The following is a 64,677-nucleotide window of genomic DNA, read 5'->3' on the forward strand; positions in this document are numbered from 1 at the left end:
GGACTGGAGTAGGACTGGAGTAGGAATGGAGTAGGACTAGAGTCGGACTTGAGTCAGACTGGAGTTCGACTGGATAAGGACTGGAGTTGGACTTGCCATTCTACACATACACCAAAATTTCCTCTCCCGGTGTTTGACCCGGAAGTAGGAGGAGACGTATTTAACTGTTGTTGGCGGAAAAGAACACACAAAATGTCGGCGTCGGTGAAAGTTACGGCAAAGACTTTGCAAGATTGTGTGTACGAAAAAGTTAATTTCACTGTTCGCCGTTTGTTTTTTCCTGTGACATAAAGGTCAACAGCTTACAGAGAGATACAGCGCCACCTATGGAGGCGGAGTCAGACCTTTTCTGTTTCATTCACATTCTTTCACACGTTAGAACGAATTCTCTATTTGCACAAACACCAATTAGCGCTCGTAAATTGTCCAACCCTCCAGTTGTCCGGCCCGGTTTCCCCCGTCGGGGAGTAAAATGCAAACGCCTTCAACGCGACACTTTTGTCGCTCTGCACCGCCCGTTTAAACGAATTAAAGGAACAATGCGACAAGAAGGCGACAAAGGCGAGTGGAGTCGGCCTCTGAGTGAAACCATAAAACTTGTCTTGACCTCCTCGTTCACACATATTAAAGTGTTTCAGAGCAGAGCTGGTGCTTGTTTGGGCACCTGTACATTCTGTCCACCGTCCCTTAGCAGCTCGTGTCCCAGGTGACAGGACGGTGGGGGGGGGGGGGGACGCAAGGACATTTTTGACGCCTATATAAAGCGGACCGCTGGGTCAACAGCCTCTTGTCGGCTCGCCCGTCTGTTTAGACAGAGACACTCTGTGTCATCGTAGGTTTACCATCACAATGCCCTCTTGATTTATTAGATATAGCAGGAGCGGAGATGCTAAGGTGGCGGCGGCGGCGGCGGCACGGCGACGCGATGCCAGGCTCTGATGAACTCGCCGAAGGCAGATCGGGATGTAAATGAGGCGGCGAGCGCCAGCAAGAACGCCTTTGTCTGGCGGCCGCACTTTGTTTGTTTAACCAGAGGCCGAGACAGGAAGCCGGGCCCACGCAACTCTCTGCCGTCGCCACGGCAACCCCCACTGTTAATTGTGGCACATCCACTCGCAGACTCTTTTGAGCAAAAGGGGGGGGAGAGGTGGAGACTTTAGAGTGTTGCACGGGGAGAAAAGAGTGTGTGCGTTCTTGCATTCGTTACCTCTTTAGGACCTTGTCGGGTCCTCGTGGAGACCAGGACCTGGTCCTAATGAGGCAGAACTTCATTTCTGAGGAACTGGTTGAATTTAGGGCTAAGATTTAACATGTGATTGAAGACATTTAACTGTGCTTTTTTGAGTTGTTTTTTTTTTTTTGGTAGAAATGATAAACATTATCCATATTTATGTTTGCTTAATGTTTTATGTTTCGGAAACAGAACTTCCTCTATATCATAACATTGGACTGAGGGCCTCCAAAGGAAAAAAATAAAAAATCCCATTTGTAATAATTTTAATGACCAGATTGCAGTTCTACAGTTTAGCGTTAAGTAATATAAGCGTTAATATAATAACGCTTTATTATTTACTGGGTAATTACCCAGTATTTTGGCCATTGTTCTTACCTTCTAATTACAAGTTAATACCAAGTAACACATTTCTGTTACCATATATTTACTGGGTAAATAGCTAGTAATTGGGGGCTGTAGCTACCTGCTTATTACCAGCTTATAACCCAATAATACACTAAAATTCACCATATAGAAACCAGGTAAATACTCAGTATTTTTGTTTACACTTATTGGTCTGTATCCAGTAATGTCCAATAAACATTTAACAAGCTTAGTAGCTCCTGGATTAAAACTATCAACTGTAATTCATTGCGGGGGCCGCCAGAAATGTTTCTGCGGGCCGCCATTGGCCCCCGGGCCGCACTTTGAAAACCAATGCTCTATATGGTCCTGTCCGTAAACACAAAAAACGCAAAAATGCCGCGAAACACTGTAGTACACATGTGTCAAACTCAAGGCCCGGGGGCCAGATGTGGCCCGCGAGTGATTAATTTGGTCTTAAAAATCGGTGTCAAAACAGGTCTATGCTGCTTTAAGGCGTGCGTTGACCACGAACTACATTTCCCACAATGCACGGCGATCGTGTTACCCGCAAAAGTGATGGCACTGCCACGAGATCGCAGTGTATCATTGTGTATGCATCATGCGTTTACCCCAAAGTTGTGTCACAAAAAATTTAACGGTTTGTGTTTTGATCATTTTTTCCATTCCCAACTCCCAAAAACTCTGGTTCCTTGTGGATAAAAGTCAATAAAATAAAATAAAAACTTTTGCAGATTCTCCTCAACTTCTTCGTATGTGTTCACGTCTTTAGAATAATATGTTTTTCTCGCCCTTAAAAGTTGCCTTTTTTGTGTAGTTTCTTTTAGGAACGCATGATTTAATTTTCATGTTACAGCAGCGTGAGTAGCGCTTTGATTCACTGGAGCTTCTATTGCCTCCGTTTTCTCCACTTCTTCCATTCTTTTAGTACAATACGTGTACAGTCGGAGTCGATAAAATCGTAATTTTGTTTGTTGCTAACAATCCAGCTAAATCTAAATCTAACCCATTTTAAGCCAAGTGTGAACAGGACAACAGACAAAACGACACCAAGAATCAGCGATTTGTGTGGACTCACGGTGTAGCGACACAGTCCTCGATCCCACAGGACGGCCTTACTGACAAAAGACACATAAATGGATCCCTGAAAGAAAAGAAAAGTAGAGTGAATTAGAGTAAAAAAACAGTATTGATCACAGAGTGTGGAACAACGCAGGAACACGTTCAGATTTTAAAAGCAGATCCATCAGAAGCCAGATTGAGATTGATCAGAGCAGAGATGAAGTGAGGAGGACAATGTCTCGTGCCTGGCAAAACAAACATAAAGAGGACGCACGGTGAGAGGCCTCTCCTCACTCCACGGACACTTAAAACCCCCACCAGTGCATTAATAACTGCTCTGTCATGATGACTGAGCTGCTGCTGAAGGACTCACTCAGGATGATCGACATGGACACACTATTTATTTATTTTTTAAATGTTTCACACACATAAAACAACTTTAAATTGGTTGTAGCATACATGCTAGGCCTGGGTGTGGCGCTGTCAACGCGGCTATGACATTATCGTTTTCTGAAAACAGCATTTTAGGCCTCCCAAAATGTTGTTTTTTGTGAGGATAAACGATAAAAAAAAAAACAACAACAACAACTTTTATTAAACGTCACAAGCGCTAACGTCGATTAGCATCCAGTTAACATGGAAAACGCCAAGAAATCATGCTAGGTATCATGGGTAATGGGACTACTATGTACTTTACAATATTATCAAGAAGAAAGGAGAAGAGAAACCAAGAGTAAATTTAAGACAGAATTAGCTTTACATATGTGGATAATCTGCCTCAGTAGGTTGTGGTGAAAGGAAAAAGGAAGTATTACTGTATACAACCCCCACCAGTGCTCTGTCATGATAACTGAGCTGTAGCATACATGCTAGGCCTGGGTGTGGCGCTGTCAACACGGCTATGACAATATCCTTTTCTGAAAATAACATTTTAGGCCTCCCAAAATGTTGGTTTTGTGAGGATAAATACGATTAAAAAAAACAACTTTTATTAAACGTCACAATCGCTAACGCCGATTAGCGTCCAGAAATCATGCAAGGTATCATGGGTAATGGGTGGAAGGTGGACAGCCGAAAACTCACAATAATAATAATCGAGAAAGAGAAGCAAAACCAGGAAGGAAATTTAAGACCGAATTCACTTCAAAGATATGCAGAATCTGCCTCAGTAGGTTGCGGTGAAAGGAAAATGGTAGCATTACAAGCTTTAGCGTGAATTCTGCTGGATTGCATTTTGCAGAACGTGTCCGACGACAGCTCTGCGGAGCCTGTAGGAGTCTGGTCTCCCACGTCCTCACCATCTGCTCAGTTAACACACCGTCTTCTTCCTCCCTTTCTTCTTAACGCGTCGCGTCCTCAGGACAGTATGGCGGTCTTATGGCGCAGGCCGCTATGGCGTGACCCCGTGGATCAAGGGGGGGGTCGCCGGTGTTAACTCATCAATCACTACAGCTCGTCCGTCTCTCTCTGCAAGAACCACTGAGTCGGCTCCAGAGCTACCGCTATCCCACTGCAGGGAGCGGGAGAGCGGATCCTCCCAGGACTCGGCCTTTGATTCAGGCTCGGTAACCTCGCACCAGAGCGGGTGACAGGGGCTGAAATAGACTCGCGGGGCGGGAGGACAAAGGCACCCGACATCCGCGTTACACGTGCGCTTCCCTTTCCCTTTAAGAGTGCGCTGGTGTGGAGACTTCTAACTGCTGGTGGCGCATCCTTAAACCCATTCAGCGCCACCATGAGAGACAGGAGGGCAGTGTCAGCTCTGTCCGTCTCACCGCCCTTTGTCTGCTTTATTTAGTTTGACCTCTTGAACCAGAATTGGTTGACGGAACAGGAGAAGGAATCAATTTTGACGGAAGAGCCAAAGAACCAGAGTCAAATAAAACAATGTCATCTGCGTATAATATGATATATATTGTATATATTCAGGTAATATCTCTTTTTATAGTGGTATTCTTAGCATTTTTCTATATTTTACTTTTTTTAACTTTCACATCCATTGAAGACTTTAGAACTTCACCTGCTCATAACTACTACCATCTTACACAAACGTGACAAAATTCATCCTGATGTGTTCATGTATCACTGAGATATACACATCTCATCTCGTTCTGATGGGACTTTCCATGTTTAATTTAAAACGCTGCCAAATCTGAAATCTGTACCAAATCTGGATGAAACTTAGTATCCTGGTACAGAGTCTCATCCTGCATACAGGTATCAAATTCCGTTCAAATCCGTTGAGTTTTGACAGAGATATGATTGATCGTTTTTAAGAGTTTTGCCCATTTTTAATAAACGGGGATTTCTTGAACATTTATAGTCGTGTTTGGCTTCATCCGTGGGTGGATTCTTACCAAAATTTAACAGGAGCATACTTTGGTGATTATCTATCCAGTACAAAAATATCGGATTGATCCGTAAAAAAAACTGGTAACAACATACAGTATGTTTGTTTTATTGTAGTTATTCTTACTTTAGGGTAAAATGACATGAAACAGTAGGATGTGTCTGTGTCGTCTGGTAACTATCTTTTTTTTAATTTTAACTTTATTATTTCAGTTTTATTAATTAATAAAGGCAAGTAGAAAGTATTTTAGGGGGTTATTTTCCCAAAAGGAAGAAACAAATTAAGAAAAATAGGGCGTCCGTACGTTCACATTTTCAGATGTTCCTTTTTTGTTTGTCAGTATTTTTCCTTTGTTTGAGGAGTGAAACAAACGAGTAAAATACACATAATTAACGACGCTCATTACGTACAATTACGCACATTAAGCCCCGACACAGCTTATAAAGATTCTCCTCCCTGAATAGAAGACGTAATTGGAGGTGATTTCCCAGCAAAATCTCCCAATCGCACTAATTATGCACTAAGTGAGAAATCAAGTAGGTTTACAGACAGCGGAGGGTGAAGTGACCTGAGACGACAATGGAGATTAATTATATGAAGAGAAAATGGTCAAGAGGCAAAACTCAAATTAGTCAGGAGAAAATAAAATTAGAAAAAAATAGTCTATATTTTAAAAAAACAACAAAATAATATATATTTACAGTGTTTGAGCAAATATTTGTTTAGAATTTTGAATTAATTTTAAAATATATCTGTATTACTTCTTGTGGATGATGGTATGTCATTTGTGTGTATTTAAGTGTTTATGTACTATGTGGAAAACTGAAGGTTATACAGCAGCTATACATGAGCTCCTAAATAGGTAAATCAAACAAGACTTATTGGTAATTTAGGAACTCCAATTAATATTTATGTGTTTTCTTTCTACTTTTCTTTTGACTCTTGACAAGATGGAATTTTGACTCATTGTGGATTATTTTTAAATTTAATTCAATATTTGGGTAACACTTTTGTCCTCACAGAAGTCTTTAAATAGTCATTTGTTATAATTTGTAAAAAATTAAACAATCTATGGTCAATAATTTAAACTGAAGTATGTGGGTTACGCAAATACAGAAGTAGATGGAGACAATTGATTGTAGCTGTAGTCAAGCTCTTGGTTGCATTGTCATTGGCTAACTCCAGCATTAGCCTCAGGTGTTGCAGGACAAAAGAAAACGGCTCCTCGGTTAATGACGTTAAAATTGACTGTACAGTGTCACGGAGAACAGAGGAAAAACGACACCATCTGTGCTTTTATCGACCCTCGCTATTCACTTTGCCAACGGGAAATTGATGAAAAACGACGACTGTATTCACATCGGGGAAGGAACGACATTATTCCGTCTCCAAAACGACAAAGAGAACAACGATTAGACGAGTTTCTACCATTGTTTTTTTTGGGTCTTAGCTTTTTAGCTCTAGATCTTCCAACTAAAAGCCTTCGCGAGAGCGTCAGGGTTCCCGCACCTTGGTACGACTTTTCAAGGACTTTTCCAGGATCAGTTCCCTCAAATTCAATCGCCGATAGATGGAACTGCAACTCTGTAAGAGCTTGTCTTCGTCCCTGGCGTCAATGTCATCTGTGTATAATATGATATATATTGTAGGTAATATCTCTTTTTATAGTGGTATTGTTAACATTTTTCTATATTTTACTTTCACATATGTGGAAATGCATGATTATTATTTATTATCTTTCACTGTTTTTGATGCTGTGATAATGTGAAAATATCTTATATTTACCTGAATTTTTTTTAACTTTTTACATCCACTGAAGACTTTAGAACTTCACCTGCTCATAACTACTACCATCTTACACAAACGTGACAAAATTAATACTGATCTCCAATCTCGTCTGATGGGACTTTCCATGTTTAATTTAAAACGCTGCCAAATCTGAAATCTGTACCCAATCCGGATGTAACTTAGTATCCTGGTACAGAGTCTTATCTTGCATACAGGTATCAAATTCCGTTCAAATCCGTTGAGTTTTGACAGAGATATGATTGATCGTTTTTAAGAGTTTTGCCCATTTTTAATAAACGGGGATTTCTTGAACATTTATAGTGGTTTTTGGCTTCATCCGTGGGTGGATTCTTACCAAAATTTCACAGGAGCATACTTTGGTGATTATCTATCCAGTACAAAAATATCGGATTGATCCGTAAAAAAAAACTGGTAACAACATACAGTATGTTGTCAGTCTTTGTCTTTGTCAAAGTAATTTCCCGGACATCGCGTCGACATACGCTCCGTCTCGTCTTAACTTTACTCGCTCGTTGTTCTGCGCGGAATCCCGCGTCTACGGTGGCGCTGTACACAAACAACCATCTACTCTTACACTTACGGTCAATTTAGATCAAATCAAATCTGCATGTTTTTGGACTGTGTTTTTAACGTCTAAATTGAAATATATCACTCTATACGCTGATGACAAACGAATATCGTCTTGTGAAACCAGGCCCGAATAAAAGCCAGGGTTTTTTTATCTAAAGTGATTTTTCTCCTCGTAATGACATTAGGGAGATTCCTGACAGATGCGTTTCCCACAGTTTTCCCACGTATTCTTTTTTTCCCCACCTCACAGATCTGACAGCTAATTCCCGTCAGATCCACTGGAGGAAGACAGGAAGTGCTGTCGTTCTGCCGATCCGAGCCAGCAGGGGGGGGAAAAATAAGCCTGTTCTTATCAATAATGAGTAGGTGGAAGATCAAATTACCAATTTGGAGCTAATCACCAAAGTGGTGAGCTGGTCTTTGCTCTTCATCCCTTCTCCCACTCTCTGGTGATTCCTGCCGCCACCATCTGTCCGTCTTTCTCGTGGGAGAGCTCGCCGCCCTTCTCCTCTCTGAGCTCTCACTCCGCACTGGATGGTTTATTAATTTCCGTTTCACCTGATTACGCCCCGGCTGTGAGCTAGCGCACATTAAAAGGCATTTAATCACCTTTGAGTTGAGGGGAGAGCGAAAGGGGTCGAGGCAGGAGCTGCATCCTGGTGACATCAGCACCAAGGAAACAAGACGTAAATAAGTCGAGAAATTGACCATTAAATTATCCAACTATCGTTTAAATTCAAATCTCAGCTGCTAATGCTGAATTTTGTAATGTAATGTAAATCTACTGTGATTTTTTTTAATTGTGTTACCGTCTCTAAAATTGGTCTAAAAATAAAATGAGTGGCGATTTTTAAGATGCAAAGACGAAGATGTTATCACTTTTAGGGTTAGGAAACATGGTTTCGACATTTTTTCCATCAATTTCTGACATTTTTACAGACCAAAATATCAGTTAAATCAGTATAATGTATGCAAAATAGCTCACTTGTTTTTTTATTATATATATTTGGATGCCAAAATCCACAATCCTGTGTTGCATAAAACTAAATTTACTTCCTTAAAGGCGCCATATGTAAGAATGTGGCCAAAAACGGTTACTACATTCAAATTCCAAATACCGAGGTCTTTTAGGTTTCGTTTTCTGACTCTGTAACTGGCAACCCGTGGTTGCTCGGCAGCTGAGACTCTACTGACTGCAACGACTGGTAGACGGCGGTAGGTGGCGCCACATGCTAAAAACATGATTTCAAGATAAACACGATTTGCAGTCTGCAAAAAAATATTTTTTTAATGCAAATATTCTGGCTGTACTGTTGTTGGTGAGTTCAGTTTTTTCAGGATTTTATGGCCAGTTGCTTTAGAATTATTACATAATGCACCTTTAAAGTTGTGTATTTTTTTATATTACATTATTTTATATTAATATATCTTTTATAATATTATATGTGTGCGTTCTTACCAAATTCAAGTATTTAGAAAATGAAAAAAGACACCACCTGCTGCTCATGACCGCCTAAAATCTCTGATCCAACAATGACCGTCTTTTGTTAATGTGTCAATTTAAACGTCAACACTAAAATAACACTTGTAAAAGCAGCTACAGCTATATCTATCCACGCTAATCTAATTTTAGAGCATCGAAAACTGAGAAATTTGAAAAGTCAGGGGTTAGCATTTTTGTCTGGATGCAGTCACTTCCTGTCTGGTTCGTATTAGCCACAACTGAGCTAGCACCTGTAGCGCCGCTAACACTTACTTTCAGTTTCGGTTTTTTCGCCTCGTCGCAGTTTCACTAACACTAACCAACTGAAAATAAGAAAACGGCTACCGCATATCGGAGAAAATCTACTTCCTGTTCCACAACCAGCACGCACACACACACACACACACACAGACGCAGATGTCTCCCCGATACGCACCGTCGCCGTCGACACGCGTCTGGAAAAAAATGAAAATGTCGCAAAGTGGATGAGCGCGAGACAAAAGGAGCATCAAAAGCTCAACGCTTTTTTTAAAGGAAAACCACAGGAACCCGACAAACGCATGAGGAGACGCAGTCCGGGGGAAACAATCGTGGAAAACGGGCCGAGCTATCAATGGCAAACAAAAGGGGCGGTGGGGGGGAGGAGCGAGGGCGACCACCTCAGCATGTCTTTGGCCAGGTTAGAGCCAGAGAGAGAAAGCCCGGGGTCAGCTATAATGAGCCATGAATGTGAGCATCCGACCAATCCCGTTTAATGGGCTTCATCCCTGGAAAAAGGTTTCTGTCCTGTCCTCCGTGTGTGTGTGTGTGTGTGTGTGTGTGTGTGTGTGTTCATCGGGGTCTGGGTCAGGAATCTGCAAGGACTCCATGACCCTGAAATGAGCTGCGGGAGTTAGCGGGCTCCCCGCTGGTCGGACAGAGCTCCCCCTTTATGCTCTAATCTGAAAGCGAAGGGAAAGGATCAATATGGCCAAAACTATCTATCGGTGCCCGGGGATTTGTGAGGCAACCCGGGACCCGTTTTTGGACCACAACTCACAGGGGGGGGGGGGTTTGGGTGGAAAAAAAACTCAGCGCACAAAAGCAAAAGCCCTGCTGCTGCGGGGACAGCGGCACACCAGCAGCTAACCTACTTAACATTCATTAGTGTCAGAGAGGTGGACAGATGCTGCCGTTTGCCACGGATCTTCTGCCTCTTGTCCTCTTCCATGGGGCTCATTCGGCAGCGTTTGACGTGTCTTTCATTGGGAGGGGAGGGTGGGGGGGGATATTGAAAAAGAATCTGGGTGGGCATGGACGGGACTCACCCTGTGCTGTGCAGAATCAGGCGGCCAGGTGGTGGTGGTGGTGGTGGTGCCGGTGCCGACGGGAGGCCGAAAACGCCGAGCCAGAGTCAGTCCAAGAGGAGGCTTGAAATCCTGGTTTCTGGACGGTTTCTTCTTCTTCTTCTTCTTCGTCGTCTTCTTCTCCCAGCGAGGCCACGCAGCTCCTCTTCTATCCACGACAGACATCTCTAACCTTGGCACCTCGGTTTAAGTCCTGAGGTAGAAAAGAAAAAAAAGTGAAAACCGACCGAGCGATTCCGGCGAACGTGTCGTCTCTCTGCGGGAGGCTGGAAAAATGCAGACTGTTCAAACAGTTAATAATTACCATCCCTGCTAAAGTGGTGAAGAGTCTCTCGTGCACATTGTTTCCTTGGCAAACACAAACACACACACACACACGCACACACACACACCTTTTCTTTTGGATTTACGGCATTTTCAGCAACATTTTTCTCTCCCAAACCAGGAGAAAATGACACTTTTTTGCACAATCTGTGTAGAAAATAACGTCAGAATTGTCTCACGTCGACATTTGTGAAGCGATTTCAGCCGAGGACAAAGTCTCACGTCGTGACAGCTAATGCCGAGTCCGAGGATTCCTTCACTCCCCGCTAGCTTTCCGGTAGCGGCGTTTCTAGCGCGACGCGGTGCGGTGCGGTGCGGTGAAGTCTTCGGCGGTCAGGCTTGTGCATCGACCGGGGACAGTACCTCAACTTGGCGGGATGGTGGGACGACGAAAAACGGACGAGATATCGAAAAGCTATCCGACAGACAACAAAGGAGGAACACCCAGCAGCTCAGCTCGTTTTTTTTGTCTGCTCGGTTTGTGGCCGTTTGTCTCTCAACGAGACGTCAAAATGTTTCCGGTTATTTTGGAGCTACTACGGTGGCCTTCACACACCAAAAAGGAAGTTGTTTCCTCTTTGTTTACAAAGTAAACTTTCAAGTTAATCGGCAAAGAAGACGCTCTGTTTCTGGTTTCTTTGTTAGGGCCGGTGTAGGAACATGGCAGGACAGGCCTGGGTAAAGCAAGGCCTTTACCTAAAGTGGATATAAAAGGCTATGAAAACCGAACAATTTCTATTTTAATGCAATTTTAAAGGTGCATTATGTAATAAATCTAAAGCAACTGGACATAAAAATCCTCCTAATATGTCACAGAGACTCAGGAATAATGTTCATATAACAAACTGAACTCACCAACAACAACAGTGCAGACAAAATATTAGCATTTAAAAAAACGTCTTTTGCAGACTGCAAATCATGTTTATGTTTTGAAATCATGTTTTGGCGTCATGTGGCGCCACCTACCGCCATCTACTAAACTGAGTCTTTGTGTGATTCCAAATTTTTTTTACAAATTTTGGACCAAATTTTTTTTTCCCAAAAATTTTCTAATTTTGAAGGACATAGTATAGTGTGACGTTTTTGTCAAATTTTGGACTTAAAGTTTCTCCCCCCCGCAAAAAAATCAAATTTTGGACGATATAGTATAGTGTGAAGTTTTTGTAGAATTTTGGACCCAAAATTTTTTCGAAACATTTTTCTAATTTTGGACGACATAATATGACGTTTTGGTCAAATTTTGGACCCAAAAAAAATTCCCCCAAAAAATTTCAAATTTTGGACGACATAGTATAGTATGACGTTTTTGTCAAATATTTTTGAATGTAGTAACCGTTTTTGGCCACATTCTTACATGCGCCTTTAAAGTTATACAAACAGATTTATGGTTAGCATATTTAAGTGTTTCTCAAAATTTTATTGCCGTGACCCAATTTCTAAAGCTGACAATCTATTGGCATTTCTGTAAAAACTATTATTATATTTGATCAGATAAAGCAGCCATTTTCAATATATATTGTTGTATGTTCTGGACAATAAACGTCATCTGTGGTCTGCAGGAAACCGTGCGACACACTCTACGAACCCTGAAGGCAACTGGGGGGGTTTATTTCCAAAAACACAAAAACAGTGCACATAACCCTCGTCGTTCCTCCAGATGCAACAGGAAAAACCCAAAAGCTTTCAATTAGGATGTGAGCAACACAGTGAGGCCACACAGTGACAGAGGCCAGAGCAGAAAGCAGCAGCAGCAGCAGCAGCAGCAGCAGCAGCAGCAGCAGCTGGACAGAGAGAAGGCTTTTCAGCCCAACAACCAGACACAACATGGATCAGGTTCTGGGCTGCATAAATCTGCTGGCCTTAATTTCATTAGAGGGCACAGAGTGGCAAGTGCTCTGGAAACAATGGAGCCTATCAATTCCACAAATCAGTGTGTGTGTGTGTGTGTGTTCCTCTCTAAAGGCTGATTATCTAGAGTGTGTCTCGGTCTTGAGGTTTGTGGTGCAGGGAAATCCTGGTAAACGTGCACTTGGTGTAATATTAACCAGGCCTAAGCACAAAGTAGTGAGTGTTTACCATGGAGACCGCGAGCCAAACATAGAGGGCAAACGCTCCCACTTAACTTAATCCCAAAAAAAAATCTTAATCTGAAGTCTTTTTCAAATGTTATTTGTCACAAAATCAACAACAACAAAAAAAACAAAAAAAACCTAACCTTAGAAACTGTTAGAGATAAAATAAACCTGTCTTTTGAAAAGCTCACTGTCTGGATTCTCAGCTCTGTTTGACACTACAGGAGCTTTGCAATGCACTCTGGGTAATCCAGATGCCACAATGACAGTTGCTAAGAGAGCTTTTGTTTTCTTTGAAAAGGGGGGGGGGGGGGGGATTGTTCCCCTTTTCCCAAAAACGTCAGGGATCTACGGTGGCCTCCGTGGTTCAGAAAGGATGCTGTTGCACAAATGGTGCGTTCCATTTACAAGTTTGAAGTCGTAACCTCCGAGTTGACCGCCTTCCAATCGAGATGTCGGGGGGAAAAAAAAAGCAGGAAAGTCACATATCTTGAACTAGCCATTGTTAGCAATAGCATTGTTAGCAATAGCAGTACTATAGGTATGGGGTGACACCGGAGGTCGGAAGCCCGAGTTGACCACTTTCCAAATGAGGAGGGAAAAGTAACATGGACGCAAACATATCTTGAACTAGCCATTGTTAGCAATAGCATTGTTAGCAATATCAGTACTATAGGTATGGGATGACACCGTAGGTCGGAAGTCCGATTTGACCACTTTCCAAGTAACATGGACGCAAACATATCTTGAACTAGCCATTGTTAGCAATAGCATTGTTAGCAATAGCAGTACTATAGGTATGGGGTGACATTGGAGGTCAGAAGTCCGAGTTGACCACTTTCCAAGTAACATGGACGCAAACATATCTTGAACTAGCCATTGTTAGCAATACCAGTCGATTGTACATGGATAAATATTTAGCATTGCTATGCTATGCTATGTACGAGTGATTTGGAATGCTACGTTAAGGTAGGTATGCGCGATGAAAGGACTAATGATTTCTGAGTTGCAGGGGGCGCTCCGTTAACCGAAAAGCCTCTAAGACTTGGAAATTCCAACTTCCGACTACAACTGGAATGCTACCAAAAGGCCACCAAAACAAACAATTTCATTTTAAAGTGGTGGTGGGCTCTTAGCATGGATTAGAAGCAGAAGTGTTAGCATTTATACACTCATGCAAACACACTTATGGGTGGAATATTGAATTTCGGCCAACAAAATCTCGGAAATGTTACACACTGGCCCTTTAAAGATGTTATTTTTAGCAGTGTACTACGATCTGTTTGCAAAAAAAATACAAATATTTCATGATGACGAATGCTAGGAAGCTTTCTTAATGGTTAATTTTGTACTTTTCTTCAACCATAGAGCGTTGAGTGATATTTTAAGGGTTTTTCCTAACAACGTTTAAGGGAAAACTGAGCGCGCTACAGTCGCGCTAACAATAACAGAAATAACCAGCTGTTAAACCTGTTGCCAAGAGACCTTCAAACCAGTTGCCAGCGTTTTTTGTTTTTGTTTTTAAACAATAGACATTTTTTCTATTTTTTTTTAAAGTGCAAATATCTTCTAAAAAGCATCTCCTGCTGACCGGGTTTAAGTCTGAGCGCTGCCATCGCCGGTAGCAACTATATTTGGCGCTGACGCCCTCCCCCCCCCCCGAGGCACCGGGGGAGCAGACCTCAGGGATGAGCCGACTAATCTTGAAAAGCTGGGACCATATTGAAAAGAGAGAGCATGAACTGAGAGTCGCTGGGACTGTATTGTTGCCCGCGTGTCAAAGGGCTTAGCTGACAGATTGATGAGATGAGGAAATAACGGAGCTAACCGGGGGGGGGGCGGAGCGGGGGGGCAGTGAGGGTCTCAGCATGGCATTGCAGCCAGGATTTGGGAGTGGGAGCAGGAGAGGAGAGCGTGGGTCTTGCTACCAGGCCCGAGCCGGCACAGGTCAACCCCTCTTTGGTTGTGGGTCCTGCAGCTGACAAAGGGCAGCACGCAGTGGGCAGGGCCACTTTCCTTAGAACAGCATGAAAGCCCTTGTAATGGCATTTTGATGTGTTTTGTTGGAGGCTTTGTCAGATCTTCTCGTGCTGATGTATGTGTTTATTTGTGTGTGTGTGTGTGTGCGTTCGGGTTAATCTTTATTTTACTCTAATTGAGAGAAACATCTCAAAGGAAATGTTACATTTTCAGCAGTTTTACTTTTTATTTGAACAGAGGCATTCAACTGTAAATCTGTAAATGCTAGCTAGTTGCAGCTAATTTTCAACCTAATCTTACATAAATAAGTAGAGAAGAGTCATTTTTGGACTGGAGCTAATCCGAGCTAACGTAGAGCGAAACGCGGGGTAGACGCTAGACAGAATCTTACCATTCACTCCTACACTCGATTTAAAGAGCCAAAATAACCAAAATACAGGAATATCCAACTTTGCAAGTTTTAGGACTGTGGGAGGAAGCCAGAACAACCGGCGAAAACAAGCTAACGCCAGACACAGAAAGGCCCTTAGTTTAACCGGGATCTGGACCCTGTGACCTTCTTACTCTGGGACAAAAATGCTAGCCACCATGTGGCTCCTCCTCCAGCAAACCACTGTTTGGGTTAGGGTTAGCTAACCCTTACCCGTTTAGCGTAGCCAGTAGCGCCAATACTGCAGCTACGACTCGGCGTGATGACGTAGCTTAATGATGTCGTAAGTACAGTAAGAGTAAAGCAAGTAAAGTTTATAAATTCACAAAGTGCTTTACAATAAAATAAATACAACAAATATAAAAAAGTCTTCATGACATGGCTCTTGTCGTAGCTAGTAGCTTCCACATATTCACAAATGCGCAGTTAAAACGAGCTACAAGGTCGAATTTTGTTGCCTTGTTGATTAGCGTTTAGCGCTAATACTGTAGCTATGACTCGGCATGATGACGTAGCGTAACGCCATGACGTAGGACTTCTCGCCTACATTAACCGAAAAGTTAACTAATAGCAAGAAAGTTGGAACCAGTTGGTACGACTCACTTAGGGAATCAGGCGGAGCTTAATTGGATTAAAATTGGTACATTCCGACGAGTCGTAGTTAGCAACCACTAAAATCCAATAGAAACGTGTTGTTTTATATGTCTGGGTAGTATTTTACGGGCGCGTAGGTGACATTTATGCGATTAAAGCGCCGAAAAAAGTTGATTTTGATGTTTATTAAAATGCGACGGGAGCCGGAGAAATCCGTAAAATGCGGTTCCTTCCTCTTGAGACCTCGAAAATAGCTTGAAAACGAGGTTAAATCAAAGTGCGGCTTAGCGAGACGGGGAAACCCGAGTGTCCCTGCAGCCGTTTGAACCTGGAAGGAAACGAAAATGAAGTTAGCGCGAGATAAGAACGCTTAAAAAGTAGAAAACGTAAACTGGACCGGACTAGACTGGACTGGACTGGACTGGACTGGACTGGACTGGACTGGACTGGACTGGACTGGACTGGAGAAACACGATGAAAGGAAGACTTTGTCGAACCTATTCGCGAGCGACGCTCTATGTAAATTTTACATATGAACACACACAAGGCTGCAGACAAAGCGATTGTCGCTTCACCTCCCTAAACTTTTCTTTTTTTCCTCCTCCTTCTCCTCTTTCTCCTTCTCCTTCTTCTTCTTCTTCTTCTCCCCCCCAGAAAACACTTTCCCCGCTGAATGGCCACCTATTAGTGACTCCATTATGAGCACAGGACTCTTGAAAGGCTCCTCGCTGTGCGTCTTTATCATGGTCAGAGCGTGAATACAGGCGAAACCCCCACCTCCTCCTCCACCTCCTCCTCCACCTCCTCCTCCTCTGTATTGATAGGTGCGTTGCTGGTGATGATGGGGTGAGGCGGGGGGGGGGGGGGGGGGGGGAGTGAGAAGCCACTCTCACCCCCCGTTGTGTGCTCCAGGTGTGGGTTAGGGTTTAAGCGCACTCTTTTGTACCGCACACTTCCCGCCCCCCCCCCCCCCCCCACACTTCTTCTTCTTTTTACCACTTGTTCCAGTAAAAAGAAGTGGAAGAAAGAGGGAAAAAAAAAAAAAAAAATGGATGCAGTGTTACATGCATTAGCTGATCTCCATAATACTGCTCCCTCCACCTCCTCCTCCTCCTCCACCTCCTCCTGGACCCCGAAAACAAGTCAGGCCTGCGGGCGAATCGCTGCACACACACACACACACACACACACACACGCGGGTATTGTTGCCCGGATTATTCAGGAGTTAGCAGAAAGAAAGAAGAAGAGGAGGAGGAGGAGGAGGAGGAGGAGGAGGAGGGAGAGAGTGGGGTGTCTGTACTTTATCTCCAGGGGAGACAGGAGGCGAAAGAAGGAGCTTCTTTTTTAGACGGAGAGTGAGTTACAGTGGTGGTGGAGGAGGTGGTGGAGTACAAAAAAGAGGAAAAAGTCCCCCAAAAAAAACCACCTGCAGGTCAGAGACGAGCGAGGATCGGAACCTCGACACAGTTTTGTCTTCACTGTGAAGCAAAGGCGACAAAGTGCCGATACTTAGAGTACAGAATTTAACGTATCGGTACTTTACTATTGCTACGTGTGTGTCGAGCAACTTAAAGTAAATTAGCGTGGTGAATTTTTTTCCAGCTTTAAAATGATCAGAAAACACACTTTTTTTGTGACTTCAACTTCTATTTTCTGGTCACATACTTGTACTTTTACTTACGTATCACTTTAAGGTACTTCGTACAATCACTGTGGAGCTAGAAATGAAGTAGAAGTACACTTTATATCAGAAACTTACTTATTAATACTTAAGTAGAATAAATATCATAAACTTAAGACCTTTTCTGAAGAAATATTTAAAAAAAGTGACTTTAACTTCTATTTTCTGGTCACATACTTGTACTTTTACTTGAGTATCACTTTAAGGTACTTTATACAACCACTGTGGAGCCAGTAATGAAGTAGAAGTACACTTTATATCAGAAACTTACTTTTTAACACTTAAGTACAATAAATGTCATATAGTTTAAGTACTTTTACTTAAGTAATATTATAGAAAAAATGACTTCAACTTCTATTTTCTGGTCACATACTTCGACTTTTACTTAAGTATCACTTTAAGGTACTTTATCCAATCACTGTGGAGCCAGTAATGAAGTAGAAGTACACTTTATATGAGAAACTTACTTTTTAACACTTAAGTAGAATAAACGTCATATAGTTTAAGTACTTTTACTTAAGTAATATTATAGAAAAAGTGACTTTAACTTCTATTTTCTGGTCAAATACTTGCACTTTTACTTAAGTACTTACTTTAAGGTACTTTATACAATCACTGTGGAGCCAGTAATGAAGTAGAAGTACACTTTATATCAGAAACTTACTTTTTAACACTTAAGTACAATAAATGTCATATAGTTTAAGTACTTTTACTTAAGTAATAGTACAGAAAAAATGACTTCAACTTCTATTTTCTGGTAACATACTTGTACTTTAACCTAAGTACTTACTTTAAAGGTACTTTATACAATGACTGTGGAGCCAGTAATGAAGTAGAAGTACACTTTATATCAGAAACTTACTTTTTAACACTTAAGTATAATAAATGTCATATAGTTTAAGTACTTTTACTTAAGTAATAGTATAGAAAAAATGACTTCAACTTCTACTTTCTGGTCACATACTTGTACTTTTACTTAAGTATCACTTTAAGGTACTTTATCCAAGGCTGGATTAGAGATTGAAGAGTACAAAAGTACTTTTAGACAAAGAAATAAGGTCTTCAGAAGTATTTTTCCATCATATCTGACTCAGGTCATTAAATAGCTTGATATATAAAAAAAAAAAGTTTTCACGACTCAGCAGCTTTTATTATTAATTTAAAAAAGTGAAATAATCTGTAATAAAAGTTTTTTAAAAATCAGTGTATTTTTTGACTTTACAGTGGCTTTAATGACTGAACAGAACACAGTTGAACACATAACTGAGTGTGTTTGTGTGTCACTGAGAGCACCGCTCATCCACCTTTGAAGCTATGTGTGTGTGTGTGTGTGTGTGTAGTGATAACACACACTTACACACACACACACTCACACTCACACAGAGCGAGAGTTTAGCGAGACTTTATGATGAATATGGCAGCATTGTTGGGCCGTGCTTACCTCCACAGGGAACCATCTGCTCCCTGTCAATGCATCACCTGCTCGTCTGAGCCGTCGCCACGGCAACAAGGGGTGGTGATGTTTGGGGGGGGGCGGGGGGGGGGGATGGATTAGGGAGGGGTTATAGTTTGGATGGATGATGGGAGGGGCCAGGTTTAGAGTGTGTGTGTGTGTGTGGGTGTGTGATATAGGCCGATAGCAGAGAAGCAAATGTCGCCCTCTGCTGGTGGAGGAAGTTGCGACGGATACGTTTATTAGGTACACAGGAGTTTATGGCGTTTAACACTTCACTGGAAGCGTAAAGAAAAGGTTTTTTAGGAAATTATAATGTTAAATGTTAATGTTATTTAACAATTAAACAATTAACAATTAAACATTTTAATTATTTAATAATTAATTAATGATAATTATTTAATAATGTGACCTTGTTTATGGGATGCTGTTTCATCAAAGAATTTATGATGAATGTATGTAAAGTCACATACATTAATGACATAATGTCATGTCATTAATGTCATGTTAATGTTAAATTATAATATTAATTATATTATACTGTAAAGTATATAATTATACTGTAAAGTCTGTTTTAAATATAAAATATAAGATTTTAATTAAAAAAATATATTTAAATTTAACACTTAAAGTACTGTAGAATGGTGCATTCCACCACTGAAAGTATTAATATAGAGTTAAAAAACAAAGAAAATAAGTAAAAGCAGAGTTTTTAGGAGATTAATGTTAATGTAATTGGGTAAGGGTTTAAAAAAAAAAAGTGATTTTAACACAAACGTGTTGAATTAAAAGAAAAGTGCATTTCACCATGAGTAAAGTAAAAAATAATTAAGTAAAATAGAGTAGAGTTGGAAGTTCTTGAGGTAAATTAACCGTCAGAAACAGCATCCCATAAACAAGGTCACAATAATAATTATTAATTAATTATTAAATAATTAAAATAAATAAAAACATAAACGTACAAGTAGTAAAACACTGAGAACTAATGCAACTACATTAAATAATGACGCCAGGACTCTTAATATAAATAATACTTTTCTTAATAAAGTCATTTTTTTAAAGTCCATTTGTAAATTTCCATGATTCATTAACTAATAATTACTGTTCATTATTAAAATGCCACATACAAATATGTCTAATCTAACGTGACTAAATATTAACCCAGTGTTTCATAGAATTAATATTTAACACCGAGTACATTTTATGAATAATTTATCATCTCTAACGTCATCAATAAAGACGATATATATATTAAAGCGCGGAGAGGAAACGACAAACGTCCGCTATGATTATCAGCTGCAGAGTGACAGCTCGCGCGTGTGTGTATTGTGTGTGTGTGTGTGTGTGTGTGTGTGTGTGTGTGTGTGTGTAGTGTGTGTGTATTGTGTCACACGGCTTTCATGAAGCTCAGAGTCAGCGACGGCTGCGTAAACAAGAACCTGACAACAGGTTCAAAGACAAACACGCGTCACGGGACGAGAGTGTTTGGAAAAGGTTTGAGACGTGAATGAGTGAATGAGTGAATGAGTGAATGAGTGAATGGATGGAAACATTCAGCATTTCAACAGGGATCAGGGACATAAAAGGACCAGAAAATGACTTTGGTAGAAGCTGAAGTCACTTTTTGTTCAGTAAAAGTCTTAAAGTCGATGACATTTGACGTACTCAAGTATCAAAAATGACTTTTTTGATATAAAAGTTACTTAAGTGAGAAGTTTGGCTGCTTTTTGTGTCACAAAGAACTAAATTACAGCAGTAAAAAACGTCATATTTGAGTTGGAATCCGTTTTTCGTCACAAACTGCCAGGTCTCAGATTGATAGAAAAGCTGTGTTTATAAGTTGAAAAATCGAAATATTTACATGATCATGTGCATAAAATGACATTTAATGCACGTACACAAGAGCACAAAAATCTTAAAATATTTAAAAAATCAATCTGTGATTGCACGATTGCTAGAAATGTGTCGATATCCTGCCAAAAAATTGCTTTTTATCCAAGTGTTTGACGTTACATATTCATAAAATGAAAATGAACCTTTGTAGATATGTCTATTTAGTCAAAGTCTATGTCGCGCGAATGCCGTGACGGTAGTTTTTACAATATACCAAAACTACTACTGATAGTAATGCGGATCATGCAGAACAAAGCCAGTAGGTGGCACCAGAGGCACTTCGAACATTATTCAATTGTTCCTGCTGTTAAAAGTCAAGAGTATATGGTGAATGTGGTGGATATTGAAACGTAGGAATTTCGTTAAAGATTAAGACGATGTGTTCAACTGTGACGTGACGATTGTTGCCTTGGATGAAATTGACTTTGAAATAATGCTAAATCTTTGGCGGTAACTTAGTCAAATTTTAAGTTCTATTGAAAACTCACAATTGTGCGAAGGAGTATTAGGGCCAAACCAAAAAAAAAAAAAAACAGCCGAAAAAAAAAATCCGGCACAAAAAAAATCTGGCCCCCCCAAAAAAACGAATGGCACAAAAAAAAAAATTTTTTTTAGCCAGATAAAAAAAAAAAAAAATTTAGCCAGATTTTTTTTTTTTTTAAATACAATTTTTTAGCCAGATGGTTTTTTTGTTTTTTTTAAATCCAGCAGAAAAAAAAAAATTTTTTAGCCAGATTTTTTTTTTTGCCTGACTTTTTTTTGCTGGATTTGTTTGGTTTTTTTTTTGCCTGATTTTTTTTTTTCTTGTGTCGCATTTTTTTTTGGGGTTGGCCCTAATACTCCTTCGCACAATTGAGACCATTAAATCCTCAGAAAAATGTTTACTGATGTTATAAATCAAGAATTAGAAGGTCATAAAACAGGTACATGTACATCATATTCAGTCATTTTAAAATGATTTCCGTCATGGGACAACGAGCTGACGATATCATTAAAATGTTTGCCGTGTTTGCAGATGACGCTCTCGTGTTTCGTAAGGAGCCTCCGCCCCTTCGCAGGTGACGTAGGCGACAGTTTATTTTCTATAACACACACACACACACACGCACGCCCTACAGTCGTGTAGCCTCACTCACCTGGAGTCTGCGGACGACCGCGGCGGTGAGAGGAAAGTCTGAGTGACGGGTGAAAGTGAGCGCGGCCGCTGGCTGGAAACGTCCTCTTTGTGTTTGGTCAGAGAGTCGAGGAGAGCGGTGACCCCTGGTGGAGGGGGGGGGGGGGTCAACAACACCCTGTGAGACGAGATCATCAGCCCCTGAGGGCGAGAAGTCACAGGAGAGACATTAACGTGTAATCCCACTCAGCGTTTGAAAGGCAACGCGACAAATTTAATCTCATCAACTTCTCCTCCGCGTAGAGACAAACATTCACCTGCAGGAAACGCGACACTTTATCTTCATCTGCCGAATGTTCTGTAAAGACAGATGTGGAGACCTGTCACCGGTCACTTTATTAGGTACACCCTCTTCAACTGTGTGGTCACATAAATACAGTGTTTAACACAGTGTCTAAATAAATAAATACAGTGTCTTATATAAAGTACCTTAAAGGTGATACTTGAGTAAAAGTACAAATATGTTACCAGAAAATGACGTTGGTTTAAGTCACTTTTTATAAAATTACTTACTGATGTAAAAAATGTACGTAAATAAAAGTATTAAAAAAGTGAGGTGTTTGAAATGGTTTTTACTGGAACCATTAGTGTTACCAAGAACAGCTGAAAAACCTTTTCCAGAAGAAAGGGTTTTTCAGAAGCAAAACTGGGTCCAGGTAGAACCTCAGACCTTGTAGAAGAACCCTTTTGGAACCCTTATTTCTAAGAGTGTAGCATAGTATTGCGTGCAAGGCTACCGGAGCTTGCTACTGTGACTACTTAGATATTTAAGCTAACAAGCATTCAAACAGGTGTTGGACGAGGACGTTGAGAAGTGTCCTGATTTTGGGTTTCCGTTCTTTCTCCTCTACACTCTTAGAAATAAGGGTTCCAAAAGGGTCCTTCTACAAGGGCTGAGGTTCTACCTGGAACCATTTGCTTCTGAAAAACCCTTTTCCAAAGAAAGGGTTTCAGGGATCCAGTAAGAACCATTTTGATCCAGAGAACCCTTTAAAAGCCCTTTCCTGAATAAAGGGTTTTAAAAGGGTTCTTGGTAGAACCCTCCGAAAGGGTTCCAGGTGGAAGCTTTATAAAAAGGTTCTACCTGGAGCTAAAAAGGGTTCTACTACGAGGACAGGCCGAAGAACCTTATATGGTTCTACTTAGCACTTTGGAGGTGTTGGACGAGGACGTTGAAGTGTCCTGATTTTGGGTTTCCGTTCTTTCTCCTCTACACTCTTAGAAATAAGGGTTCCAAAAGGGTCCTTCTACAAGGGCTGAGGTTCTACCTGGAACCACTTGCTTCTGAAAAACCCTTTTCCGAAGAAAGGGTTTCAGGGATCCAGTAAGAACCATTTTGATCCAGAGAACCCTTTAAAAGCCCTTTCCTGAATAAAGGGTTTTAAAAGGGTTCTTGGTGGAACCCTCCGAAAGGGTTCCAGGTGGAAGCTTTATAAAAAGGTTCTACCTGGAGCCAAAAAGGGTTCTCCTACGAGGACAGGCCGAAGAACCTTATATGGTTCTACTTAGCACTTTGGAGGTGTTGGACGAGGACGTTGAAGTGTCCTGATTTTGGGTTTCCGTTCTTTCTCCTCTACACTCTTAGAAATAAGGGTTCCAAAAGGGTCCTTCTACAAGGGCTGAGGTTCTACCTGGAACCATTTGCTTCTGAAAAACCCTTTCCCGAAGAAAGGGTTTCAAGGGTTCTTGGTAACACAAATGGTTCCAGTAAGAACCATTTTGATCCAGAGAACACTTTAAAAGCCCTTTCCTGAATAAAGGGTTTAAAAAGGGTTCAAGGTGGAACCCTCAGAATGGGTTCCAGGGGGAAACTTTATAAAAAAGGTTCTACCTGGAGCCAAAAAGGGTTCAACTACGAGGACAGGCCGAAGAACCATATATGGTTCTACTTAGCACTTTGGAGGTGTTGGACGAGGACGTTGAAGTGTCCTGATTTTGGGTTTCCGTTCTTTCTCCACTACACTCTTAGAAATAAGGGTTCCAAAAGGGTCCTTCTACAAGGGCTGAGGTTCTACCTGGAACCATTTTGATCCAGAGAACCCTTTAAAACCCCTTTCCTGAATAAAGGGTTTTAAAAGGGTTCAAGGTGGAAACTTTTTTAAAAGGTTCTACCTGGAGCCAAAAAGGGTTCACCTACGAGGACAAGTCGAAGAACCTCATATGGTTCTACTTGGCACTTTCCAGAGTTAGCAGTGTAACTCTGGACCCAGACCGGACTCCTGATCCTGGGAGAGTTCCTGTCAGGGCCACGTGCAGCCTGAAGACCCCGGGCCAGGGAAAAGGAGGTGACTTCCCCGGGTGTAAAAATTCAATTATGCGGCGGGGCGAGCGTGTCCGAGCGTGTCTGTTGTCAACAAACGGGCGCACGGCTGCGCGTTCCCAGCGTGCGACAAGGGGCTTCGGGAGCACAGAAAGGCCCCCATTATCCCCCGAGTGAGAACGGCCCATGTGGCTGGCTGCACGGCCCCCGCACTCATTCACTCACTCACCCTTTTCACAAAGTGAAAGCCTCAAAGTTTCATTTTCTTTTCTCCCGTACACCCCCCCCCCCCCACCTCTTCTTGGTCTCTTCTTTCAGGGAAAAAAAAAAGAAGAGTTGCCACAAAGCTGCTGCAAGGCTGGAGTGGATTCTTCAGCTCGGCCCCCCCCCCCCCCCCGGACAGCGCACATGTGGACTGCATTCACAGGATGTCCGTCAACTCGTCCATTAATCAACAGAATGTCTCATGAAAGCACAATTAAGGAACTTCACGACCTCCGTCACCCATTATCGCCTCAGTGGACGCTTCCTCGTCCAACTGCACTTTTTCTCAACAACTGTGGACAAACTTGTTGATTCCCTTTCACAAAACAAAAGAACAAGAACCTTCAGAACAACTATATCTGAAAAGAACTGTCATTAACTATGAGATTGTCACGTTAAACCGTTCAAAACAAACACATATTGTAGAGAAAAATCTTATACAGATGGTTCCCCCCAACTAAGATCTCCCATTTGGACTGGTTTTGGCCTAGAAAGGGTGAAAACTACTGGAAATCTGGTCATTATTGGGCCAAGTTTCCCATAACATTCTCTTCCGTAATGCATAGCATTAGCTTGCTAGCTTGGCTACTTAGCTTGTTTGTTTGAGTTATCAAGCAAACAAAAAACATTTCTTCAACTTCACATGAGAACAAGATGTTATATATGCTGTCTTGTCAGAAACTATCACTGGGAGTAATGTTAGCATGAGGCTAACATCTTGCAGTTAGCATGAGGCTAACATCTTGCAGGGCTGTTGAAAACGCACAAACGGTGTTGCTTTGCTTCTGCGTTTCATTTCACCGTAGAACTAGCATGCACTGCTCGTAAAGTGCTATACGTTCAAGCATATTGAGCCCACTCTCTATGCTCATATATTTCATTAGCACGAACAAGTGTTTGTAAGTGGGTATACGGAAAAATCCTGTAGTGGGTAAACGAGGTACACATACGTATTTTGTACCCTATTCACTGAGAAATTTTATCTGGGTTCCAACACCTTGGTTGACGTCAAATTCAAGGACTTTTCAAGGACTTTCCAGGACCAATTCCCTCAAATTCAAGGACTAAATGTGCCGACACGACTTAAGCTAATCTGTACGAGATGCTTAGCCCATGGCGTTGCATCTGGACAAGTGATTGTCCTTTTTTGGGATCTTGGTCAAAGTCAGTCTTTTGTAATTTGGCTTCGGTGAGACGGAGATCTTGGAATTTTTATTTCCCAGGCGTCACGTGAACAAAAATTTGCTCTCTTGCTCAACTTTACTCGCTCATTGTTCCGCACGGTATCTCACGTCAACGGTGGCGAAAGACAGTGGACAGTGTCCACAACGCCGCTAGTAAATACGACTCGACTTTTTGCAATCTGGGACGTGAAAACAGTAGGTGGCGCCGTAACAAACAAGCGAGACATTTACCTAAATATCTTTCTTGTGCAAATTTCAAGCACTTTCAACGACCCGTGTCTATCTAGGGTGGGTTTTTGAAAACCTTCAAGGGCCTTGAATATTGTTTTTTTTTTTCTGGTGAGGACCCTGTTTTACTGTCCTCGACACAGAGTGTTAGCGAGCACTTTTTAAGTCCATCTTTTGATTGAATAATGAAACTGTTTCTACACACTTTGCCTCAAGGGCACCAACAAATTCGTCCATGTCTGAAAAAGTTGCATAATCAGAAATCAAAATGTGCAGAACAGCTGCGGCGCACACAAAACAAAACCCCCGTAAAAGAGCTCATTCCTTACAGTCTGAGTGGAGAGTGTCTCGCATCTGGCCGATCATTAGTGTGAGAATGGAGCTTCAGTGTGTGAATGAAGAGCGAAGTCGTGTGGAGGAAGCCATTGTGGCCTCGCACACTGCACCACTTCTCGGTGATAAATGAGCGATTGTCTCATTGTGGCCGTTAATGACAGTAAATGACGCGGCGCGGCGGCTGCGGCGGGAGGGAAAACTCTCCGAAGAACCGTACAATGTGACGATGACACTGGGGTTTGACGAGGCGTTGCGTTTCCCCATGGGTTCACTGTCTCTGATGGAAGAAATATGCGCGTACAGTATATCTCTATAACATAACAACAACTTAATAATTGTACAAATTCGTGTGAATTAAACACTTTTGAGTGTATATAACATTATTGTTGTGTTAAAGTATCAGTGAAAGAGTTAAATTTAACAATATTCCAAAGGGTATTTGGTCCTAATTGGAATTTACCTGAAAACACAGCTGGGTCAGTTGTTGCTGTGTGTCGCTCTCTCCACATTATCAAACCTACACTGCCCTCATGTGGCCACCTGTGGATCAGTTCCTCCACCTCCTTCCTCAGGGATGACTGCCCTGCCATGTTTTAGATGTTACCCTGCTCCAAAAACACCTGATTCAGATGAAACAGTAAATTTTGGAAAATAAAAATTGATGAAAGTTGAAACATACATTTTTTGGGGGAAAATTGACAAAAGTTGAAACATTCAAATTTTTTTTACAAAAGTTTAAACATTAAATTTTTTTTTTGTAAGACAAAAGTTGAAACATTAATTTAAAAAATTTTTTTTAAATTGAATGAAAATTGAAATTTTACATTTTTTGGAAAAATTATAGAAAAGTTGAAACATTTACATTTTTGGAAAAAATTTGACAAAAGTTGAAACATTCAATTTTTGATTATTTTTTTTTACAAAAGTTGAAACAATTTTTTTTTTTTTTTAAAGACAAAAGTTGAAACATGAATTTTAAAAAAATGTTTAAATTGAATGAAAATTGAAATCTTACATTTTTGGGAAAAATTTGGCAAAAGTTGAAACATTTACATTTTTGGAAAAAAATTGACAAAAGTTGGAACATTAAATTTTGGATTTTTTTTTTTTTACAAAAGTTGAAACAATTTTTTTTTTAAAGACAAAAGTTGAAACATTAATCAAAAATAAAAAAAAATTAAATTGAAAATTTTAATATTAAATTTTTTGGAAAAATTTGACAAAAGTTGAAACATTTCTTTCTTTTTTTTAAATACAAAGTTTGTTATTAGGTTTCTGCAGAGCTGGCGATTTACTTGAATGAGGTGTTTTTGGAGCAGGGCAACATCTAAAACACGGCAGGGCAGAGTTCCCTGAGGACCAGGTTTGGGAAACACTGACGGATGTGTAGGAGCATCTCCTGTTGTTGCCTGCTCATATGAAACAAAGCAAAAAAATACTACTATTGCTACTACTACTAAGTACTTCTACTAGTAATAATGTTAAATTAGCATTAGTGGTAGATTAGCAGTACATAAAAAGTTTAATTCCTGGTCTCTTTATGAAGCTACAGACAGTAAAAAATAGGAAATATGGACACAAGAAGAAGGAAAAGTGATTAAAAACTGTTTTCAGAACAAAAATGCCTTCTTAGATGTTCTTGGAATCTGTTGGAGACTCTAACATCTTGGAGGTTACGAGCACCTTTAGTCCAAACATCTACTCGAGCTCCTCTTTCAGATCTTAGCATTTCTCAAGCTTCTCATCTTCCATCAACTAGATGTTGAAGTGCTGCCTGGTGTGAATCCAGCCTCTAACTGGTCTGGTGTTTTTGGGCAGTTCCTGTAGGGCAATGGTATCTTTTTCCCCCCTTCTTCAATTTGGCGGTTGTGTGTGTGGTCTTGCCCTCTCTGGCTCCTCCTCCTCCTCCTTTCTGCTGGGTTTCAACAGCCTGAGGCCTTCACTCAGGAGGCCATCAATGGGGGAAGGCTTTCTGATGTAATCTTGGAGTCTTGGCTTCCTGCCATCCCAGCCTCTGGTGGTGGACTTGGGGGTGAAAGTATCCGTGGGCATGGTGAGGAGGTTCCTCGTCTGTCTTGACGTCAGTGGCCTCCATCTTTTCCTTTGGCCAAGAAACCCTGCCAGCGTAGGGTATTGAAGGCTTGGATCTTGTTCTGAACACTCGGCTACAGGTGGCAGACTCCTCGTGGTCCCCCAGTGGCCGGTGAAACCCCAAAGTATTTTCTGTTGCCTTCAGGTGGTTCTAGTCCGTCAATTTGGATATCATCCACCCAACATGAATCAAATCTGAGTGGAGCTCCGCACAACAACAACAACAACAACAGCTCGCTGTTCCGTCCTTCATGCGTCACCGTGTCATTCCCAGTAAACGTGGACGGTCGCGGAGGAAACGCAGCGTCATGTCATGTGCTCAGTTATTTTTTCAAGCCTCTGTTTTGAAAGAGAAGCTGATGAGTCACGATTTTGTAACCGCAGGTTTTCGGAATCATTGGACTAAAAAGGCACTTGAATTAAATGCTCCAGAGTTGCTCCTTAAACCGCCGAGATGTCGAACTGCATCAACGCGGAATTTGTGCCCATTTAAACCTAGGGGTTGCCGGTTGACATAGGGCGAAAAGGTGGGGTACACCCTGGACAGGTCTCCAGGTCGGCCATTGACAGTCCAACATCCAAAGAACCATTCATTGTTCCATATATATCAATGTAAAGTGTCCGATTAACCTAATTACCAATTTCTTTCGTGTTTTGTTTTGGTTTGGGAACCCGGAGAGAACCCGCACTCTTGAGGAGAACATGCTAACTCCACACGAAGGCCCCCGTACACGCGATCTTCTAGCTGCGAAATGGTATACGGTTGATGGCGTGTATTTACATAGCGCTATTCTAGTCTCAACGACCAACGCATACGCTCACGTACGCATTCACAGGCACAACCGTCAGGGCGCGTAGATGAGCGGACCCGGTTGTCAACGCTCCCCCGGGGTCATAAAAGTACAAGGACCCATGAGTCAGACTTCCTGCTTTCCTATTCTTTCATCATTATGTGAACAAACCAGTTCCCTTTGGAATGCGATGCACATTTGATCTGCATCGAGAAGAAGACCGTGAAATCTACATGTTGTTCTGCCAGAACCAACCTTGAGTAATGAGTAGATTTTAATCGGGGGTCTTTCGTGACCATGGAAAAAGTCCGTGAAATCTAGTTTGTAAACAACCAAGCTCAGACAATGAGGTTCTGCCTCATTAGGACCAGATTAAAGGTCGCCGTGATACAACACAAACACAAACAACTGTGTGTCACGGAGAAGCGGGAACTAATTTCTTCTCAGGAAAACATCGATGAAAACCTAGAAAGGCTCCGATTGTGGTGATCCCAAGAAAACAAATGTCAAATGAATGACGTCCATTAGCAGCGTGTCCTAGAGCTCAATATCATGACTAAATCAGGGATTTTTTTAAAAATGTTATATACAGTATATATTTTTGTCACGTCATCAGTGGGTAGATTCTAGGGATGGGAATCGGTATCGGTCCGATAATGGTCAAAATCACTGGATCGGATATCGGTCAGATAAAAATGGAAAATCCAAAAAAATCCTAAATATCTCACGCTTTAGCTGAGTCATGCTTAGGTTGTTTAATTACTCTAACAAAATATTGTCCTTCAAAAAAACGAGGAAATAAACAGCCCAAACATGACTCAGCGAAAAATACTTTTCCTGATTTTTATTTATATAGGATTCTACATTTTTATCTGTCTGATTAATATCCGATCCAGTGATTTTGACCGATACTGACCAATACAGATTCCTATCCCTAGTTCATAAATGGTCTAAAATGACTGTATCAGTATCGGACCAATACCAATATTGGTCCGATACTGGTCATTAGATACTCGAGTTTGCGATATCGGTATCAGACACAAAAAAAGAGGTATCGTCCCATCCGATATCAAAAAATCTACCGAGTATCTACCGATACCGATATTAGACCGATACAGTTATTACGTCTACTGTACAAACCTGAGTCATTTCAGAGACATCATTCTCCAACTGTGTAATAGTAATACTGACCGATACAGACCGTCACGATACTGCCCGACACCAATACAGACCGACATCGATATAGACCGACATCGATACAGAGCGACACCGATACTGAACGACACAGATACTGACCGACACAGATACTAACCGACACCGATACTGACCGACACCGATACAGACCAACACGATACAGACCAACACCAATACAGATACTGACCGACACCGATACAGACCAACACTGATACGGACCGGCACGATACTGACCGACACCGATACAGACCGACACCGATACAGAGCGATATCGATACTGACCGATACTGACTGACACCGACCGACATGACACTGACCGACATGATACTGACCGATACTGACCGACACTGACCGACATGATACTGACCAACACCGATACAGACCGACACGATACTGACCGACACGATACAGAGTGATACAGATACTGACTGAAACTGATACTGACTGACATGATACAGATACTGACCAACACCAGTACTGACCGATTCAGACGGACACAATACTGATCGACACGATACAGACAGACACCGATACAGATACTGACTGAAACTGATACTGACCAATACTGACCAACACGATACTGACCGACACGATACAGAGTGATACAGATACTGACTGAAACTGATACTGACTGACATGATACAGATACTGACCAACACCAGTACTGACCGATACAGACGGACACGATACAGACCGACACCAATACAGAGCGATACAGATACTGACTGACATGATACAGATACTGACCAACACCAGTACTGACCGATACAGACGGACACAATACTGATCGACACGATACAAACCAACAACAATACAGACAGACACCGATACAGAGTGATACAGATACTGACTGAAACTGATACTGACTGACATGATACAGATACTGACCAACACCAGTACTGACCGATACAGACGGACACAATACTGATCGACACGATACAAACCAACAACAATACAGGCAGACACCGATACAGAGCGATACAGATACTGACTGACATGATACTGATCGATACAGACTAACAATGATACAGATCGACACCAATACTGACCGATACAGATACTGGCCAACGATGATACAGACGGATAGTGACCGATACTGATACCAAATAACACTAATACTGACCGATACTGTTACTTACACCAATACTGACCGGTACAGATACTGACCGACACCGATACCCATCACTGCTGCAGACAGGAAGTAGCTGCTAACAGATGGGACAAACTTAAAGACGTAAAAACCACGCAGATTGGTGGAGGTCATTAGGAATTTCCCCCTCACCAAAAAAAGTGAGTTAAAAACCCAGCTGTGGACAATCAAAACCAGATCTGCTTAGAAAACATCCCATGACAGACCCGTGCGGGGGGGTGGGGGGGTGGGGGGGGGTATGTGGGGGGCGTGGTATCACGTGGTCCAGACAGAGGATTAAAAACAGAGCGCAGCTTTAACAGCAGCAGCAGACGGAGGCAGAGAGAGGACACACACACACACACACACACACACACACACACGCACACACAGACAGTGTTTCACCTGTGGAGCTTCAGCATGGACGCTGCCTACAAGAGGATCAACGGGGACTGTGGTCGTCAACCGGAGGAGGGCAAAGAGGAGCAGGGCACCAGGGTAAAGACTGAAAAAAAAAAAAAAAAAAAAAATCAGTGTACTCATCATCATTTTTGACTTTTTAGCAAGCGTTTCATCACCGCTGCTGTTTTCTTTTGTCCTCGTGTTGTCATTGTACAAAAAAAAAACCGCTGAGTCATTGTGTGCGAACATAAAAGTAGACGATTCCACACAGGAGCAACACAAGAGAGACGGAAAACGCAAAATTTAAAAAAAAAAAGTCGATTTTAACTACTTAAAGTTATAATTTTATTGCAATTTTGTAAATTTAGTCCCCCGTCACGTACCGTTTGGATCTATTTAGCATGAAAAAAAAATTGCAGATTTTTGTAAATTGTTGTTTTCAAACATATTTTACTCTCAAAGTGATTTGAGGTAAAACATAAATATGTCAAAAGTAGATATTCAATGGACAACGTTAGTGAATTATTGCCCCGCGCTAACTTTTCCATTATGTTTTAACTAAATCAACTCATTCAAAATAAAGTTTAAACTCGTGATATTTAGCCCCAAGAGCATCACGTCGTTTTAAAACCGACCTTGCTAGGACCAGTAGTCCTCATGGAGACCAAAACCTGGTCCTAATGAGGCAGAACCTCATTTTTTTAGCAAGTGGTTAAGTTTAGAAAGAAAGAAAAACGCCTCCTGGCAGAAGGTCATCTGGGTTTCATGGTTGTCGTCGTCGTCGTCTTCTCACAGCTGTGATTTAAACACGTGACCTGACCCGATGTGGTCTCCACAAACGCAAACATGAACGTACCTCGCTGGTTCTTCCTCGTGTGTTTGGAGAACCTTATGTGGCCTTCGGTTAGCCTCAAAACGTTGGCTTTTGTTGGTCCATGGTGGTCCAACACGGCGGTGGCTTCCACGGAGCAGAAGTTCAGATTCTAAACGTGGACATCACAGTCGGTATTTATTAGGTCTCTCTTGACTTCTCTTTAACTTTGATATTCTGAAATAGTCGCATCTCCACAAGTATTTGTACCATTTGTGGTTCTATCTGGACCAGGACTCCCTGGAAGACGAGATCTTTGATCTCAATGGGACCTTCACGGCTAAATAAAGGATAAACAAAGATTAGGGTTGTCATCTTCTGTGATGGCGCAGATAAAATCCCATAATGACGCTGATAAAAGTCAACGGGCATCGAGATGAACATCTGGAGCCCAACTAAGGAGCTTTTGCTGGTGTCAGTATTGAGGTTCTAGTATGGTGAAGATGCTGGTGAAGGCCTCAGACGTCCTTAGATGTCTCTAACTCCTGAGGCTGCGCAAACTAACCCACTTAAAAGTGCTTTACGTGTAAAGAAAAAGACGTTGTGGTTTATTTTTTTACCTTAAACGTGTCTTTGTCCACAGAGGAGACGAGGATCCATGTACCTGGAGGAGGAGACCAACAAGTCGGAGGTGTTCTCCTGCATCTTCTCCCTGAAAGAGGAGGTCGGAGCGTTAGCCAAGGCGCTCAGGCTGTTTGAGGTAAACACCTACGTTTTTTTTTCTACACCGCAATGACTCGACCTTCAAGGGTCAGTAGAAGAAAAAATAACGTACGTACGGAATGACATAAGAACGGGTAAACCTGGTCTGGAATGGTCGCAAAACTTCTCTTCCTGGACTAGCAAAAATTACGAGCTGGTTCCTCTCAAAGTTTACAATCAACTCGGAGAAACGCAGGAATGCTAACGATGTTCAGTGGACACTGAAGGGCAGTTCAAAAAGAAAAACGTAATCGAAACAGCATGTTTTTTTTTGCGAGAGCTCAACGAACCCGAGTTATTTCTGTTTTTCTGTGTTAGTTTGTTTGAGCAGGTTTCATAGCGTAAATCGAACATTGTCATCAAATTGAGTTTGATAAAAATGCAATTAAAAATCTGCCATATGAACAAAGTTTGTACAAAATTGATAAAAATGCGATACAAAATCTGCCGTACGACCAAAGTTGGTACAAATTTGATAAAAAATGCGATTGAAAATCTGCCGTATGACAAAAGTTCGTACAAAAATTTATAAAAAATGCGATTAAAAAATTTGCTGTACGACCAAAGTTTGTACAAAATGTATTAAAAAATATGATTAAAAATCTGCCGTATGACCATAGTTCGTACAAATTGGATTTAAAAAAGTGATAAAAAAAATCTGCCGTACGACCAAAGTCTGTACAAATTTGATTTAAAAAATGCGATTGAAAATCTGTCGTACAACCAAAGTTCGTACAAAACTGCTAAAAAATGCAACTGAAAATCTGCTGTATAACCAAAGTTCGTACAAATTTGATTAAAAAAAAGCGATAAAAAAATCTGCCGTACGACCAAAGTTTGTACACATTTGATTTTAAAAATGCGATAAAAAAATCTGCCGTACAAATTTAATAAAAAAAAAAAAATATAAAGCAGATGTCAAATTCGCGTGCTTCACGACATTGCATAAACGTGACACAACGAATCGCAGTTTGTCGCGTTTGTACAGACTTTGGTACAATCGCAAGATTAGTTTTGGTCCTTAAATAATTTAAATAACCATAAGGAAAAGATGCAGAGGCCTGATATCAGAAAAAACGCTCTTTCTTTTCCTACAAAACAAATGTAGTAACAATAATTCTCTGAAGCGTGTGTTATAACCGAGTGAATCGACTTTTCTCGGCGGGGTTCCCCCCCCCCCCCCACATCGAGTTACTGATTAACCTCAAACAAAATAAGCTGCGTGACCCTGAGATTCTATTGTAATTATTGCGTTACGGCATCAGGCTTCGCGCTGTGTTTCATGGTTGTCACAGTCGCGGTGTCCTGTACGTGATTCTCTATCTGCTGATGTTGTTGTCGTGCTGATTATTGACCCCCCGTGAAAACAGAAGGAAACTAAACAAACTGAGCTTATCTGCGATGTTTGTGGGTCGATGCGCCGCCGTCAGTCAGTGGCGGCGCATCACTCACTCATTGACTGGGGAGAGGACGGAGAAAGTAAAAAGTTAAAATGCTAATATTTTTGTAGAAACACTTCATTTTTCTTTGCCCACGATGATTATTTTCCGTCGTAGGTCAAACGAGACATTTTCAAGAATATCGTAATGTAAAAAAAATAACAGATAGGAATGAGAGTTTGGGATCTGAGGGTTTTTGAACCCAATTTGGAGGAAATTGGGTTTAAAAACCAAGTTTTGGCTTCTCAGTGGTGAGATTTCATATCTGGATGGAATTTTGGGGTTTTAGAGCGATGGGTTGGACAAGATAAGCTTTTATAAATGTCCTTTTTCTGTAATTGATTAAAAGTAAGGCAGGAGCTCAACGCAGGTTCTTTTTTGACACTTATTGCTTTGTTTGATTTGCGGAGGTTTTTTCCAGTTTCGACAATCGCCGTACAAACGAATTCGAGCGCGACGTTTTTACGTTTGCTTTAAACGCTATTTAACCTCCGAGCGTAACATTTACAACGTCGCGTCTTGAGCGTACGTACAGTAGCTTCGACGCCGAGAGCGACCGAAGACGATAAAGAGTTTCCCGTAATGCACCACTTTTTAAATCTCACGACATCGCATCGCAATGCTGCTTTTTCTTCATTTTTGACTTGTTTTAAAAAAAACGCAAACATACAACGTAAACCCTGATGACATCATCAAGGTTTTTATTTATTTATCCAAACGTCAGAGACACGAGGGACTGCCCCTTTAGAATGCTACGCTAGCATGATTTGATCCCAAAAATTAGCCAATAATGCTAATTTTTTCAAAATATAAATTATACATTTTTTTTATCAATTACTAAATGATTTTGTTTCATTTTCTTTAATGTGACGTAAAATATTCGTTTTCTTTGACCACGATGACATATTTTTTTCATATTAGCTAAAACGAGACATTTTTAACAACATTGTAAAGTAAAAAAAAATAGACTTTTTTTTTACCAACATTTTTGGACCAAAAACCAACAGATGAGTCAAGAAAAGAAAGAAAACAAGTGAAATGAGTGTGTTTTTAAATCCAAAGTATCAATGCGACTGCACGAAAGGAGAGTTTGATTTTCAACACTTATGTCATGTTGCTTTTCTTGCACTCGTAATTACAAAAAAATGCAGAATCGCGTGCAAAAAAAACCTTTTGGTGCAGAAATGAATTGACAGTGGGGGTGGAGGCGTTGGCAGGCGGAGCGCGGTCGATAAAACAGAACGAACCAGAAGAACAGCAGCAAACATGCAAGTCTTTCCTGAACCTATGAGCTCCCACTTTAACAATCCTCCCTCTGCTCCTCCCCCTCACTCCCTTCATCCTCGCCCCCTCTCTCCTCAGATTTTCATTTCATCACTCTGTTTAGACTTTTGCCAAAGTAGCAAAGAAGATACACAGAAAACACTCAAATCAGCTTAAAACCTTCAAATCTAAGCCTTTTTTTTGGTTGCGTTTCCTTATATTATTTCCAGATTTAGTATTTTTACGCCTCTTCAGAGCTGATATATTTATACTATATGTGTATATATATATATATATATCGGTATATTAAAGTATTTATCGTTATGTCACTTGTAAAAGCTGCAGAACAAAGGAAAAACAAGTGTGCATGTGACACGGCAGCGTGGCGTTCATGTGACGAGTCAGAGTCGACACACACACACACACACACACACACACACACACACACAAACACACACATTCATTTTCCTCGAAACAAAAAGCCTTATCCCGTAACTTCAGCTTTAACCAAATTCCACATATTTGACGCTAAACTCAGTTTAGTCGTTCCTACAGAAGAAATGTGCAGAAATGAGCGTCTGCCGCTTTAAGACCAGGTTTTTGGACTCTGTGAGGACTAACTGGTCCTGACGAGATCACACACACACACACACACACACACACACACACACACACACACACACACACACACACACGGCTCAGGCAGAATGACTTCTACATGCTGCTGGGATCAAGGTTAAAGGTCGAGCTATGTTAAGCTGAACCAGGCCACGATGTCGGGTGGAACGATGCGTTAGATCACAGGCTTGTTTTTCCTGACATACTTCTTTAGGACAGAAAGAAGAATAAACTTTCTATTTTTAGGTTAATTTGCGAGTAAAATGATGATCATATTTATCCACAAAGCTCTACTAACTAACTAACTAAAACCGGACTTAAAAACACGCTAACATGTCAGGACTAACTCACCTGGATTCAAGCTACGACTGCATGTATACTTTAAGTTGGACAAGAGTTAGCCTTAACCCGAAGGCTAACCGGGACGTCAGCAGATCCCACCCCCAGGCTAATAGTGCGTTCCAGTTCCAGTCGGAACCCTGAATTCTCGTCGGACGAACCTCTCAAACCATGACATAGGATTCCAAGATGGCTGCCACTCGTACAAACGCTGTTACTTTCACAATAAATCAGTCTTACACAAAGTACTTATATGTATTCACCCGCGGACTTGTTGCTACGCCGTTTCTGTGTACAATATGATGCGCTAACAATGGCTAACAATAGCTAGCTTGAGAATTCTCGCATGTACACGTTAAGTCGGACCAGACTTCCCAGATCCCACCCACAGGCTAATGGTGCGTTCCAGTTGTAGTCGGAAGTCAGAATTTTCCAGGGTTCCTGTCACAGGATCCCCCCCGAAACTCGGATCCCCAACTAGGATTCCAAGATGGCTGCCACTCGTATCAACAAATCAGTCTTACACACAGTACTGATATATATATCCGCAGACTTGTTGCTACGCTGTTGTTATTCTCAACAATTGCTAACACTAGCTAGCCTGAGATAATGTTTGCCTCCATGATCCCGCCCCTCCCCGACTTTTCAACTTAAACGCGGTCGACTTATAGGCGACGCTGACTCAAAATGGCGTTTGACATGCTAACAACTAGCCACATGCTAACATAAACAAGCTGAAAGGGGGGGGTGTAGTGTAGGCGCACACACTTTAGTGGACAAAACCAAAATAGACGATGATTACTTACGCTCTTTAATAACTTAAATAATTACCAAGAAACCTTAAATATAATTCTAGAGTTTCTTCATCATATGAAAATATTATTTAAGCAAAAATCGGAATTATCGTTTCATGATAACGTTTTAAAGGCGCCAATAAGATCAATAACAAAAAGCATTACATGAATACTGATTGATCACTATATGTACTATATTAAAATGATCAATACTATATATACTATAGTCATTATTGAGTAATTGACTAACATGTTTTATATGAATTGGAAAGTACTTTATGAGAACGATATCCCCAAAATATTCACTTTAGTTTTGTCGAAGAACAAATAAATGAGAAAATACACTTTGAAACTGGCTTGAATTTAAAAAAAAAAATAGGGAAATCATGGATTAAATGGGTTTTTTACTTGATTAAACATCTTGTTTTTATTCCATAAAGTGAGCCAATAGATCATAAAACAGGGGCTTAGTCTGCTGACTAACTACTGCAACTAGGTCGCATCATGAATAGTGAGTCGTTCAGTGTTTACAGTCAAATTCAAACCTGGACTTTGGCTGGAGTCGGTGTCGGGCCTGAGAATTTGCACGACCATATGGCTGTTGAATGGGATCCAGATGCGTCGAGAGGCAACTCCTCTTTCCTGAGCCTATGGGTGACGAGAGAACAACATCCTCCCACTCCCGCCCCCAAAAAACGCCACGTAAATACAAACACATTTTGCCAATAATTACCAGTTGAGGATCACGTTCTCCTGCAACAAAAAATGGAATGTCCGAGAGAGAGAGAGAGAGAGTGGAAACTTCCCAGCCTCGGGGTCTTTTCAGGCTGAAAACAAGACAAATGAACGTGTGATTTATTTCACGTTACGATCAGTGGTGAATGCTGTTACTGTGCACGTACAGGGTTTCGTCCGCCGTGTCCGAGTGAACACAAGGACAGAGGTCAAGGCAGCGCTGACCCGAAGGCCTCGGTCGTCTCCACTCAGTCTGATCACACAACAGCCCCTTCATTTAGTGACCGCACACTGCCCTCTAGTGGCGAAACAAGGGCAGTGCCGAAGTCCTCCTGTGTGATGCTGAACATGTCGCCTTCCTATAAACAATGAACAAGATTGTTTTTTTTAACTTCTGCATTTATGAACATTCGGTCTTAAGTTTCATAAAAACAAAGCAAAAAACAGTGCTGGTGACACTTTAGATTACACTACAGTAACAAACTGGTGATATTATGGTAATGGTTTAATAATAGTGAGGTAATAATGTGACAGTACTAACTGAAGTTGACTCAAATTGTTTCTTCTATGGCAGATTTTTAGAAATCGTTATATTTGTTCACAATTTTCTTGTTTTCCCCTTCATCAAAAAAATAAAATAAATAAAAAATAAATCTGATAGAAATATAACTTATTAATGATAATAAATCATAAAAAATGCTTAACTTCAATATTCACTCTAAACTACATTTTATGTCTATATCTATCCATCCACTAAACGTTAGCTTAAAGTTAGCTAAAACTATTTTATCTATCTATATTAATTATTATTATCTATTAGCTAAAGGTTAGATAAGTTGGCTAAAACAATTGCTATTTTTCTATCAGCTAAAAGTTAGCTTAGTTGGATTAAACAATTGTATCCATCTGCTAAAACTTAGCTTAGTTGGCTCATATAATTGCTATCTATCTATCTATCTATCTATCTATCTATCTATCTATCTATCTATCTATCTATCTATCTATCTATCTATCTATCTATCTATCTATCTATCTATCTATTAACTAAAAGCTAGCTTAACTTGGCTAAAACAATTGTTATCTATTTATTAATGAAAGTTAGCTTAAGCTGGCTAAAAACAATCTATATATCAGCTAAAAGTTAGCTTGGTTGTCTAATCTCCTACAAATTGGCTTAAATTAGCTAAAACAATTTTATCTATACATTTAAACCTATAGTTAGGTATAGGTAGTTTAACCTATTTTAGGTAAAAGTTAGCTTAGTTGCCTAAAACAATTGCCATCTATCAGCTAAAATAATAAGAATTTTCTGTCTTTCCATCTGCTGAAAGTTAGCTAAAACAATTTTAACTTTACATTTTAACCTTTACTATCGAATAGCTAAAAGTTAGGTTAGATGGCTAAAACAATTCTATCCATCCATCTATCAGCTAAAAGTTAGCTTAGTTGGCTAAAACAATTGCTATCTATCAGCTAAAATAATAAGAATTTTCTGTCTTTCCATCTCCTGAAAGTTAGCTAAACCAATTTTAACTATACATTTTAACCTTTATTATCGAATAGCTAAAAGTTAGTCTAGTTGGCTAAAACAACAACTCGCGTCTCACCGATACGTGTCCTCTCGTGTCTTTCGCAGGACAAAGGCATCAACCTGACCCACATTGAGTCTCGTCCGTCTCGCATGAACACCAACGAGTACGAGTTCTTCATCAACGTGGACGCAAACTGCTCGCAGGCCCTGGACGAGGTCATCAACGGCCTGGGGACGCAAATCAGCGGCACCGTGCACGAGCTGACGCGCAACAAAGAGAAGGACACAGGTCAGTAAGTGTGTCTCGTAAAGAGACCAAAACATAAACATAACAATATTATCATGCTAGGTAGCTAGCTAACCTAGCTGTAATGCTAGCCACTAACCAGTGGATAAACTGAGTTGCTTAGTTGTGTAAAACACCTAGAACGTACTGTAAATGCAAGTCTGTCGGGTATAACGTCATTCCCAGTTCAGACTTACGAATTTCCTGCTGTTAATTCACAGTGGAAGCTAATTTTCCCATAAACATTCGTGAAAACCCGAGTTCTTTTTGCAACTAGCGGTGGTTATTCAGTATATTTTTTTTTACTTTCAAACTGGTGTAGAACTAGAACAAGCCTAAAAACATGCCCTTTAATGGCTTTTGTAGCTTTAAATGAGACATAAAAATGCACTTAAAATAGCAAAGGCCACCATTTTGTGCTTCCACAGCGCTACAAACTGGACCTTTATTTACGAGACAAAAGAGTTAAAAAAAAAAAAACTCAAGAATTCAAATCACAATTTTTGGATTTTGCAATAAATAAATATATACGGGAACATTCTGAAAAAAATTAACATATTTGACCTCCGCCTGGAGGTATGTTATCGCCGGAGTTTGTCAGTTTGCCTGTCTGTTAGCAACGTAACCGAAATCGGAAAAGTCACGGACGGATTTGGATGAAATTTTCAGGAAATGTCTGCGATGGGACCAGGAACAACTGATTCAATTTTGGGCGCGATCCATAGACGCTATTCAGAGCTGCCTCGGCGGAGGTCTGCGCTCTCCGAGTGCTTTTCTGGTTTCGTTACGTTTAAATAAAACTGGCTGAAACTGTATTTTTTGCATTTTTAGTAGAAAGCAACTTATTAGTTTGGGACATTCTGACATAAAAGGGCTCAGAAATGAGATTACAAAAAAAAAAACGCTCTGGGGCAGCATTTGTGAAACGAGCACTTCGTCAAGTTGACAAATTTGACAAATTTTGACGTGAACGAGCGACGTCTTTGGTCCTCGGAGACGCGTCGTAGTCCTTGTCGTTTTTTTCCCCAGAATGACATTAGTTTAAGCTGCAGGAAACAGAGGAGCTCTGTGTCTGCAGAGGACGACAGAGGAGGACGCCAAGGTCACGGCGTGCAGAGACAGACAGGCCCACCATGATCCACTGGTCAGGGTCAAGTGGACCACGCCCGCATGTTGTCGTCCTGTTGTGTAGACGGCCTGTTTATGGAGGAGCCTGGCAGGGGCCCACTCCAGTGTGGGCCCTCGGGGCTGGACCACACTGCATAAATGTAGATTAATGACCGGGGGGGGGGGGCCCCAGTGTTTTCCTTCAGGGTCATTAATCCATATAAACTGGACGCAGATGCCAAGTCGCCGCCGTCGCCGCCGTCGTCCTCTGTGCAGCGTCAAAAACGCCACGGCGCTGAAAGGAAACGCCATCATTAATCTGAGTTTAGTTATTTACCGAGTTACGCCAGAGTCGGGCGCTGAATTATGGGTTATTTTAATCACCACTTCATCAGTGTGTGGACACAATGCAGGATTTTAAAGTGGTACATTCCATCTGGACTGATTTGGACGATTTATCGGACATTTATAAAGTGATTTTTTTTTTGCAGCTTTAACTTAAAAACAAAAAAAACGACCTCACGATTATTTAGTTGCAACTAAAATTCTACAAAATCTTAACTAAAATTTTGTTTTTATGAATATTTGGCCTTTTTATACATTTTAAAGGTTAAACAATACAGATAATTTACTCTAAATACATAAATAGCCATGTTAATCATCAAATAATATTATATATTATGCTAATTCAAGTATTTTGGCCTGTTTTGTCCACTAATTATTACATTTGCATAACATTGGCAGCTGCAGATTTTGGTATTTAGTGATAATTTGCATTTTTACTGGAATAAAACTGACTTTTTAGTGAAAATGTGTAATATTTTATGTTTTTTATGTTGCTATTTTTTTGTGAATTTAGATTTTAGACAGATTTGAACAATTTATGCAACTAAAATTTAAAAAAATCAAGACAATCTGTTAAAATATCGTAAGATTTTCCCTTTTCTTTCAGTAAAATGTACTTTTTTTAAATGTATAGATGACCTTTTATATACATTTTAAAGATTAAACAATAAATACATTTACTATAAACAAATAAATAAATACCCACGTTATTCATCAAATAATATTATATATTATGCTAATTCAAGTATTTTGGCCTTGTTTTGTCCACTAATTATTACATTTGCATAAAATTGGCAGGTGTAGATTTTGGTATTTAGTGATAATTTGCATTTTTACTGGAATAAAACTGACTTTTTAGTGAAATTTTTTTTATGTTCCTATTTTATTTGTTTGTGTATTTATATTTTGGATTTTAGACAGATTTGGACGATTTATGCAACAAAAATTAAAAAAAAATCCCATTTTCTTTGAGAAAACTTTACTTTTTTAAATGTATATTTGGCCTTTTTTATACGTTTTAAAGACTAAACAATAAAAACATTGACTAAAAATAAATAAATGTTACATTTACCTAATTGTTACATTTGCATAAAATTGGCAGGTGTAGATTTTGGTATTTGGTGATAATTTGCATTTTTACTGGAATAATTTTATTTATTTTTTTTAACTAAAAACATTGATTATTATTATTATTATTACTGTTGTTTCAGTGCCGTGGTTCCCGAACGACATCCAGGACTTGGACCGCTTCGCAAACCAGATCCTCAGTTACGGTTCTGAACTGGACTCTGATCATCCGGTGAGGACTGACTCACCCTGTGTGTGTGTGTGTGTGTGTGTGTGTGTGTGTGTGTGTGTGTGTGTGTGTGTGTGTGTGTGTGTGTGTGTGTGTGTGTGTGTGTGTGTGTGTGTGTGTGTGTGTGTGTGTGTGTGTGTGTGTGTGTGTGTGTGTGTGTGTGTGTGTGTGTGTGTCACATCCTGCCTCTGCATGTGTGTGTGTGTGTGTGTTTTGTATTTAGGACATTTTCCCCCGTCATGTACTAAACCGGAGACCAAAACCTGGTCCTAATGAGGCAGAACTGTGATAAGGCTGTTCAAACGAGTCCATAAAAGGAGATCTGAGTGAACCTGTGTGTGTGTGTGTGTGTGTGTGTGTGAATGAATGAATACTCATGCCCACGTGTTCTATGAAAGACGAGGCCGTGGTGGAGATGACAGGCCGCACGCGCCGCGCTGCCGTCTTTTCTAATGGAAACGACCCGGACTCGCAAATTGATGTCACTGCTTTCATGGAGGCCCCTGTAATTATAGATAATTGGCCGCGTCTCTCGTCAGCGCCATTGAAGCGTCCGGCGGCTGAAGAACTCTCCACAAAGGAGGAAGAGGAGAGTTGTCCTCATTTCAATATTCATCTGCTGTCTTTTTTATCAGAGAGTGAGGTGCATAATGCTGCCAGAGGCCTCAGCAGAGGATTTCCACTCTTTGATTCAGCTCAGAGTGGGCAGAGAGTGTGTGTGTGTGTGGGGGGTTTCATCATGAGATCTAACGTGTGTGTGTGTGTGTGTGTGTGTGTGTGTGTGTGTGTGTGTGTGTGTGTGTGTGTGTGTGTGTGTGTGTGTGTGTGTGTGTGTGTGTGTGTGTGTGTTCAGGGCTTCACAGACCCAGTGTACAGAGCTCGCAGGAAGGAGTTTGCCGACATCGCCTACAACTACAGACAGTAACTATCCTCGGTGTTTTTATGCGTACATTTACCATAACTGCAGTATATATATATATATATATATATATATATATGTGTGTGTGTATAAATGAATATATATATATTAGGGCTGCAACAATTATTCAATTATTAATAACTATGATTATAAATACATATATATATCGAACTATAACTATTTTATTTTGATTGGGTTACCCTTATATGTACATACAATATAGTGTTTACATAAACATATATACGTACATATGTACTGTATGTACATATATGTATACTGTATGTATATATGTGTATATAAACACATATACATATGCATATGTACCATATGTAAATATATACAGTATATACATATATACACATACATACATACATACATGTGTGTATATACATAAACATCTATTCGTACATATGTACTGTATGTGCATATATATGTATACATGTATTTATATATACTGTATGTGTATATACAATATGTATATATGCATGTATGTATATGTATACATATATACATACATACATATACATATACACATACATAAATACAAATACCCATACATATACATAAACATATATATATGTATAGATATACATATATACACATACATATATATACATTATACATATATACATATATATATACACATATATACATACATACATATATACATACATACATATATACATACATATACATGTACATACATATATATATATACATACATATACATGTACATACATATATATATACATACATATACATGTACATACATATATATATACATACATATACATGTACATACATATATATATACATACATATACATGTACATACATATATATATACATACATATACATGTACATACATATATATATACATACATATACATGTACATACATATACATACATATACATGTACATACATATACATGTACATACATATACATACATATACATGTACATACACACATATATATATATACACATACATATACATATATATATATATATACATACATATACATACATACATATATATATATATACATGCATATACATATACTGTATATTGCTCAAGAAACAGCAGATTCACACCAGTGGAGTCGCCCCCTCATGGCCACTAAAGACAGCACAGGTTTTAGCCTCTTCCACGTTGGCTTTACTTTTCCACAACAAATTTCAAATGAATAAATAAATAAATAAATAAATAACAAAAACAATAACAAAACAACTGCGACACACTAACCTGGTGTGTGTGTGTGTGTGTGTGTGTCAGCGGTCAGCCCGTGCCCACAGTGGAGTACACAGAGGAGGAGAGGGCCACGTGGGGGACGGTGTTCAAGGAGCTGAAGACTCTGTACCCGACCCACGCCTGCCGCGAGCACAACCGGGTCTTCCCCCTGCTGGAGAAATACTGCGGCTACAAGCAGGACAACATCCCGCAGCTGGAGGACGTGTCCCGCTTCCTGCAGTGTGAGTCCGCCGCGTCTCTTGTGAAACTACAAATCCCACTCGCTCGCTCATTTACTCACTCACTCACTCACTCACTCACCTTTTGTCCTCGCAGCGTGCACAGGCTTCCGTCTGCGTCCGGTCGCCGGCCTGCTGTCGTCCCGCGACTTCCTGGCCGGCCTCGCCTTCCGCGTCTTCCATTCCACGCAGTACATCCGTCACAGCTCCAAGCCCACGTACACGCCGGAGCCGTGAGTGTGTCGACGCACAAACGCACGACAACCTGTTAATAAACAATACACAATGTTTGAGTAAGAGTGATTTGTGTGTGTGTGTGTGTGTGTGACGCAGGGACATCTGCCACGAGCTCCTGGGACACGTTCCTCTGTTTGCCGACCCGGGTTTTGCCCAGTTCTCACAGGTAAAACTTTATTTACGTCCTGTTCGGATGTTTTTATTGTGTTAATAAAGCAAAAATTGACCACAAATGTCGTCTTTCTTTCTGGTCAGGAAATCGGACTCGCCTCCCTCGGCGCTCCTGACGAGTACATCGAGAAGTTGGCTACAGTGAGTTCCGCACACAAGAGACCGTTTTTTACGCTAAATTTTACGCCGTGGGCTTTTAACGCTAAGCTTAAAAAAAGTTTAGCGCCCTAAAAGCTCGCTAACGCCGCTAATGTTCCAGACCAGGTCACCGAAAAAAAAAAAAAACACCATTCCTACCGGGCAAAGACGAGTTTAATCCCAAGTTTACGTGGGATTAACGTCTAAACGCGCTAAAAACGACTCTGGGATACTTTTGCCGTTTTTTTTTTTTTTTTACGTAAAAGCGTAAAAAACGTGCTAATTTCTTCGACAGCTGCAAATTCAAAAATTTTCTAATTGTTTCACGACATTCGTCTTCAGGACATTTGTAGTTTGCCGTTAGCGGTGAATGCTTTTCGTAAACCTTTTAAAATTTTACAGCGTTTAATAACTTTTATTTCATCTTACTTGCGTATTTCATTAGCGACTTAAAAGTCAAAAAGGCCGCTCGGTTTTCTTTCGTTTGTTTTTCTTTACCTCTACGATAAAAAAAAAATACAATAAATGTCTTCGTACATAACTAGCCCCTCCCCCCCCCCACACACAAAAAAACGTCTGTATATGCTGTAGTACATATGCCAGGCCTGTATGTGGCGCTGTGAAGCCGCCACAAAGACAGAAGACGTCACGAAGCGTGCGCGCATAAATCCTGACGTCTGACGTTGTTAAGGGCTAGCTTAGAAAGCAGGAGCTATGAATGTTAGCATTTTTCGAAACACCAGTTCCGTGCGGCCAAAATGCTAATATTATGTTAGCGAAAAAGAAAATTGCGAATTCAAAGTCACGCACACGGGGAGTGGCTGTGTTTTTATTTCACCAATTTTAGTTTTCGTTATTTCGTTGGTTTTTTCGTTATTTCGTTAGCTTTCGTTAACTATAATGACGTCGAAACTCTTGTGTTCTCCCTCAGGTTTACTGGTTCACCGTGGAGTTCGGTCTGTGTAAGCAGGGATCCGAGATCAAAGCGTACGGCGCCGGCCTGCTGTCGTCGTTCGGAGAGCTGCAGGTAAAAAGCGAGACGGATTTTTCAGTCCGTGTGTGTTGCACAACGGACGCAGACCGACAGTGGGTCAGTGGTCCACTCTTTCCGGGTTTATTATGTCAGTGGGTGAGAAGCCGCGGAGCGCGAGCGGTTCACTGGGGTAAGAGGAGGAGGACGAACAGCAGCATCCAGGTCACCAAGTTACATCAGGGGAGGATGTGCACTCCGTCACGTAGAGTCATGCCCGCACTTCCTGTACGCTGACGGCGTTGAGAACAGCCATTGAGAAAAAAAAAAAGGTCGGATTAAAATGTCCTGACAGGAAAAAAAACTCACATTAGCCGCTTCAGAAAATGTCTAACATAACAACATTTCAGCTTAAGAATATGTAAACAGCTGGAAACGGCAGTTTTTTTTTTTAAAAACCGCTAGCTCTCCCGCACCAAATTCCATTCAGAAAAAAACATCGATTTTAGCTCGCAGGAACACAGTGGTTCACTTCTTCCTCTTGTGGTCAGTTTGTGTAACACAGGTTAACACAAAAACAAAGGATTTCAAACAATAAAATCACAAGAGCTAGAGGTCCACAAAGAGGCGGGGCTAGAGATCCACAAAGAGGCGGAGCTAGAGGTCCACAAAGAGGCGGAGCTACCGATCCACAAAAAGGCAGAGCTAGAGATCCAGAAAGAGGCGGAGCTAGAGATCCAGAAAGAGGTGGAGCTAGAAATCCATAAAGAGGCGGAGCTAGACGTCCACAAAGAGGCAGAGCTAGAGTTCCACAAAGAGGCGGGGCTAGAGATCCACAAAGAGGCGGAGCTAGAGGTCCACAAAGAGGCAGGGCTAGAGATCCACAAAGAGGCAGGGCTAGAGATCCACAAAGAGGCGGGGCTAGAGATCCACAAAGAGGCGGGGCTAGAGATCCACAAAGAGGCGGGGCTAGAGATCCACAAAGCGGCGGGGCTAGGGAGCTAGAGATCCACAAAGAGGCGGGGCTAGAGATCCACAAAGAGGCAGAGCTAGAGATCCACAAAGAGGCAGAGCTAGAGATCCACAAAGAGGCGGAGCTAGAGATCCACAAAGAGGCGGATCTGGAGATCCACAAAGAGGCGGCGCTAGAGGTCCACAAAGAGGCAGAGCTAGAGATCCACAAAGAGGCAGAGCTAGAGATCCACAAAGAGGCAGAGCTAAGCAGAGAGGCGGTCCCTCTCTGCTCCTGACAATAATAATACCCCCCCAAAATAACAGGGATGCTAACAGCAGCACTGAACACGTATCTGGTCTAAAAACAAAATCGCTAACAGCAGATTTAAATATTTCCCCCTTTTCTTATTTTTCTAGTACTCCTTGACAGACAAGCCCAAGGTCCTGCCCTTTGACCCCGAGAAGACCAGCGTCCAGAAATACCCCATCACAGAGTACCAGCCCATCTACTTTGTGGCCGAGAGCTTTGAGGACGCTAAAGAGAGAGTCCGGTGAGTATTTTCCTTATTTTAACTCCGTAAGCGCCGTAACTTCGTCATCATCATCATCATCATCACACTGCTTTTGTTTTTTGCGTCTGCAGAAAATTTGCAGGAACTATTCCCCGACCGTTCACGGTGCGATACAACCCTTACACCCAGAGCGTGGAAGTGCTGGACAACACCCAGCGGCTCAGGAACCTGGCCGACAGCATCGGCAGTGAGTATCGCGCTAACGTCGAAAACGCGAATTTTTTCCCCAAGGCGCGTTTCACAAAAACAAGTTGTTTTCGGTGTAACTGAATCATTCGAATCACTTAAATTATAAAGAAAATATAGTAAGAAAAATAGAAGAAATAGGACCAGGTAATGAGAGAAGTTTACGAGGCTCATTGAATGCATCTCGCTAGCTGCTAATCTCATTAGCTGAACGTGCTTATATAACCCTGCATTACTTCCACTGATGGCGTTTTCGTAGTTCTATACAGTTCTAGCTAGCTAGCTAGCAACTTGGCTCGACTGTACTCGGTTTTGTTATCAGTCACGAAGTTTTCCATGAGGTCATATTGCGATAAAAGTACCTTGTGATGACTTTACCTGTGTGCAAAAAAACGTCTGTATATTAATTATTTAAAGCGATAAACTGTTAATAAAGTGTATCATTTGTATTATTTTGTGTTTTATTTCAGGTGAAATGGGGAAACTGTGTGAAGCGCTGAGGAAACTGGCGTAAATTTAAAAAAACGTGACGAGTGAACTGAAGACTTTTTCTTTTTTTTTTTTTTAAATAGATAATCGATTATTATTATTAGTCACAACTAATGGCCTCGTATGATTATGCAACATTAGTTATTTGAATAAAAACCAATACGGCATTTACGATGTAATCATACAATGGTGGAAATCATCAGTGTCTCTTTGTGGAACGTGACCTTTGACCTCTCAACTGTTGTATAACCATTATTGAAGTATAAATGTACTCTTCTTCCTCTTTTCTTTCAAAATAAGAGCGTCCTATTTGACGGCATCTTCTCGATGACTTGAATTTTTTTAAATTTTAAAGCATTTTTGAGGGATTTTTTTTTTTTTTTCATTTTGCATAAATTGTTTCAATATTCGTAATAAAGATAAATAAATATATGCTGTTTTCTTTGGACGTCGTGGTTTTTGTCTTCCTTTGTTTTCATGTTAGCATCCTATGATTAAAGTTTATTATAGTTCATAATGATTTATGAGAAGTACTTATATTACACTGTAAAAAAACAACCTTTTACAAACACACAGTATAACGGCTCATTTTCAAATAAAAGTGACAACATTAAAGTGTAAAAAAGGCTGATTTTCAAGTAAAAAAATAGTTCGAAATGTGCTAAGTCAAAGTAATAAAAGTACACTCTAAAAAACACGGTTTTACAAAAGTAATTATATTAAAGTAAAAGTAAAGTCCAAGATACTTGTAAGAGGCATGGACAGTGGCAGTTTGACATCAATATGTCGGATATTTGTCAAGTTATCGCGTTGACAAGGTTGAAAAGTGCCGATTTTTGGCTATTTTTCAAGATTCAAGTGCAGCTGTGACCTTAAAAAGTAGGTCAAGGTCACCCATCTTCCAACTTTTCCAAGATACTTGTAAGAGGCATGGACAGTGCCAGTTTGACGTCAATATGTCGAATATTTGTCAAGTTATCGTGTTGACAAGCTTGAAAATTGCCGGTTTTGGCTATTTTCAAGTTACAAGTGCAGCTGTGACCTTGGAAAGTAGGTCAAGGTCACCCATCTTCGAATTTGTTCAAGATACTTGTAAGAGGCCTCCACAGTGCCAGTTTGGCAGCAATACAATAAATATTTGTCAAGTTATCGCGTTGACAAGGTTGAAAAGTGCCGTTTGTTGGCTATTTTCCAAGTTTCAAATGCAGCTGTGACCTTGAAAAGTAGGTCAAGGTCACCCATCTTCGAACTTTTCCAAGATACTTGTAAGAGGCATGGACAGTGCCAGTTTGACATCAATATGTCGGATATTTGTCAAGTTATCGCGTTGACAAGGTTGAAAAGTGCCGATTTTTGGCTATTTTCCAAGTTTCAAGTGCAGCTGTGACCTTGAAAAGTAGGTCAAGGTCACCCATCTTCGAACTTGTCCAAGATACTTGTAAGAGGCATGGACAGTGTCAGTTTGGCAGCAATACAATAAATATTTGTCAAGTTATCGCGTTGACAAGGTTGAAAAGTGCCGATTTTTGGCTATTTTCCAAGTTTCAAGTGCAGCTGTGACCTTGAAAAGTAGGTCAAGGTCACCCATCTTCGAACTTGTCCAAGATACTTGTAAGAGGCATGGACAGTGTCAGTTTGGCAGCAATACAATAAATATTTGTCAAGTTATCGCGTTGACAAGGTTGAAAAGTGCCGTTTGTTGGCTATTTTCCAAGTTTCAAATGCAGCTGTGACCTTGAAAAGTAGGTCAAGGTCACCCATCTTCCAACTTTTCCAAGATACTTGTAAGAGGCATGGACAGTGCCAGTTTGACGTCAATATGTCGAATATTTGTCAAGTTATCGTGTTGACAAGCTTGAAAATTGCCGGTTTTGGCTATTTTCAAGTTACAAGTGCAGCTGTGACCTTGGAAAGTAGGTCAAGGTCACCCATCTTCGAATTTGTTCAAGATACTTGTAAGAGGCATCCACAGTGCCAGTTTGACATCAATATGTCGAATATTTGTCAAGTTATCGCGTTGACGAGCTCGTAAAGTGCCGTTTACACATTTCTCACATTTCCCCGCACAAAAAAAAACACGTAAAAATTCACGAAAAAAAAAAAAAAAAGGTTTTTGGACAAAAACGGAAAAAAACGCCTGGAGATATTCACCCACTAAACAATCCTGCAAAGGATTCCGGACGGACGGAGGGAACGGTCTGAACGCTATATGAAAAATAAAAATAAAGGTGATGATGTAACATTGATGATTTGGTTGAGCGCCTTTTCTATCAAACCAAAGTGTTTCCTCTCATGGTCACAGTCACATAAATGTGACCTATTTTTGTCTCATAATTGCTGGATTATTATGACGCAAACGGGCGCCAAAACGCACGAGCTGCACTTGAGCAAATCATGTCACCCCCCCCACCCCCTCCCCCCCCCGGACCCTGTATATAAACCATGTCCCTGCAGGAGCCGCTTCATAAACCGCTGACATGAAGACGGAGACCGTGGTTCAGACGCCGCCGTTCGGCGGGAGGAAGCAGAGTCTGATCGAGGACGCGCGGCGGGATCGCGGCACCGGCACCGGCACCGGAGGAGGTGGAGGTAATGGCACCGGGGGAAGGAGCCGCAGCAGCAGCAGCGGCGGCGGCAGTTGCGGCTCCGCGGGCTCCCCGGGGCCGTGCAGGAGCGGAGACGGCTGCGTGTTCGAGGTCAAGGACGGAAGGGTGACCCTGAACATCCTGTTCACACTGAGCAACGAGAAAAACGCGGGATTCTTCAAAGCCGGCAAAATATTCGAGGTGAGACCGTTGAAATGAAGTCATTTACACTGTAAAAAGGCTGTGTTTACTGCTTATTTATCTATAATATATTGTAAACCTGCTCAATTACATTTAAAATTAACTCCATTAAAGTGTAAACATGCTTATTTTAAAGTACAAGTAACTATATTAAAGTGTAAACCTGTTTATTTACATGTAAAAATAACTACATTAAAGTATGAACCTGCTTATTTACATGTAAAATTAACTACATTAAAGTATAAACCTGCAAATTTTAAAGTAAAAGTAACAATATTAAAGTGTAAACCTGCTAAGTTACATGTAAAATTAACTCCGTTAAAGTGTAAACCTGCTAATTTTAAAGTAAAAGTAACTATATTAGTGTAAACCTGCTAATTTATATCTAAAAGTAACTATATTAAAGTGTAAACCTGCTAAGTTACATGTAAAAATTAGCTATATTAATGTGTAAACCTGTTCATTCTAATAAAAAGTAACTATATTAAAGTGTAAACATGGTGATTTATGGGTAAAAGTGACTATATTAAAGCGTAAACCTGCTAATTTTAACGTGAAAGTAACCATATTAAAGTCTAAACTTGCTAATTTATATGTAAAAGTAACTATATTAAAGTGTAAAGATGCTAATTTACATGTAAAAGTAACAATATTAAAGTGTAAACATGCTAATTTACATGTAAAAGTCACTATATTAAAGCGTAAACCTGCTAATTTTAATGTAAAAGTAACTATATTAAAGTGTGTACTTGCTAATTTACATGTACAATTAACTACATTAAAGTGTAAACATGCTAATTTACGTGTAAAAGTCACTATATTAAAGTGTAAACCTGGTGATTTATGGATAAAAGTAACTATATTAAAGCGTAAACCTGCTAATTTTTAACGTAAAAGTGACTATATTAAAGTGTAAACCCGCTAATTTACATGTACAATTAACTACATTAAAGTGTAAACCTGCTAATTTTCAAGTAAAAGTGACTAAATGTATCAATAAAAGTAATTATTAGACTATAAAAATAGTCTTTTACAAGCAAAACTGTGTAAACCTGCTCATTTTCAAGTAAAAGTATCTATTTATCGTCTTTTTTTAATTTATTTAACACATTTCTCTTGCTTGGTTTTCTTCCGTCATTTTTTCCGCGTCGCAGACGTTTGAAGCCAAACTCCTGCACATCGAGAGTCGTCCGTGCAGGAAGCGGAAGAACAGCTCGACGACGGAGCTGGAGTTTTACCTGAAATGCGACGTTCACAGCTCGGATTTGGACGTTTTCATCAACGCTCTGAAGAGAGTGGCCGACGACGTTCGCGTCGTACCAGAGGAAAAAGGTCCTTATTTTAGTCATTTATTTATTTACGTATAATAATAACATTTAAAGAAGATGAAACGGTGAATCCCTTCCTGACTCTTTTTTTGTTTTCTCGGTTCCGTGTCGCAGTTTCCTGGTTCCCGCTGCAGATCAAAGACCTGGACAGATGTAACCTGTTAATCACTAAGTTTGATCCAGACATGGATCAGGATCATCCGGTCAGTTTTAAAACAAAATGTCAACATAAACCAAACCTGCCAACATTTAATGATGATTATTTATAGTATTGCTTTGATGCGCGCAGGGCTTCAGTGACTCAGAATACAGGAAGAGACGAGCTTTCATCGCTGAACTGGCCTTCAGATACAAACAGTGAGTCACAGACTGGTGTGTTCACGTCACGTCCCTGACTTTTAGTCACATTTTACTTCAGTTTAAGTCTTTTATTTTGTTGTTTTTCATCTTTTATTTGATTTCTTCACATCATATAACGTTTGTCATTTGCATATATTTCATATATGTTATGTCGTCATATGTCTCTTTGTCATTTTATATCCATAATATTGCATCTGTGTTGTCGCATCACATCTGTATGAAATCTGTGATTATATCATATCATATACATTGTATCGTTATTGTATCATATTCCCTGTATTGTATCCATTGTTAACGTAATATCATGAAACTATATATGCATAATATTATGCATCGTATCGTATCCAAGTTATTGTATCCAAGTCATCACATCAAGTTAACATATCCAAGCTATCGTATCTAAGCTATCGTATCGTATTTAAGTTATCGTATCATATCTAAGCTATCGTATCGTATCTAAGCTATCGTATCTAAGCTATCGTATCGCATTTAAGTTATCGTGTCATATCTAAGCTATCGTATCGTATCTAAGCTATCATATCGTATCTAAGTTATCGTATCGTATTTAAGTTATCGTATCGTATCGTATCTAAGCTATCATATCTAAGCTATCGTATCGTATCTAAGCTATCGTATCGTATCTAAGTTATCGTATCATATCTAAGCTATCGTATCGTATCTAAGCTATCATATCTAAGCTATCGTATCGTATCTAAGTTATCGTATTGTATCTAAGCTATCATATCTAAGCTATCGGATCTAAGCTATCGTATCGTATCTAAGTTATCGTATCGTATCTAAGAATATCATATCTAAGCTATCGTATCGTATCTAAGCTATCGTATCGTATCCAAGTAATCGTATCTAAGCTATCGTATCGTATCTAAGCTATCATATCTAAGCTATCGTATCGTATCTAAGTTATCGTATCTAAGCTATCGTATCGTATTTAAGTTATCATATCATATCTAAGCTATCGTATCATATCTAAGCTATCGTATCGTATTGTATCTAAGTTATCGTATCGTATCGAAGCTATCATATCGTATCTAAGAATATCATATCTAAGCTATCGTATTGTATCTAAGTTATCATATCCAAGTTATCGTAACAAAGTTATATCTTATCAAAGTTATTGTATCTAAGTTATCGTATCGTATCAAAGTTATCGTATTATATCCAAGTTATCATACCTAAGTTATCTTGTCAGAGTTATTGTATCGAAGTTATCTTATCGTATCTAAGTTATCGTATCTAAGTGATCGTATCCAAGTTATCGTATCGTATCCAAGTTATCGTATCGAATCCAAGTTATCGTATCGTATCCAAGTTATCGTGTTGTATCTATATTATCGTATCCATTGATCTCATTAGTATTTGACTGTGTGTTTCAGAGGAGAACCTCTTCCCACTGTAGAGTACACAGCACAGGAGACGTCCACATGGTGAGACACTGACACACATGCAGGTGCACTGTGGTTCAAAGTGTGTGTAATAATAATATAATAACAATAATAATAATGATACTGATACTACGGTGCTGTAATATTTTAAAGGAGGGAGGTTTACCGACAGCTGAGGAGCATTTACCCGAGTCTGGCGTGTCGTCAGTTCCTGGACGGTCTGCAGCAGCTGGAGAAAGAGTGCGGCTACGGCGAAGATCGCATCCCTCAGCTCCGAGAGGTTTCTGCGTTCATGAAAGGTGACAAGACGGGGATTATTTGAGATTTGAAGACAAAGCTTCGGGTAAATAACTTAACATTTCGTTTTCTCTTTTATTTTATTTTACAGAAAAAACAGGTTTCCAGCTGCGTCCGGTCGCCGGCCTCCTGTCGGCCCGAGACTTCCTGGCCAGTTTGGCCTTCAGGGTTTTTCAGTGCACGCAGTACATCAGACACTCGTCGTCACCCATGCACTCGCCTGAGCCGTGAGTCTTTGTTTACACCTTCATTTAAATGAATGATTTCAGCTGCTATTCTTGAGTTTTTGTATTCAAATGAAATCTTTTTTTGTGTTTGTGTGTGTGTGACAGAGACTGCTGTCATGAACTGCTCGGACACATCCCCATGCTGTTAGACAAAGAGTTCGCCGTATTTTCACAGGTAACTGGATTTCACATGTAGAAAATTTTGAGATTAAGGGCAGAATTCTGAGATGACATTAAGAATTCTGAAATTAGTCAAAATTCTGAGACATAAAAAGGTCAGAATTCTGAGATTAAATTAAGAATTCTGAGAAAAGTAAGAATTCTGAGATTAAAGTGAGAATTCTGAGATTAAAGTAAGAATTCTTAGAATAAAGTGAGAAATCTAAGAAAAGTCAGAATTCAGAGATTAAAGTGAGAATTCTAAAAAAAAGTTAGAATTCTGAGATTAAATTAAGAATTCTAAGAAAAGTAAGAATTCTGAGAAAAGTAAGAATTCGGAGATTAAATTAAGAATTCGGAGATTAAATTAAGAATTCGGAGATTAAATTAAGAATTCTAAGAAAAGTAGGAATTCTGAGATTAAAGTGAAAATTCTAAGAAAAGTAAGAATTCTGAGATTAAAGTGAGAATTCTAAGAAAAGTAAGAATTCTGAGATTAAATTAAGAATTCTGAGAAAAGCAAGAATTCTGAGATTAAATTAAGAATTCTAAGAAAAGTAAGAATTCTGAGAAAAGTAAGAATTCGGAGAAAAGTAAGAATTCGGAGATTAAAATTAAGAATTCTGAGAAAAGCAAGAATTCTGAGATTAAATTAAGAATTCTAAGAAAAGTAAGAATTCTGAGAAAAGTAAGAATTCTGAGAAAAGTAAGAATTCGGAGATTAAAATTAAGAATTCTGAGAAAAGCAAGAATTCTGAGATTAAATTAAGAATTCTAAGAAAAGTAAGAATTCTGAGAAAAGTAAGAATTCTGAGAAAAGTAAGAATTCGGAGATTAAAATTAAGAATTCTGAGATTAAATTAAGAATTCTAAGAAAAGTAAGAATTCTAAGAAAAGTCAGAATTCAGAGATTAAAGTGAGAATTCTAAGAAAAATAAGAACTCTGAGATTAAAGTAAGAATTCTGAGATTAAATTAAGAATTCTTAATTCACAACACATTTGATTTTTCATAAATATAAAGTAACTTTCTGATAAGTTTTCTGTACGATTAACTCTTACAGGAGCTCGGACTGGCTTCGCTCGGAGCTTCAGACGAGGACATTGAGAAACTGTCCACGGTAAATCTTCTTCATCCTTTCAAAATAAGAGTCGTTACATTCAAATAAGTCACTTTGAGAAGTAAAAGTATTCCTCTGACAATTTAACATTTCTAAATATATATGTGATATGTTTACATTCAGCATAAACTAAATGAAAATGAGTCATTTTATGGGATCAGAATATGAATGTGGAGGAAACTACTCTCATGAGTTGGATCTTTGGTGCCATCTTGTGGCTAAACACAGTGATTGCAAATTGTTGACTTATTTTAAATGTCGTTTAAAACCGGTCTTTTATTTCCAGCTCCCATAATTCCAGCAAAAATGGAGCTATAATCCGTCTTAAATCATGTTTAATCTGATTTAACGTTTTTTTTTTAGTACCGACATGATAGACGCCTGTAAATTAACGTAAAAATGACCAAAACAAAGAAATCCTGTACCACTTTTTCAGAACTTTACGGGGAGACAAACTGTCATTTTTCTGCTTTTTTAAAAAAAACAAAACATAAATATACTTTATCCCATTACAGTTGTACTGGTTCACTGTGGAGTTCGGCCTCTGTAAGCAGAACGGAGCGGTGAAAGCGTACGGCGCTGGACTTTTGTCGTCGTACGGGGAGCTCATCGTAAGCAGCCGCCTTTTTTTTACTGCAGTTTGTTCTTCTCGCTCTCGTGATTTTATTGGCCTTGGCGGCGGTCGCTCTCTCAGTCTAACGCTCTGTCTCTGACCTGTTTCTGTTCTGTTTCTGTTCTTTTCTCGCAGTACGCTCTGTCCAACAAGCCAGAGTACAAGCCGTTCGACCCCGAGGAGACGGCGGTGCAGCCGTACCAGGACCAGACGTACCAGCCCGTTTACTTTGTGTCCGAGAACTTTGAGGACGCAAAGATTAAGATGAGGTATTGATGACATGAAAAACATGCATTGAAACGCCTTAAACTACAATATAAAACTGTTTTTTTGGTACTGTGCATTGGTCTAAATTTAAAAAAACTTACCATTAATTGCATGATTGCAACTACTATTTCATTATTTAATTTTAGGTTTTACCAACCTTAAAGGGATAGTTCGGAATTTTGGACATAAGACCTATTTTCCAACTCAGCCGGTGTGATGGAGACGTCTGGAGACGTTTTCAAGAAATTTCATTCAGTTCTTCTAGTTTGCCGAGTTCGCTGATGCTATGGCTAGCGCAAGTCAATGATACATGTTAGCATGGCATTAAAAACACTCATACCGACTCCACGGTGCACCCGAGGCAAATCGATTGTAACGGCAGACTATCGATGTACATATCTGTGTTGATAGAATAATATTTGAAACAAAACTAACGTCGCATCGCATGAATTTTCTCAGCACTATACTTCCGGCAGCGGAATCAGTCCGCCGCTGCCGGAAGTATGACGCGCTGCTGCTGCTGAGACATAAATCCTTCAAATTGCAAGGTTAGTTTTGTTTCAAATATTATTCTATCAACACAGATATGTACATCAATAGTCTGCCGTTACAATCGATTTGCCTCGGGTGCACTGTGGAGTCGGTATGAGTGTTTCTAATGCCATGCTAACTTGTATCATTGACTTGCGCTAGCCATAGCATCAGCGAACTCGGTAAACTAGAAGAACTGAATGAAATTTCTTGAAAACGTCTCCAAAGAGTTGGAAAATAGGTCTTATGTCCAAAATTCCGAACTATCACTTTAACTTTGATTAGCAGATGCTATCGTTGCTGCGCGACACATTTGAACGATTTCTCAATCCTAATCCCTAACGAGCATCGATCCACTTCAACAGGAGGTACTCGACGACCATAAAGCGGCCCTTTGCGGTTCGCTACGACCCGTTTACCTGCAGCGTAGAAGTTCTGGATCGGCCCAGGAAGGTGCAGAACGCCCTGAGCCAGATGAGAGAAGACCTGAAGACCCTGCACAGCGCTCTGGAGAAGCTCGGCTCCTCTTGAAAACAGGAGGAGGACTTCCATGGAGAACCTGGCCGCTAATATACGATTAACAAACAGAAAATATTTTTTAAAATGTAATCACAGAGTTGTTTATTCGTGTGTATGATGTAAAAAGAAATAAACTTTTATTTTCATGAGGAAGTCTCTTCGAGTCTTTTTTCCCCCCCTCATAATCTGGGCTTGTTTACTGAAAAGGAAAGTCATGTTTAAGGTCAAAGACGTGACCTTCTGAAGAGCTTGGAAAAATACAAACGATTCACAAGACAAAAAGGTCACTTTGAACACTGAATGATAATCCAGTCATTCTTGAGTCCAAGTGAACGTTTGTGCCAGACAGAGTGACATTTCCAACCATGTTGTTCATCATAAAAACAGTACGACGAGACCAAATGAACGTTCCATTACGTTGTCTTCAGATTATCTGGGTCTTGGGGCAAGGAAACCCAGACCGCCCCCCTACGTAGCCACTTCGACCAGCTCCTCTGGGGGAATCCCAAGGTGGTCCCAGGTCAGCCGAGAGATATAATCCCTCCGGCATGTCCTGGGTCTCCTCCCAGTAGGACATGCCTGAAACAGGCATCCAGGAGGCGTCCTAACCAGATCGTGGAGAAGATCAGACTGTGGAGGAACAGGTGGTTCGACTCTGAGCTCCAAATTAACATTTGTACCAAATCTGAAGACAGTCCCTCAAGGTGTTTCTGAGATCTTTGCATTCCACAAGGTCACAGCGGCCTCGACTCAGGCCCTTCAAAACCACCGAAATCCGTTCAGGGTAACTTCAGGGTGTCCAGGTGAATTCTGAAATGGGTGCCAAAAATTTGACAACCGAAATATAATCGCTTCATCCACGACTACAAACGAAGGTGTTTCTGAGATCTTGCATTTACAGGATCTAATAATTATGTTCCGTCAGGTCAGAGCGACCTTGCCCCAAAGATATTCAGCCCCCAAAAATCTGTTCACATCAATCACACGGAATCCAAGCGAACATTTGCTCCAAATCTGAACGGATTCCCTGGAGGAGGTGTTTCTGGGATACGATGTTCACAAGTCCAAGTGAAGGATGTACTAAATCTAAAGACACATCTTCCAGGTTCATGCAACTGAGTCCAACTGAATGTTTGTACTGAATTTCGTGAAGGTGTTCTGGAGACGGATGGACTGGATGACCCAAAAATCTCCTGCCACCTGCACTCCATCCATCCATCCATCCATTATCTACCACTTTATCCTCCACCAGAGGGTCGCGGAGGGTGCTGTGCCTATCTCAGCAGACATTGGGCGACAGGCGGGGTACACCCTGGACAGTTCGCCAGTCCATCGCAGGGACACATATAGAGACAAACAACCATTCACTCACACTCTCACACCTATGGTCAATTTAGAGCGACCAATTCACCTAATCCACATATCACGTGTTTTTGGACTGTGGGAGGAAGCCGGAGAACCCGGAGAAAACCCACCCACACACGGGGAGAACATGCAAACTCCATGCAGAAAGAACCCAGGAACCCGGGTCACCTTGCTGCAAAGGCAAGAGCGCTAACCACTACACCAACCGTGGGCCCCGCACTCATGAAGCAAAATAAACCAAAGGCAGAGATGTTCAGTGTTTCTCCTGCAGGACAGCGTGAGCCACTACAATACGAGGTTTTAGGCCACTTTCTAAGCTTTCAAACCCAAAACCAAAACATTTTCCATTTGGAAAATTCTTGGAACTCCATTTATATTCATGCGTTATTAAGTAAAGGGAAGGCGCTAATTATGAATGATTTAAGTATAATGTTCCCTCTTGGTCGGTCAAGGCCAGAGCCAGCGCTGAGGCCCAGCACATCGGTTGAGGGGGGGCCAGGTCACCAGAACCTCACGGCCCCCCGACCACAGCATGGTCCGCGGAGCTGCACTGCTGACAGACGCTTCTTCTTTCTTTATTTCTACTCGTCGAGAATTTGGCCCTCGGGGGTTCTCCGTCGGGCCGTCCAGTGTTTTGATCTCCACACGGGCGACAATGCATGTCAGAGCTCCATCTTGCGAGGGGCCTCGTAAAGCATCAACACCAGTGGCATGGTGGCTGGCGGTCGGGCAGGCGGGCGGGCTGGGCATACCCTTCCGTCAACCACCTTGTTGCGGGAAACCTGCCATAATTCCACTCCGCAGTAAATCAAAGCCTCGCTGTGTTTGCAGAGTCGAGTAAACTCTGAAGAAACGGAGGGGAAAAAAGCAAGTGGAAGGGAAAGAGCGATCTACTGCTTGACAAGTGCGTCGTGACATGCGTACACGCGCTCTCTCCAACGTCAAGTCAAACATTTAACGGTTTCTTTTTTACGTCGCTCGACTTCCAGCGATCCGCAAAATCCCCATAAAACCAAACGCCAGAACTCCGATTCTGCAAAAACACGTTGCCGTGGCGACAGGACAACCAGGCAAAGAGTTCCAGCTTAAATTCTTGCGCCTCGCGCGCTCGCCAGAAATTCCAAACTCTGTATCTTCGTGAGCGTTTCGCCATCCCAGCCTGAAACAGGGTCATCAGGTTCACTCTGCCCCGAGGTCCTGAAAGAAAACCGCTCTTTATGAGGTGAGAATAAATCTGAGGATTAAGAGCTAACCGTTTTGTTTTTTTTGGAATATTCATATATACTATTAATCATCCAATAATATTTTTTTATATATTATTTATGCATCAAAGAAATGACTCAAACCAAGTCACGGCTGAGGTTTTTATGCATGTTCTAGTATGAGTTACCAACACCTAGTTAGTGTCAATGTTGCTCACCAAGTAGGTTGGCCCTGAAAGCTAAAAACACAGATTTAAAGGCAACATAAAGTGGCAAAGATATTCATAATAGGCATCGTTAAAGGCGCCATATGTAAGAATGTGGCCAAAAACGGTTACTACACTCAAATTCAAAATACCGAGGTCTTTTAGGTTTCGTTTTCTGACGTAACTGGCAACCCGTGGTTGCTCGGCAGCTGAGACTCTACTGAATGCAATGTAGGCGGTAGGTGGCGCCACATGACGGCAAAACATGATTTCAAACCGTAAACATGACTTGCAGTCTGCAAAATATTATTTTAAATGCAAATATTTCGGCCGTACTGTTGTTGTTGGTGAGTTCAGAGTGAGATATTAGGAGGATTTTATGGCCAGTTGCTTTAGATCTATTACATAATGCACCTTTAAGTAGCTAAAATCTGGGGGGTTTTCCCTGCTAGCATTCATGTGAGTTTGGATCATTCAAGGATCAAGTCAGGGTCTGTGTCTCGGCAGAGTTCTGAAGGTGGAGACGGCAAAGTCAGAACTGATAAGGTGTCGGTACCTCACGCAACCTCACTTCAAAATACTGAAATATCTCTTTATAGAGCTGCAGCAAAACCAACTGATTAATGGCAAAAAATCACTTCAAGGAAAAAGACTACCAACCTAGCAACATACGGACGTCCAAGCGGTAAGGTTCACGAACGCGACGTCGAGTCGATTCTGGTGGTTCTCCTGGATGTTGGCGAGTAAGGATTATCTAAGAAAGCCACGAGGAATCTACAACCCCGGTAAGATCGCAAACCCTGGACTCGCGCGGCGAACGAGAAACATCATCGCTGACGTTAAGACGGGGTCGACTGACTGACTGACTGACGGCTGGCCGCACATCATACCCTCCGAGTTGTGCTGAGATGGACGCCTTACAGGCAAAATAAAAAACCTGGAAGGCCAAAACGACCTGGCAGAGAAGGGATACCGATGACGGCAGCCAAGATGAACTTACTAGCTGAGGGCGAAGCTTTAAAAAAAAAAAAAAAAAAAAAAGGAAAGGGGAATGATGGAAGGAGCTTAACGCAGCTTTATCCTGCACTCAAGACAAAAGAGTAAAGTAAGTAAAGAGGTGATGGTACATAAATATAATCCATGCATGTCCACCATACTTGCAAAACATGCCAAATCCTGATCCTGGAGGTTGTTATGGGTGACTTCAGGACCAGGTGAACAGTACACCATCATGCTGACTGCTGTAGTGTCCGATGACGGCATTTCCACGTTCAGATGATCAACAAACTCCAAAAGAGAAAGAGATGGGAGCACTTTTTTTTTTTTTTTTTTAACCCCGACTTTCTTCCAACCTCATCAAGATCAACATAATCGCTTCATTCTGGGAAAGCATCCGAGATTAAATCAAACACCGGCCTCAAAGGGGTTCCCTCTAATCTCCGTCTTTGTTTTTTTTTACCTCATATCACGGCCCTCATTATTTTTGTTTGCTCTCTCTCCGCTGAGCCCCGAGAGCTTAAAGTTGGCAGGAGAATTATCTGAGAAGGGGAGATTAGGAGCAAAGTTAGTTTTAAGACAGTCTGGTCTTCTGTTTCATCCGTTTCACAGTTTATTAGTCCACACGCGAGATCTCAAACTGCTTGTGCAGCACAAAAGTATCAAAGGAGTGACATCTGAGGAAAGTGCTTCCAGGAGGAGGCTGCCTATTCAGATGTCCGAGATAGCGGTTCTACTCTCCTGCCACCAGATGGCGTCCTTGGGTCACAGGGGGATTTGAGACGCTGCTGTGATTCGTGACGCAGGTCTCAGATGAAAACTGGCTCAGTGAGCAATTCCACTGGCTGCTTTTATTTCACCCTTGGAGAACAACGAAGTGTGTGCACACATGAAAATTGCAGACACTGGCATCTCCTGTGTTAAATCCACCAGCACTGGTCAAAGTGTCCCTCCCATCCATCCATCGTCCTCTGCTTTATCCACATGAGGGTCACGGGGGTCACTGCAGCCAATTCCAGAAGGTACTCCCTGGACAGGTTGCCAGTCCATCGCAGGGTCCCCACGGAGGCAAACAACCACTCGCACCTCCGGGCAATTCAACCGGACAACTGGCGAGAACATGCAGATGTTCCAAACGGGTCGTGAAGCCCAAGGATCTGTTTCCCCGTCAAAGCAATCCATCCATCCATTCATTTTTTTTGTCCTCCAGATTAGGGTTGCGAAAGCCGGGGTACACCCCTGGACACGCCGCAAGTCCATCAGAGTGTCCAAGTAACCTGATCCGGATGTCTTTGGAGAACCCAGCCCCTGGTCAATACACGACTGCCTTGCTGCGAGGCGACGACACAAGCCGCCGCTCCACCATGCGGCCCTCAACGCGTTCCTGTCCAAGAAATGTACAGGGGTTGTCCACGGGTCAGAAAGAGTGGAGGTCTCTACGGTCCACACAATAAAACTTGTGTTTTTGCCCCAAAAACATACATTAAAACACGTACAATAAACGCCTCTGTTGAGAGACCATGAATGCACATTATTTATCCAGCGCCGTACAACCCCCCCCGCCCCCTCCTTTTAAGATTAAAATGCGTCTGTGGAAACAAGCGATCAGCTGTCACCTCGAGTGATTCATGACGGAGTTAATTCGACGAGTGCCCTCTGCAGCTCGGCTGGCAAACGAGTGAAATCGGAGACGGTGGTTTTTCTCGCACGGGTTTTCCTGCGGCAGCACAATGACTCCTTGTCTTTTTTGCAGAGGTTATTACGCGCCGCTTGCCAAATAACCCCCTCGTCTTCCATGTTTGGCCTGCATTCAGCCAGGTACGGCGGGGATTCCCAAACCCAGGACTCTAGGTTATCCCCAAGGACCTACCTGATGCTTGACCCAGGCTAAAACCCCGTTTCAGAACCTACAACCCCCCCCCCCCCCAGTTTGGGTATCATTAATTCACGGAATGATGACGGAGTGGTCTGCAGGGCGACCTACTCGTGCTTTTCCCTGCAAGAGCCTCCCGTCAAATTTCCGAAGAACGACTGAGCGAGCCCATGCGAGAAGGCAGGAAAAGCTACCAATCCTTCACAGGAAGAAGCGAGCGCGGGTGAGCATCCCGTCCCCTGCATGCTTGACCCGAGCTCAACTCTTCACCTGGACGCTCCCTCTCCTGCTGTTG

At 40.9% G+C, this 64,677-nt stretch overlaps 2 protein-coding genes across 2 annotated transcripts; both read left to right on the forward strand.

Annotated features, from left to right (window-relative positions):
- Positions 1 to 31,715: 31,715 nt before the first annotated feature.
- On the forward strand, positions 31,716 to 49,243 carry pah (phenylalanine hydroxylase; the record flags this gene model as incomplete). Its single annotated transcript, XM_083906651.1, has 13 exons — positions 31,716 to 31,793; positions 33,152 to 33,268; positions 40,095 to 40,278; positions 42,939 to 43,027; positions 43,878 to 43,945; positions 45,221 to 45,417; positions 45,512 to 45,647; positions 45,748 to 45,817; positions 45,907 to 45,963; positions 46,892 to 46,987; positions 48,302 to 48,435; positions 48,528 to 48,643; positions 49,113 to 49,243. 13 exons carry the CDS (start codon positions 31,716 to 31,718, stop codon positions 49,154 to 49,156), a joined length of 1,386 nt encoding a protein of 461 aa, XP_083762777.1. The 3' UTR covers positions 49,157 to 49,243.
- Positions 49,244 to 51,608: 2,365 nt separating this feature from the next.
- On the forward strand, positions 51,609 to 58,752 carry th2 (tyrosine hydroxylase 2; the record flags this gene model as incomplete). The annotated part of the gene is made up of 12 exons (XM_083906652.1): positions 51,609 to 51,917; positions 53,072 to 53,249; positions 53,360 to 53,448; positions 53,535 to 53,602; positions 55,000 to 55,050; positions 55,162 to 55,307; positions 55,397 to 55,532; positions 55,638 to 55,707; positions 56,754 to 56,810; positions 57,326 to 57,421; positions 57,559 to 57,692; positions 58,587 to 58,752. 12 exons carry the CDS (start codon positions 51,609 to 51,611, stop codon positions 58,750 to 58,752), a joined length of 1,500 nt encoding a protein of 499 aa, XP_083762778.1.
- Positions 58,753 to 64,677: the final 5,925 nt, after the last annotated feature.

The sequence above is a fragment of the Microchirus variegatus genome (assembly GCF_963457635.1).
Source record: "Microchirus variegatus genome assembly, chromosome: 20".
In the NCBI taxonomy this organism is placed as follows: Eukaryota; Metazoa; Chordata; class Actinopteri; order Pleuronectiformes; family Soleidae; genus Microchirus; species Microchirus variegatus.